Here is a 72,089-nt window from a genome sequence, read left to right on the forward strand (position 1 = left end):
ATAAGAACATAAGATCTAGGTCCACTGCTTCAGAAGGTTCCTCCATCTTGCACATCTCAGGCTGATGTAAACTAAGATTTCCACATGTGACATGCATATTAAACACATCTGCTGCTGCAGACTACTCCTCAAGTCTTTCAGCCTCATCCAGATATCTTTGCACTTTTGTAGCACAGAGTTCAGCATGCACATTGAAAATTTCATATAATGCCCTATCTGTATCATCGGCACAATGAAACCAATCAGATTAAACATCAAGAGATTGCACTTCACTATGCACCCCCTCTGAATCAACATCATCAAGTGCATGATCATTCTTCCATAGTGTGAGCCCTGTGTCATAAATTCTCGATAGAAAAGAAGTTTGCTCCCTCTCTAAATCACCATCATCAAATTTAGGATCAGTCTGCCAGATCGGTAGCTCTAGGTCACAGAAGCGTGTCAAAGGAGTCTGCACCCCCTGTGAATCATCATAATCATGTTCAAGATCAATTTTCCAATTTGGTAGCTGTGCTTCACAAAAACTTGTCAATGAAGGAGTCTGCAACCCCTCTGAATCAACATTTTGCAGATCTTCAAGAACATACTCTTGATGAACCAAGTCCTCAAAATCTTGTACATCCAAATTTGATAAATCTGGTATACCAAAGTCCATGGTCTTGCTGCTCTCAACAGCAGCCGTGCTTTAACCTATAACATCTGTATCATCATTTAACTCTTTGGCAAAGTTCGTACCAATATCATCAATCGCGTCTATGGTAGAATCTGTACCAGAAAAATTTTGCTCTAATTTAGAGCCAATAGCAAAAGTACTAGCTGTAACTGAATCTTCATGCACGTTTACTTGAATATGACTACACTCATTTACTTGCACAATTTCTTCTTGAGCTTTAGCCACTTCATTGTTTTGATCCCCTGATTTCTTTTCCACCTGTACTGCATGCATAGGTTTTCTGCAAAATTCACCGTGTGTATCCTGAAGCTGTAAAGCCTCACCCTCAAAGACTTCTACTTCATGCAAGGCATCTGCAAAACCCAACTTTTCATACACAGCTTTCACTATGTCCTCATCATTAGCCTGTAAGAAGGTAGCATCTTGTACAATACACTCATCAATTAGAGCTTCTAATTTTGATCGTACTTGTCCTCGAATATCTGCGTAGTCTAGTAGATTTGAACTCTATTCTTGATAGCTTTCATACTGCTCATAACTTACTTGCACAATAGCTTCTTTGAAATACTCCCAATCGTCGTTGCAGGCTTTGGTAACCTCTTGAATTTGCTCCTTCAAATCTGAACTCACTAATTGCTAAAAATATCATACCATCAACTCTTCTGGTATCCCGCTTACCTTGGTTTCTAGTTCATAGCACTCAAGGTAGCCCTCTGGATCATATCCATAAAAAAATCGCCTCTCGTCATATACTGCATCTAAAGCTACATTCAAAGCTTCATTCATTTGATTTTCCTTTTTTACGGTCTCTATTTCAAGAAGAGATCCTTGAACCAATTGAAGCATCTTCAAAAAATCTGGAACTGTTGACTTATCATCAAAACCGTTTGCACTTAATTCTGCAATCATCCTCATCATCTGCTCTAAATTATCCATCTTTACCTCCCACCTTGACTTGTTTCGCGTAGGGTTCACCAAAGATGTCGGGGGATATGTGTTTGCTACGTGAGCCGCGCAGGCACCGGGCCTCTGGCTGTGGGAGATGTGAAAGAGAGAGAACAAGAGACACTGACATCTCTAGCAATCACCACAATCATTAATTAATTAAATATCACTTTGAATAAAACTTAGTCATTAGCCAAGGCGGGCTGTTAACAGCACCGTCACTTAGATCATCTGCTAACTAGGAGTTTAAGCTTCCACTTATAGGATTAAGCAGGCTATTAACGACACTGGACTTAACAAAATGCTAATTCAATCTCTAACGAATGACGATAATGGAAATTTTCCTCTGCCGCTTTATCTGCTTCAAATACCTCGCGGATTTTGCAAGCTTCAATTTAGTTCACTGTATCATTCATCAAGCTTCAATTATTACCAATTATCATGTAGCTTCCTGCTTTATGCACTTTGGACTAGCTTATCTACCGTTCACAAGCTTTATCTTCACCTCTACTCGACTTGCTCCGAGTCCCTTAACCCCTGCTTAGCCTACCTTCTGCTTTCCTCTTGCTTCTTTAGTTAGGTCGATTCCTTTGCTTATGCTGAGAGAGAGCCCCTTGATTTTGTGTCTCAAGCACGAGAGTGAGAGACTTCCTTTTTGCTTTGCCCTGATTCTTAGGCACGAGAGAGAGGTCGCTTTGCCCTTCAACATGAGATCCCTCACTTTGTTTTCTTGCTGGAGTTCTCCCTTCCCTCCCCTCCTCGCCTTGCCCTCGTTCCACCTCCTTCTCTTCTCCTCTTCTCCCTTCCTTTGCTTGCTTTGCTTACCGAAGAATAGCCGAGAACGAGAGAAAGCTTGAGAGAGAGAGAGAGAGAGAGAGAGAGAGAGAGAGAGAGAGAGAGAGAGAGAGAGAGAGAGAGAGAGAGAGAGAGAGAGAGAGAGAGAGAGAGAGCTTGCTTTTTGAGCATGAGAGCGAGAGAGAGGGAGCTTTGCTCCTTGCTCCGAGCCCTCCCCCCTTATTTTTTCCTCGTTCCTGCTTGTTACTCGTTACCTATTATTCCCCTCCCTAAGCAACTCGTTTTTTTCTTCTTCTTTTTGGGCTGAGCTTGCTATATAATTTGTTGGGCGGTTACACCGCTAGCGGTGGCTATGATAGCGAGAACTCCCGACAAACAAGAATGTCAGACGAGGACGGAGCTTGACCTGCAGGCGCATGGAAACAAATAAGTGAGTGTCAAATCACCTACTCGACCTTCTAATGACAATCACTACCAAGGAAATCAAACCTAAGTTCTCAAATACGCAAATGACCGAAATCCGTACTACAAACAAATGTTATCGGAAACATGATCTAAAGTCATCGAATCAGCCTCAAACTCAAAGGGGGGTCTCTACACTAGGGAAGGACAATACCCTATGAATCTACAATATAATCTCAACCTATAATCACTCCGTGCGGTAAACGCGTATGAAGACAGGCCGAAAAATTGAGGTGACCAAATTCCGACTCCGATGATACTAATGTGTAGCTCTACTCGCTGCGGTTCTATCGATATATGGCACGCTCAATTCCGACACACAGATAGGGAGAAAACTCACATAGAAGCTCGTGCGAGCTCACCTCGCGTAGAAGCCGAATGTGCGCACGCTTGGTATCGATGCGTAGCTCTCGCCCTTGCTAACACAATGGCGGTGTCGCTTCTCCAATGGCGGCTCCGTAGCTCGCATAGCAAGAGGATAAGACTCTCTCTCTCTCTCTCTCTCTCTCTCTCTCTCTCTCTCAGACACAGTCACGGTGCTTCAAAACTTATCTTGATTAATGACAAACTTCTCCTTGGGTTTACAATAATTGGCTCTTGTACTTCAGCCTTGGAAGTGTGAACACATCTCTAATCTAATTACATAAGCAGGTGAAACTACTTGGGGAATACAAGCTGGAAACTCAATTGAGTCCCGCTAATTACAATGAATCGGCTCCATCAAAAATGAAATGTCGGAAAGACATTTATTAACATAAGTGTTTACAAAATATGAGGGTGAGTAAAAATGTCTAGGTGTAGTCCTCCGCTCAACACTCCCCCCCTCCGTGTCCATGTCCTCCCTGACATGACATCCTTGCTTTGTCTTTAGTGGAGTCCCATCAGTTTCAACATCTGAAGATGTGACTCGTATCTCAGGTTTCTAATAGTCAGTGTAGGTCTGAATATCTTACTTTCATGAGTAAAGAAACCAATATAGAATGCCTCCTCAAAGGCTTGCATGTGGAAACTCGGCATAAACATGACTCTCTGATAAAAGAGGTGTAATACTTTTGGAGATGGCTGCAAGGCTAAATCATACATCATATCTGTGACTGTGTCGGCTGTTGTCAACAATGTTGAGCTGGTAGCTTTATCTGGCACAAACACCTCAATGCAAGCCAATAATGTTTTGCAAATCTTTTTGAGCATTTGACACGAAAGGTCAGGAGAGCCAGTAAAGAGCTTAATGGTGTCCGTTAGGGTTTTCACCATGTAGGCCTTACTTATTCTCTCTCGCGCCTTCAGTCCTGGAATCCTGCGGTAATCAAGCCAATTCGGCTTCTTTTCTGTGATTCTGTCATGTTCTTGCCAACTCCTGACTCATGGCACTGGACAGAATGTCGCATCTTCTCTAACTTCCTTGGGTGTGTTGACCGCCGGGTCAACAACACAACATAACTCAAATTTTGTACCAAAGTCTTATCTTTTGCGAGTTATGAAATGTTGCAAATTCAATGGCTATAAACATCATTTGTAATGAGTAGTTATTCTAGTTTCAAAAGACGGGGTGCAATGGCACTTCCAGATTGTAAATGCAAAGCCATTTGACCCTTTCAACCCCATTTTTGGTTAAACCTAAGGTAGCCTTAATATATAAGGTACGTAGGTCATTTTGTAAAGGAGGACTTTTAATCATAATCAAAACTTAGCGCTGCCGTCTACTGTGTGTGAGAGAGAAAGAGAGTGAGCGTGAGTTTTATCCTCTCGCTACGCCCGGCTCTCTCAACACATTGGAGATTCGACTACACCATTGCTGTAGGCTCGAGAGAGCTACGCGACAACGCCAAGCGTTCCACGCGGGACGAAGCGCACACGCTGACGCATCTACGAGCTATTTGTGGCCGTAAGTGTATCAAACGATGTCTGTTTTCTGCGTGCTAGTAGTCTATAGAATCGTGGCAACATAAGCTACGCATAGGTACTCATAAATTTCAGTTTCGGGCACTTTCAAAATTCTGTTCTGTCATCCTACGCGTTTTTCGCAGATGGGTTTAGAGTGAGGGTTTTGAGTGTAGAAGCTTAGGGAAAGGTGTATCCTAGTGAGGGGATGGTGTTCCTTAAGTTTCATACGATTTTGGCATGATTAGGTGAGTTGCCTTCTGTATGTGTGTATGCGGCTAGGTGGTGTAGTTGAGAGCAGTGAGGTTCTTGATTGTGGTTTAGTTGGCCTTCCAGAGTGTTGTATGTGTAGGATGGTCTCAGCCTGACAAGCTTAAGAGATTTCCTCCGTGTGCCTATCGTGTCATCTGTGTCCTCGATTGACATTATGTTGATCTAGGTAGTGTTTGCATTCACTTCATGGGTGTGTGATCAGTCGCTCCCATCCAACATTGGCGCCATTGTCGGGGACACAAGGACCTAAGTAGGTTTCCTACTAACGCTCGTGTGATGGTTGCTTGATTTAGTTTCAGCTAAAGAAAGCGTTTTTCTTAAGTGGATCCGGAAGAGGATATTCCGCGATCAAGTGGATAGCCCGGAAGCGTGTGTCTTGCCGAGGGTCTGCGACTAGATAGGTTTAGTTAGGATCTTTGGATTAGAGTAGTTGTTGGTGGCCGAGTGATTTGTGAGGTGATAAAAGCGTTTACTAGTCCGTGTGTGGCAGTGAAGCGTTTTTCTACTCATAGATGCAAAACCCCATATGATTTGTAGGAGTAGCTTTAGGTAAGTGATCCGATTCTGATCTAGAGCTATTCAGTACTGAATTATTTGCTAAAGTGCTTGATTGCATTGAAATCACGGAAAAGTGTGCTTTTGAGGGTAAAAATGCATTAAACAAGCTTTTGTGGATATTTTTGTATGACTGACTGATGCTGTGCATATAAAAGAGCATTTGCAAGGGTTCTGTGAAGAAAACCTTCAATTCCGTAAACATAGACATCCTACGCGTAGGATGTCTCAAGGGGGTTCTGGAGACCAAATTTGAAAATTCTAACTGCACCAGTGGGTTCAGAGGGTAGGATTTACCCTATTTTCATATTGACTTGGGTGTTTTTCCCTATTTTTGTTGACCAAAAGCCAAAAGGCAGAGTCAAAAAACGTAAAATTTCAGAATAGGCTTTAATTGAGTGATTTTTGCATGTTTCTGCAATTGTGAAGCATACTTGCACTTGCTGAGAGCATAAGGAAGCATCAAGGACACTTCAGTCTCAAGAAATCAGCAATAGACATCCTATGCGTAGGATGTCTACAGGGTGATCTGGTGGAAATTTTGAAAATCTGAGGTTACCAGTGTGTTTAGAAGGTAGTTTTTACCCTATTTTCACCTGGAAAGTGGAAATTTGACCAAATTTTGACAGATCAAAGCCAAAACATGAGAATTGCCAGACATCCTATCCAATCTGTGTCCAAGGCCTAATTTTGAGACCAAACCATAGGATGACTCCAAAGGCATGTTCTAAATGTTGTATTGAGTGCATGTGATAAATTTCATCTCATTTGGGTCAGTGAAAGTGAAGATTGAACAGACTTTAGCATTTTTGACTGAAAAAGGCAAGAATAGCTAGTTTTGGGGTCTTTTGACATCCAAATTAAAATCTAAGCATAGCATTGGGTTGCTGACATCAAGGGGAAGCTGTGGGTCAAATTTGGGGCAATTCTAAGCACTTAGACATCCTACGCGTAGGATGTCTTCACCATGATTTAGCACTCCAAATCAACCTATGAGCATACCACAGTGATCAGCACCTTAAGGAGAGTCTGTGGTTCAAATTTGGGGCAATTCTGAGCAGTTAGACATCCTGTGCGTAGGATGTCTAAGGCATAATTTAGAGGCCAAATTCAAACTGTGGACATAGCAGGGTGTTGTATAGCCTTAGGCAAGCCTCCTAGTCAATTTTGGTCCAATTTGGAGTTGATTTGACTTGGGAATTCATCAGAACAGACATCAGGCTTTTGGAACAGATTCTTGATCATTTGACAAACCTATAGGTGTCAAAATCAAAAAGTAAAAATAGCTGTGAGCTAAGCACATCAAGGGGAAGCTACAGTGCAAGTTTGAGTTGAAACAGAGCAAAAAGACATCCTACGCGTAGGATGTCTCCAGGGTCATAAAGTGGTCAAAATTCTACTTTGGCCATATAGGGAGGTTCTAAGTGTCTCAAGGATTCCATAACTTTTTTCAAAAGTGAATTTGGACCTTGTTTGGCCTATTTCCCAAGCAAAGACAAGAATTGTCAGACATCCTACTCTTGGAGTGCACTAGAAGCTCTTGCAGCCTAAATCTTGACCTATTGGCCTCCAAATTTAATTTTGAGCATACCATTGGGTTGCTGAGCACTAGGAGAATCTTGGGATCAAGTTTGGACAAAATCTGAGCAGTTAGACATCCTACGCATAGGATGTTTCCAGCTTGATTTAGGACTCCAAACCAACCTATGAGCACACCACTGTGATTAGCACATCAAGGAGAAGCTGGGGTGAAAATTTCAAGTCATTCTGAGCAAAAAGACATCCTACGCATAGGATGTCTCAAGGCCATTTTTAGGTCCAAAGGAAATTCTGAGCATACCATTGTGTTGCTAGACTTAAGGGGAGTCTCTTGACCAAATTTTGTTAAATTCTGAGCATATAGAAATCCTACGCGTAGTATGTCTCTAGGCCAGTTTTAGGGTCCAACTGTAATTTTGACCATACAGAAGTGTTCACAGTGTCACAGAGATCCCAAATCTTCTTTGAAAATTGAATTTGGACTCATTTTGACCAGTCTAAACTGCATTTCACTGTTTTGGCCATAACTTTCACAAACGATATCGGATCGGAAAAGTTTTTATATCAAAATGTAGCGTGAGAGCGGCTCTACAGATCTTAGAGAAAAACTTGAACTAAATGCATGCCAACGGCAACCATCTAGTTCAACTTTGAAAAAAACATCTTTTAAGGCCTCAAAATGCATCCGGAAGTCAGGGGTGTTTGAAAGCGACAATTTGCGAGAATTGTGACGAAACGGTTGCGGTTTTGGACATAGTTTCGACTTTTCCTAAACCAAAACACTTGAACACAGTGGACTAAGTCTACTTGAACAAAGAAAAAGATCTTAAGCCCAGAAATCATGTCTACCCTAGATTCAAACGCAGCTTACACAAGCTTGGAGATCCCCACGATAGAGGAATATCCTCCCACAATGGATCTTCCAAACATGCAATTGATAAAGACCCATCTTGTTGAGAGAGTTTGGATGATTGGTCATGAGAGTGAAGGACTATATAGATACATTGACGACAATGAGGTCAATCTTTATAGGTGCTCAGATCCATACCTAGAAGAGATAACGGATTACAAGCTCTTATATGTCTACACATACGGAGTCGACTGTCAATGGAGATCTATAGTTGTCGACAAGTATGGACGAGAATACAGAGTTGTAGAAAGCACAAATCCACAGACTGTACTAGAAAGAGGTGGATATTTGGTCAATGAAGGACCACAAATGCCTCCACCAAACACGAGAATTCCTATAGGAATTCCAAGAAGAGAGCCACCAGGATTCCCTTCAAGAGCAATAACGAGAGAAGGATTGGGAGAGTCTCTGGTTAGACTTGTAGACAATCGACGAGTTAGACCATCCCAAGTCCAGAAATGGGTAAACAGAAAATACTCCGGAGATAAAGATCCGAGAGATCACGTAACAGGTTTTAGAAGAGTGATTAGAGCGGAAAAAGTTTCAGATTTTGCGACACAGTTTGCTGGATTTGGATTGACTCTAGAAGATGATGCAACTACATGGTTCGCACGACTCGGTGGAAAAATGGGATTTTGAGACCCTAGATGAGCTGTTTGAGGAGTTTATTGAAGAATTCTCGCCAAAAGGCATTGCTCACAACACGGTCTCGCAAATCCATAGATTCAAACAAAAAGAGGATGAATCGGTACGCAAAGCATCATTACGGCTCAAGAGGTATGTTAAGCTCTGTCCGGGAGCGGAATTACCTACACAAGCACGACTGATGCTGATCTTTATCCAGGGAATGAGAGATGCGGGCCTTCAAAAGGATCTGCATATGATAATGAGGATGACGCTAAACGAGTTGATCAAAGAAGCTCTTTAACTAGTGGATAATTGTGAGGCATACAAAGAAAAGGACTTAAAGAGTCAAGGAGATGACACATCCTCTCAGCACAGTGTTTCACAGATAAGTGAGTCCATTGCCAAGCCAACGGCACCTATCGATCAAGAAAAGTTTATCGACGAGTCACCATGCTTCTCTTTGTTCACACCCTCTAAGCTTCGGGTGGCCCTTTGCTCCTTATATTGGGCGGCCAACTTAATTCTCATGTGGGCGGCCATTCTCCTTAACTTGAGTGGGCGGCTCTTAAAGGGCACCCCATTTGGCATACATCTCGACTAGGCGGCCTAAGCACTTTGCAACCTCCTACAGTAGCCATTGGCTAACAATTTCATCAGGGATTCTCTCTCCTTGGGGTAAATCCCTCAATCAATGCATTCCAAGAGACCATATTCCGAACACGAAGCTCTTCAAGAACTTTTTGTGATTTCGTAACGGCATCACATTTAGTATACACATCGGCCAAGCATTGCCTAGCAGCTCATTTTTCTCCAGCAAGCCACAGTAGTGTTGGCCTTTATCCACAATGATTGCATTCCAAAACCCGTACAAAAGTCAAAAACTCCCAGATGGCACTCCGGTCGAGCCAACTAGATTGGCACAGAACCGGCCCCCGGTGAATCTTTAACGGCCAATATCTTGGCAACCGGAACTCCGATCGCTGGTCTGTAAACACCGATGCGCTCCACAAAGTAAGCACTTCAGGCCCGTGCATTCCTTTCTATTCTGTCACCCCAGCTGCAGTTGCCCAATCCGGTATGGATCTGCAATCGACTCAAACTTCAAACTATCGTAACTTCTTCATCGTAGCTCCAATTGACGAGCCGTAAAGACAGGCCTATAGAGCACTTAAAGTACTTCAACTTTGATCAATAAAATCCCTGCTATGACCACTTCAAGCATACTCATTGTTTAGCATTACCAAGACAACTTTTGGCCTTTTAAGCCGCATCTGGCATATATTAATCATTGAATTTGGCCTGTTAACAAGCCCTGATCACTGACCATTAATAAAGCAGGCTTCAAAGAAGCTTGATGTACATTTTTCTAGCATCTTTCTCAGCATGGGAGAGGAGTTGCACGACAACGCTTGCAAATCAAAGGAGATTCTTTGTTGGTTGTGAAGCAGGTATTGGGAGTATGGAAGAATAAGAACCCTCAACTGAAGAATTTATGTTCAAAGTGAAAGTGTTGCTCAAAAAGTTTGAAGCATGGAGTTTGAAGCATATTGAGAGGTCTCAAAATGAAGAAGCTCATGATGCTACCCAAGAAATGATCACTTGTGTGTTTGTGCTTAAGGCAAATGCTCCTTTATATCATGGAAAGGAAATGTTATCAAGGGAAGTGGATCTCTTATTGACAGGTGCCCTACCTGAAGGTTTAACATCTTCTAAAAAGTACGCCTTCATAAGGAAAGCCACGAAATACAAAATGATTGATGATGTGCTTTACATGAAAGGAAGTGATTTGGTTTTGCGTCGTGTGCCTTGGAAAGACAAAATTTACAAAATTCGGGCAATCATGAGGGATCTTGTGGAGGCCATTTTTCCATGAAGATCTTGTTGCATAAAATTTTGCAAGAAGGCTATGTATGGCCAAGCATTCAGCGGGATGTTAATCATTGGTGCAAGTCGGGTGTGCCTTGCCAGAAGATGTGAAAGAGAATTTTGAAACCCAAATTGTGACAAACAATTCTAACTTTTGATGTGTTTGAAAAATGGGTCTTGATGCTATTGGACCCTTACCTATGACTACAAAAGTAATGCTTACATTTTGACAGCAGAGTGAACTACTTGTCACGATGGGTAGAAGCCAAATCTGTAAAACAGATTACCAGTAAGGAGATGGGGAAATTTGTTTATGAGCAAATATGTTGCAAATTTGGTGTACCACTAGAGCTACTTTCTGATAGAGGAACAAGATTTAGAGGAGATCTATTTGATTTCTTATGCGAGAATCTCAATATACAGCATAGATACAGTTCTCCTTATTAGCCACAATGCAATGGTCTCAATGAGAGGTTCAACGGAGAGTTGGTAAATATTTTGACAAAGATGACCCAGACACATGGAAAGACTTGGGATTCAAAATTGCCTTGTGCATTATGGGCCTACAGGACTGCTATCAAAACGAGCAGAGGATTTTCTCCATACTACTTGGTTTATGGCAAGGAAGCTTTATTGCCAATGTAAGTGGAAATTTCTGCACTCAGGGTGTTGTCATTGGGAGATGAAGAGCAAGTAAATGCCTCGCAGAAAAGATTGTTGGATTTACAATGTTTGCAATTGGACAAAGTTTTAGCTTTGAGCTACTATGAGGAAGTATCAAAGAAGGCTCAGCTAAAAGCCAATGAATGTGTGGAAGACAAGAAAATTAAAAAGGTTGACTTGGCGTTGCGATACAATAGTAAATTGGACAATACCTTCCAGAAGAAGTTTTAAATCAAATGGGAGGGTCCTTTTATTGTTGTGAATAAATTTGATAATGGCACATATCAATTGGTAGATTTGGGTGGTGCACAACATAAATATCGTGTTAATGGTTATAGATTAAAGAAGTATCTGGCACGTTTGATGACCATTGTGACAGATGAGATGTTATCAATGGAGGGAGACAATGTGGAGATATCTGAGGATGTAGATGAGGTTTTTGGGGATGAGATGTAGCAGTTGTTCACCCTAGAAACATCTGCTTGTCGTGAATGATCAAGTAGGCAAGGGGGGGTTGGAAAGATATGTTAGGCATTTTTTGGGTAAAGATAAAGTCATTGATCTATGCTAAAAAGCTTGCTCACTAGCCTCGAGTATACATAATTCTTTGAGCTTTTAGAGTGTCCTTGTAAAATTTATGTATAAAGTCTTGGTCCTGCTAGTTATTTGCTAGAGTTTTGGGTTGGTCGAACTTTCAAAAGATGGTTTTTAATGAGCATTTTTAGTCGTGCTTGATAGCCTGTGGATCTGACTCATACATCATGTTTTACATGCATTTGAAGTGGGCGGTCCCTTACTTAGAAAGTGGTTGCGGATGCATGTGAGAAAAGGAAAGTGGGCCAGTTTGATGGATTTAATTAGAAATGATGTGGTCGGGAATTTTTGCAGATAGCCGAAGTGATAAGATCCGAGCCGTGCTTTACGGCGTCACATTTGGTGCTTGGAGTCATCCACCATGCAAAGATTGCTCGGTGTGGGGAGCAAAACAGAAAATTTGTATGCTTAGTTGGGGAGATGGGAGGAGGGTGCCAAGTGGCAATGGAGTAATCCCACATAGGGGGAAGCAAGTGAAAAATGGGGGTATAAAGGGGGAAGTGGGTACCCCCTAAGGTTGAATCAAAGGGGGAAATGGAGCCCTCACTCCTTGGCTATGGGGGCTCGTAGGTGTTGGGGGAGAGAGGGGGCACCCATTTTGGGTTCCACCAGCTGGCCAGGCTCCTGGAATTTTTTTGGTCCCTTGGACACTCCACATTGCCCACTCCCCAAGTCAAAGTGATTGACATAGAGCCCCTCTTTCCCAAAAATGGTCAAAATGAGCCAATAAAAAAGGGAGATGAGAGAGAAGGATGTCGACTAAGATAAGGACGACAAATCCACTCCAATAAAGTAGAAAATGCCCCTATTATTTTAGCTACAATTCTCTGCACACCCCTTTTGCTTACAGAGACTTGTTTTTTGGAGCTTTTTGAGAGACTCCCATCTTTGGAAGCTTGTAACTCTCTCGTCTGTTATCGGAATCAAGCATATGGATACTCTAAAAAAATCTACATAACACAAGATTTGTCTTTATGATCTTGGTTTTCAGATATTTTAATCATGGTTTGGGTTAGAGCTGTTTCCCACTCGAGTTTACAGGTGTTCAACATAGGTGTCTTCTGCAGCTTTATGGTGTTTGTTTCCGACGGTGTGGTGTGTGCAAGGCTATAGAGGTTCTCATTTTCCTTCTTGTTTGCATGATATAAACATGAGAGGATGAAATTACACCACTAAAACCTTTAAATATGATGGAAGCAATGCATATAGCTTCTGATGACCTACCAGATGAAGGTTTGACTAACATTGGAACCAATAGCATCTCAAAAGACTCTAACCCACATGATTCGGAGTCAGAATCATCAATTGAAATTGACTCTGAGGATGGAGACACTGAGTAAATAATTGTGCAAATGGGGGATACCCTAGATGACAATCTATCCGGGAGAGGAGAAGACACAAGTAGTGATTCATCTAGTGACTCTTCATTGGAGATCAGCTATAATAAAAAATTAGACAAGAAGAGTAAGAGATATAAGAGGCAACAATATCAAGCAAATGTTTGTGTTAGAATAAATGAAAAGAAATCTTCCACAAAATGGCTTGATTATATAGGAGCATGTGATGCTCATTGAAATTGGTAGTAGATAATTTGGGAGAATACCTTCAAAGCATCACGTGGTGTAGTCTACAACCCATTGACATTGCACAACTGGAGGCTATAGAGAAGCCAAAGTTGACCCGTACCATAAGGAGACAAAAAATCAAGAGTTAGCTCAACAACGAAATGAAGTTGAAGAGAAATCATAGTTCACATAGCAACAAGACCCCATAGACTTACACCCTGCACCTGATCATTTCAAATCCTACACCACAGAGGAATGTAAGGTTGTGTATACAAAGGCCCAGAGAACACCTATAGATGGAAGCAACGGATCTATGATGGTCCAATGATAGTTAAGAAAAGAGAGTTAGTAGACCCCGATGAGGAGTCCAAACCTGTTTTCATTGCCCAAGATCTAACGGAGACTGAGGAGTATGTACTTAAAGAACTTCTCAAGGAATTCAAGGATATATTCACTTGGACATATTTCTAGCTTCTGCGGTGCAACACACAATCCCCATGAATAGCATGGCGAAAGCAGTCCAGCAATGACCCTACCCAATGAATCTGAAGTATGCAAAGATTGTTCAAGAAGAGAATGAAATGCTTGTCAAATGTGGATTCATATATCCTTACTCATTCTACTCTCAAGCTATATTGAATTAGTTGAGTTGTTATCTGGTTCTAAGTCTGAGTGTTGTGGTTCTCCTTGTAATTCAACCTCCACATCTATTATCAAATTCTCTTCTATTTTGTCTACATTGCATTGAGATACACGAACATTGAAATCTTCTTGATTTTTGTTTTGACAATCATACAACCAGGTTGGCATTTCCTCCTCGTAGCTAGCACTTTCTATGTGATTCAATATCTTTTTGTTGCAATACATATACACTAATTTCTCTGCTCTATCTGCTAATAGTTTGTTGCAAATAGTGCTGTGAACATACTTGTACATACTCCAGTTTCTCTCTGAACTTGAATTTGCTGCACATTGGGCGAGTACTTTCATTGCAAGAGGACGTAAGGTAGAGTAATGCTCTCCACCATTCATCATCCACCACTTCCATGTAGGTTTCTCTTTTGCCATTACCTGTACAAAATTATTCGCAAAAGGTCCTTCTTTTAATCTAAATGCACTCATTTCTTTGATGCAATCAATTCAGTCCTGAACATCGGAGTAGAACGTGTTGACCACGTGATAGAAATCGCCTACCACCTCTGTATTGGACATCAGATCTAAATTCCAATACTCTGGATCGAGCATGTAAGCCACACTATGAAGTGAACTATGAGCGCTCTTCCACCTTGCATGAAAATACTTAGCCAAAATTTTTTGCTGTTTGCCAGAGAATGGTAATTGCCACTCCTTATCTACTACAGACTCTTTCAACTCTTCAGGATTTTCAAGACTCTGTTGGATTGACCACCATGTCATCCACACTTTGCCCAAGTTTGGCGCCCTTTGATCAAGATTGCAGATCGCGAACATAACGGGCATTATTACATGGTATGCATCCATTACACTCCTCCACCAAGCAACCTTGTTTACATTGCCACGTAGACATGTAATCTTATCTTTCACTGTTTCTTTCTGCTCAAGCTGCCATTCATCAAAGGACGCGTAATTGAATGTGTCAATCACAACACATTTATTACGGAGAAGTGATTCCAAGGTATAAAATTGTGTGTAGAACCGAGTTTCAGTAGGAAGTTTCAGCATCACTGACATGCGTATCCTATACAAATCGAGCACTCTCTATCGTTTCAAGATAAATTTCACAACTTGACGTGCTGTATCAATTATTTTGGCGAATCATGTGGTTTCTTCGCTAGTGTACCAATCTTTCAGCACCAAGTTCAAGCTGTGCGTATTACAACCATTGGCAAAAATGTGTGGAAAGCACTTCTTTATTAATTTACTGGCGTTTTTATAATTCTTTGCGTTGTCCATCACAACTTGAACGACATGTTCAACACCAATTTCTTTAATTACATTAATCAAGACCTCAGAAATGTATTTGCCACTTTTAATTGCACCAGAACTATCAATCGCCTTTATTAATGTTTCTCCCCTTGGAAAAACCAGTATTACATTGATCAACGGTCTTCTCTGAACATTTGACCAGCCATCACTCACAATCATACATCCTGAAAGCGAAATATTCCCAAGTATTATTTTGCCAACATGCTCTTTGACTTCAATGTAACATGTGTCCAAGAAAACATTTCTTATCGTGTGATAAGAAGGAGCTGAAAATCCTGGACCAAACTCATCGATTTTCTTCCAAGCAGCCTTCCAATGATTGCTGTCTACCATGACCAAAGCACTTCCAATAAAAAATATTGCTTTGGCGAGTGCTATTTGTGCTTCTTCTAGAGATTGCACTCGAAAGCTATGATGCAATGATTTTTGACGCATTTGACAAATTCCACCTTCATTGTGACGTTTTAAAGGGATTCTGCCTGGAATTTCCTCTCCTTGCGCAGGTTGCTCTCCAAGGTTAGTTGGTGTCACTACAAGATCTGTGGAGTTAATATTTGACTCTAGGAACTCTTGATTCGAAGGCACAGAGCTATATATATGTCATCTCTTGCCACCCTTTTTGGCGAGCTCTTCTCTGAAACGCTTTGCAACTGCAAGTGCCTGAGAATGTTCACATTTTCTACAATTGTTTTTAGTGCTACCCAGAAAATGATCCCTAATATGTGGTGCACCGCCAGATTTTGTTGTGTGACAAAATTTACATTGCCACTCAATATATCGGCCGCATATATTGTGAGCATAATCTCACTCTTTGCCAGGAGCTTTTTTATTCTTTGGCTTCTTCGTACCACTTGTGCCCACATTTTGCTCCATTGCTTTTAAATTAAAACTGAAGAGAAAAGAACAAGATATATAATACAAACTGAAAATAATTTTTTTATTTTCAATATATATTATAATTTAAAAACCATTCAATATGAAAGTAACCATGATGCACAATATGAGATTTTCAATGCACGCTAGTCAATCCACATATCGATCACCTATATTGTGAGCAACCATACACATTGCAATGTAATCTATACATGGCATAATAACCATAACAATGCTATGAATCTCTCTATGCAATTATTATTATAATGATTATTTATGTGTCCACTTTGATTTTCAAACAATAAGACATATCTAATTTCATTTGCTACAAAAAAACAAGCTAAAGCAATAAAATATATAGTAATTGGTCATTTCATGCACTAATAATCTATCGTAATAAATAATGCAATCTCTGTATAAACCAATGCATGGACTAATGCAAATAAATCTTCAATATAATCACCCAATTGGGGACTACTTGTACCCAGTGAAGGATTGTAGCCCACCCATGCAACCAATTCAATATATAAAAGCTATTTTAACCCAATCAAGGATTATAGCTCTTATATTGTAAATCAACTCAAATATAAGACTTCAAGGATCTTTATATTCCCGGTACACTAGTAGAGGACATCCAACCCTTGACTATCGACTCGTCATTTACGTATGCTCATCTTCTAAAACCAATTACAGTCCTCATTTGGACCAATGGCTTCTTCACAATGAGCATGATTCCCCAAGTTTTTAGTTGTTTTGGTTTCGTACCTTTATGTCGGTAAATGAATTAAATTTTTTTAGAAGTGGTTACTGAATTAAGAATCACGTCTGGCCCAAAAAAGGACCTGTGACTTTGTAACCTTAGGTCAATTCACAAGGAGATGACAATACCCGGCACTCGGATACACTCCCCAAAGATTTGCCTAGCTAAAAGACCGGGGTTAGCACACTATTTACTATATCTAATTACTCTCGCCGGGCTTTTTCATTTTCCCAGCGGGCCCGCCGGGCTACTGCATATACGTGGCAGGCCCGCTGGGGAAATGAAGATGCCCGCAGGGCCCGCAGGGAAAATTTAAAAGCCGGAGGGCTAACCGGCTCTATAGGTTTTCTCAGGTCAAAATCAAAGTCAGGTTAACAATTAACGTGATCACGTGATTTTTTTGTGTAAATACTAGAGTTATTTACGTAATCACCCGATGGTGATTACGTTAAATGAAATCCCTGTTTGCAACCACTTGCTTGTCCATGACCTTCATACTTGCTTTTTCGTCTTGGCATGCATGTGTAAGCACACATAGTTCTACTTTGTCCTCTTCATAGCATTGACCAACTTTAGTTGCACCATCATTGCCTAGCCCCATTGTTGGACATTTATGTTTAACAATAAGCATGTTTATTTGAACTTTGAAAATTACAAAACTAAGCAAACACTGCGAGAAAACCAAAAACCACTATCATATATGCAAAGTCCTATTCTCAAAGCCTACCACTTCTTCTCAAGCAAGTTTCCAAACCCCCTTTATAGTCAAACCACTTGGATCAAACACCTAGCATTGAGTGCATCCATCCATTTGTAACAACTCCACATAGTGTTTCATCCAAGAAACTAACCACCTATGCATATAAAATGCCCATAGCATACCTTTATTACTCCAAGCATCATCTTGCCTCCAACTTTATTCAAAAACAAAGCACCACAATGCACACCATCCTACTTCATATACATACATGCCCCTACCTCCTAACCATATAACATAGAGGTCTCCTCAAGAGAACCTGTAATAGACGTACAATCCATTGCATAACTGCACTCACAAGAACACTCTTCAACCATGAAGCACATATCTCTTTAGATAGCTTGGACAAGGCCACAACCTGGGATTCTCCTCCATGCACCATAGAACACATTTATTGCACTACCCCATCTTCCATCATAGGCTCCTTCTCCATCATCATATTCTTGCTTGCCTCCATATTTGTAGCACCCTCAATCCCAACATCATCAAGCCCTTCCATAAAAACTTAGTCAAACATAGCAACCATCACCTCTTGCATGTCGAATTCACCTTCCTACTCTTCAAACACCTATTCTACTACTACAGGGTAATGCGGTATAGAATGATTTTCTGAAAGCACATTCAACTAGAGAGAATAGTATGGAGGATGTCAAAGTCCACTCTCGAACACCAGATGTTTAGATGATTTTTGAATCAACTAACAATAATGGCACTGCATTAATTTGTGTATTTGTTTGGGTCAATGCATGCTAAGGTGGTACACTTTTTGTGGTTAAATCCAAAGTAGGAATGCTTGTGATTTTTAGCACTTGCAAACCTTATAAATTTTAAATGTGGGGAATATTGTAGAGTTTGAGGAAAAATGATGAAGATGAGAGGAAATGTGGCCTAACTATCATGCCACTAGTTCCACGTGGGAACTAGTGATAAAGAGAGAGTGAGCCAGAGAGTGCAAGACAAAGACTCTGTACAAGCTCAAAAAAGACAGTGGAGCTGGGGAATGGGAACACACACAAAAACACACTAGATTGTCTCTATAGCCCATGGTACTCACAACACCCCACTCCTCTCAGAAACACCTTCAAAACTACACACTTCCAGAAGCAAAACACTATTTGCACACACATGCTCTGCAAAACCATCAGAAAACGCACACACCCTGATTTGGTCCATTCTAGTGCTTCCTCTTTTATATGGATCTTCCTTACCATGTGTGGTGTCTGGCCTCTTCCTTAGTCTTATTTGGCCCTTTGGGGGCTTTGGTGTTGTTGTTGTGGGTAGTGGCATATCGACATTGACGATATGCCTAATCAACTCTCTCAACAAGAACATTTCAAGTAACAAGTATCTTTATATGGTCACGTGCTTACCCTAAATATTATTTTTTGGGTTGCGCTAGGTGTAGTCAACCACTAGCTTTGCATTTGTTATCACTCTCCATCCACACATAAGAAATACTCCTCCTGCAAGGGGGCCTAAACAAACACAAGGGGAAGCATAAATACATTGTTTAAAAATGTATTTCGTATGGTTACACTATCTTCATGCAAGAGAGAATTTTGAATAAAAATATTTGCAAAAGATTTGTGAGAATTATGGAGACGTGTCTCCCTTGCGCAAAATAGGACTACTCAGAGGCTAGTTCTGCTACTCAAATTTTGTGTAAGGAAGACACATCTACAAATCCAAAAACTTATTGAGTGATGTAAATATTGAATAGTAGTTACTTCAAGCATAGCATTCAAAGATTTAAATAAGAGATTGAATAATAGATACTCCTAGTGCAAAAAATTCACTTCAAATTGAGATTTTGAAGCATAAAAGTGAATATGTTGTTGACAATTGTGAACTATCTAGAAATGGTGCAAAGAGGAAGAAGGAGTTGATGAAAGGAAATACCCAAAAAAAAAAATTGTTTGGGTCCAAACTCTTCTATATATAGTAATGCACAATTATCTTTGTAAAATTTGATTAGGCACAAGTTACGCTGCATGGATTTGATCGTTTGGTAGGTAAGATTTGATTCGGCACAAATTACAATGCATGGATTTGACCATTTTGCATGGATTTGATTGTTTTACACAAATATTGAGGTTCATGATTAACATACTATATATAGCTCCAAATTCGTATAAATGTCATTTTTGCTCAATCTTTTCTATTTTGTCAAAAATTTTGACTAGCACTCACAACTTAAAACGATGCTTAGAATGCACACATGCATGTTCTCCTCGGCTTTTTTTCAATGTCAACTTGTTTTTTTTTTGCTTTTCTCTTCAAAGATGCGTCCTTGCTACAAGATTTCCAAAGCCTAGAACATACCTCCGTTCCCACAAGAAAAAATCACGCAAGGAGGACACATGTTAAGAGCGGCAATTTTTTGACATGGGTCATTCTTGCACAAAATCTTTGTTGCCGATCGCTTGTCTAGGCCCTCTAAAATCACGAAAGAAAGACACAAGTTAGAATATATATATTTTGTTACAGATTTTGATATATGTCATCCTTGCAAAAATTATTTGTGTTCGGACACCCTTCCGAACCTTGTCAAATTGTGTAAGGACGACACATGTAAAAGTATAGATTTTTTATCGAGTTTTTTGACATGTGTCCCCCTTGCGCAAATCCTTTGTTGCCAAACACTTCTCCAAGACTTTTAAAATTGTGCGAGGACACTTGTGTCCTCTGTGTAAACATACAGACATGTTAACCCACAATTAACATAGAATGGTTTATGGTTGAAATATGGTGTGTGATGTATATGGTTTAAAAAATTCCTCTTCTTACAAAATAGGTGCCTAGTAGGAAGAGTTTGGAAGGTGTGGACATTGAAGAGACAAGTAAGGGATGATGGACTACTCTACCAAGTCAATCAGCTATCAAAATTTATCTATGTTAGGGAAATGTTTAATGGTTCCTTTGAATTGGGGGATTTCTTGAAGGATGTAGCAATGAATTCATTAACTATCAGAAGGTTTTTATAGGCCTTACAAAGGAGCACAAGGTTGGCAACTTTGTACACTTAGATTATATTTTTTTAAAGCAGGTAATTTAACAAAGAGCATTGGTTCCAAGAAGTTGGCATTACTTCAAGATTATTGGAACAAGGTTCGTGAGACGAGTTCGTAACCCTTGTGAGTGGCATGGAAATCATTGTTGTAAGCTTGTGATTGAATAAATTGCATTTTTTTCTCTTTCTAAGTCTTATTTCAATAGAGGAAGTAGAGTCCCAACCCCTACAAATCACAACAGTTGTGAATGACAAAGAAATTGAGGAAACACCTGAAGATTTCAAAGAATAAATGGAGAAGCTCCAAAGCAAAGAGATTTTGGATGTGGCACAATTCAAGGCAAGGAACATCACAAAGGTAGATGAGTTCATTTATATTCCAAAGAAGATCTTGACAAGGCAAGAAATATCACCAAGGTAGACGAATCCATTCATATTCCAAAGTAAGAGCTTGATCCCTTATTATGCACATCAACCATGCCCACCTACAAGATAAACACTAAAGAGTATCTACTGGTATATGATATACAAAATCTCCTTGATCTAATAGTGGACTACTGCGTTACTATTTTGGCAAAGTAGGCAGAGCATGAAAAGTCTTTGTGGACTACAACACACCATGTCCATTGTCATTTCTTGAGACAAAATCTGAAAATTTCATTGATCAGTCCCATGCTGGAGAGCATGTGCTAAATGTTGTTCAAAGCTATGAATAGCAAGGGCTTCCCATAGAGGAGGAGTTCCAACAAATTCAAAAAAGATTAAAGACTGAGCACATGGGAAAAAAGGTTCCAAGAGAGAAAAAATAATAAACCAAGATTTTTCATTGACCTCTAGAAAGAGGATCCTTTTGAAGATGATCAAAACCCTAAGGTAAAATGATATTTTTGCAAGCACATAGTACAGGCCAGTGAAACTTTATTTCCTTTTGACTGATTTGGGATTTTTTTGCAAAGATTGATATGGTGGATCTTGACAAGTTTGTAGGGAGAGTAAAGGGATCCATGCCTTTGGATCTGAAGACGGGTTAGAGTTTGGGCCATTACATTAGGAAGCTCAACAAGGAGACAATAGCTATCTACCATAGGAAGCTTTCCCAATCACCCACTCTCCCATACTTGCACTACTAGCTCTTGGTAGGTTCACATCCAATACAACCTAGAGTGAAAAAAATCATACTTCTTGAAAATCAAGAAGCCATTAGAGTTTTTGGACTTGCTCCAGAATTTATGGGCTCAAGAAGTGCATATTTTAGCAATATGGCTAGTTATGTTCTTGCCTCTTCTGGTGACAAAGGCAAGTAGTTTTGAAGGGTTACAAGAAGCAAGAGTACTTGAAGTGGAGGGGGGGAAATGAAAAGCCTAATGGTGGCTCAAGAATACACAACTAATCCCTTCATTATTTCCCATTTGCTACCCTGCCTCTCTCTAGTTGAAAGCCACTGTAACAACCTTTCACTTGCAGATGACCTACTATATGCATCTTTCTTTTTTTGTATAATCCTCCGTAATGTTATATCAATATTAGAATTTTCTAATAACGTTTTAGCTTCTTGTGATGTTTTTTTATGCCACACTTGTTTGTAAAACCATTGGAATACTCCAAGCAAGCATTTAGCTTTTTGAGCTCCTCCACCATGTTTAGTGTGTTTAGAAAACTTGGTTCTTGCTTGATAGTTGGACTTCTCCATACCTTGAGTACACCAAACTGACAAGCTTCCATATTTCTTTACAAAAAAGGAGTGTGATTGTGGATCATGTGCTGCACAAAAAAGATAATTTCTTTAGCAACTTATGCAATTATTGAAGTAAATTAGTAAAATCAAAATAGATAATTATTACAATGTAGTGTGTGAAGTGCTCTAAGCTCCATGACCTTTTCATAGCTTTCTTGAATCTATTCAGCTCTTTCTTAATGTTGGAAAGGTCATTATTTCCCCAATTACTTTTATCACAATAAGAGAAGACTACATCTAAGGCTTCCCACACTTCTTCCTTCTCATTTCTTACTCTACAATCAGCTCCACTGTCCTTCACAACATTGTGTAGAGCCTTCCATTGGTTGTATTGGACTTTAGATGAGCCCCTACCCAATTTTCCATAAAATCCTAAGAATGTTTTGGACTTCACCCCACTAGTAGAATCTTTCCTAGGAACACTAGATGACCTCTTTGGTCTGACTCAATCACCATATTCCCTGAAGTCCAATATCGTACAATACCCTCTCAATAACTTTTATGGAAGTTTCTCTGGTTGATAAAGGTTGTAGTTTCCATTCATACCATATGTAAAGGTGCACATTCTTATTGATGATTCTACACATTGTACGCACTATGCACAGTTGGACATTTGAAAGGGGAATATCTAAAACATCTTGAAAGTTTGAATCTTTAAGAGTGTCTATCTAGGGATTTGTTCCAATTAGTAGAGCTTAGCTCCTTGTTGGACCCATAGAATAGATATAAGGTCTTTTGGCATTGCCACCCTTTAACACATCGTACGTACACTTTAATGTCTTTATGTCTCCCCCCATGTGCCATTTTACCTTGTATCTACCAAAACCCTCCACATCTAGCTCCTCCCCACCCTGTTAAGCTTTGATTATTGTAGGGATACTAGTGGGGTGGAACACCCAATTCAACACATTAAACTCCTCACTTTTAACCTCAAAGGCACCCAACCACCAAATGTTCTTTTCTAACTACATACTAAAAATTTTAGGGTTTTTTTTCTCTTTGTGGTATCAAGATCTCTATTTATGAGGGTTATTGATACTCTCTCAAGCATTCTACCCTTCACAATTTCACTTCCATATGATTTGATCACAAAAATGGCTTTCCCACTCACCTCAGTATGTTGAAGATCATATAATTTTGTCATTGCCCTCTCCCAAGTTCTCAAGTCAAAGAACCAATTGTTGAAAGAATTAAATGTAAGGTCTTGCTTCTTACTAGAATATATGCCATTGATGTTGAAAGGCTCTCCAAGAATCTCCATGACCCTAGAATTTATTTTGAGTCTAGCTTGTTGAACAACTGATGGCTTTCATGTTAGGAATAAAGGCGTAGCTAAGTAGAAATTAGATTGGTTTACTTAAGAGAGAGAGATTATTTTCACACACACAAGAGAGAGAGAGAGAGAGAGAGAGAGAGAGAGAGAGAGAGAGAGAGAGAGAGAGAGCACAAGATATACGGTGGTTCACCCAATGTGGTCTACATCCACATGAGAAAGCAGTCTCTCAATGGTTTTGCACATCAAACTCAAAGTAGGTTACAAAGGGACTATACCATTAATGGAGCTCCCGCCTTGCTTCACTCTCACCACCTCACACACACATCTTGCTTCACCAACTCCACAATATGTTTTGTGTGTGGAAGAGGCCGCTTTTATAGGCCAAAAGGGTTTCCCTCTCTCATGGGAGACACTCGTGTGTGTAGCGAATGCCAAATTTAACTCTCCCATGTGCCCATGTGTGGCCACCCTTAGGTAGACAAGTCCACTTGAAACTTGTCCACCGGCCATTGAATTTGGCCACCGGCCAAAGACTTTTGACCACCGGTCACCATCCGTTTTTTGGTCACTTTTTTATCGTCATCATGCCTAATATTTCAACGAAAAGGAATATTTTGGCACAGAATCTTCTTTCATCCAATAGGTTACTAGGAAAAATAGGTGGAATCATAGCACCCAAAGATACCAACTTGCAAGACAAAGATATCATTTTGAAAAAAAAATCATTTTACCTCGCTGCTTTGATTCTTGTGTTGCAGCTTCCACCTCCTCGCTTGAGATGCTCAATATTCTTCTAGTTCCTTTGTCTTTGTCTAAGCCCAAGCTCTATCCTCTTTCTTCTGCCTGTATTCAACAATGATTGGAGGTTCTTTACCTTCTCCTTGGTTTCTTGAAGCTGATGATTAAGAGAATCCTTCAACTATAGTAGCAAATGATTTTCTAGTTTAAGAATGTCACTCTTTGCTGCAAGGTTTTGTGTATAGCCTAATAGCCCTTTCATACCATCTCTTACAAATCTCATAAATGAAGAGAAATTGAAAAATGATGGGGTGCATTTGGTGATGGGGTCTAATGTATACAATCTACCGTTCGTCCATAGGTCAATGTGCTTCTTTTCCTCTGATCTCAATACTGCAGGATTTTCACAAAGCCTATATCTTTTTGGAAAGGGTAATATTCATCTTCCAACTCAACATGGAGATGATAGATGCCTCTCTTAGCAGGATTCATAGTCAAAGCTTGGATATGGGGAAGATGATGAGTTGGATATGGTGCAGAGAAAGAAAAAAATGAGAAAGGAGAAATTTAAATTTTAGACCAAAAACAAAAAACGATGCGTTGGGAAGGAGAATTTTTGGGAAAGGGACACATTCCCAAGAGATTTGAAACTGACACTACATTGGGACCCCAAAAAGTGACATCCTGTGCACAAAGTCAAAAGGTGGAGTTTTTCTCTCAATTTTGGGTTTTTAAATTTGATTATTCACATTTTCAAGAATGAAAAGTATTTTCTCTCTCTATCATTTGTTAGAGGGAAAATCTAAGACCTCAAACTTTCCCTTTTATTGGATAGTGGTGAAACAAATCCTCAGATACTTAAAGTTACAATCAGCAGGTGTTTACACTTTAACATCAATGCATCTATGTTGGTTACAGGGATGTAGGTTATACAGGTTGGAATGATAGTAGGAATACATGATTGGCTATATTTTCATAATTACAGGAGGAGCCATTTCTTGGAGATAATCTCTCCAAGATTTTATGTCTTCTTCCACTAGGATGAGTACACTGCAACATCAGATGCCAGCAAGGAAGATGTATGGTTGGTGCATTTAGTGGGAGATTTAAACATTCAATAGGTTCTAGTTTTGCATTGTGATAGTCAAAGTCCGATTGCTTTGGAAAGAAATCCCATGTTTCACTCCAAGTCAATACACATTGAGGTGAGGTATTGTGATAGTCAAAGTGCCATTTCTTTCGCAATAAATCCTATGTTTCACTCCAAGTCAAGACACATTGAGGTACCATCTCATTTGGGATGCATTGACAATGATTGGAGCTTGTCAAGGTCCACATTGATGACAATCCAATGGATGCTCTTACAAAGAGCTTAGCTACGGAGAGGTTTGCATATAACATTGAGTTAGTGGTTGTAGGGTGAATAGATTCATGCATCCATCATAGCCACTTATGATCACATTGGCCTTTAAGTGGGAGATTGTTGGGGTAAAGGCATGTGGTTGCTTGCCCATAACTAACATCCTTTACCTATTAACTCACTAAAACTATTTTACCCTTTTCATATATACAATAAAGGAAACACATTACTGTGTTGTTTCCCCCAATAATTATTTCCTTCTTCTTCTCCTTCCTACATGTTCGTGCACGGGAACACCGCCTCCCTCACAAGAATTTTCTCTAGGAGTGCCTTGCACAAGGGTTTACCTAGACGAGTTACCTAGTGGAGTTACCAACAGTTACTCAACATTGTGTGGTTGTGTGGATAGTCCAACCCTAGTGCAGACATCTATAAATAGGACCCATTAATCCCATTTTAGGGGTTAGAACTCTTATATCTATTGGAACTCTAGACGCTAAGCATCTTGCAGGGATTATGAGCACCGAGTGTTGTATTAATTTTAATTTTGAACTTTGTACTTTTGAACTAGTTTATGAATGTGAATCTACATTTCCTATTGTCTTATTCTATGTCATTTCTAGTCTTTCATTGTGGTTCAGTTGTTTGTTTCAATTATTTGATCTTCTCAAGTTTGATTCTATTCATCTAATGTGATCTAAGATCTGGCATCTGACTCTAAATCTCTAACCTTGGAAAAGATGTCAAGTGACTAACTCATTCCAATCACCCTACCAACCTTAGTGAGATTGCAAACTGCATAATGATCACAAGAGGACATTATTGGGTATGATTGCAACTACTCTCATAAAAATGTGACTCCTGTATCTTTCAAAACATGTACACTTTATAAGGTTCTTTGCTCATTATTCAAGGTGGGCGGTTTCTTTTTGCAATCTTTTCTTGACTCCCTATTTGAATGGGGTCGTTGTGAAATAAAATGCTTTTGAGACTAGCCTTGATTTTATATATAATGTGACCCTCCAAGGCACCTAACGTGCTTGAGTATTGTTGTACATTCCCTTCTCGGTGAATTTAATGCACTCACACAAGTGTGAGTGTAGCCAAAAACAAGGTGAAGAGTCACAAAGGCCTACTAAAGATAAGACACATCATCATGGGTGATAAAAGTTATGGGGAGCGCGTATGAATGAATGCTTGTAGCAATCACACGTCAATTTTTTGTATTTTAATATAAAATTTCATTGTCCATTATACACACATAATCACAAAGGACTTATATGTTATGAAGGGCCCACTTAAACAAAAATTTGAAAGGCTCACACTGCCATATTAAGGGAGGTTACACGTCACCATATTAAAAAAACCCAACTTGCCCAACATATAGTGTTAACGTGGACGTTGTGGGCACTGGTTTAGCAACAATGATGGACGTATGGAGCAGGTCGAAAGCAGGTGCTCTAATTGGTGGAATATCTGCCACCATATTTTGGGCAGCTCTTGGGTGTCATCCAAATCCCTAGCAGATTTGGACGTGTGCTAGCAAACAACTAGGATATGGTGCCACCTCTGCAACGGTTGTGTAATGAGTAGCAGGGCCCAAACCCACGTGTAAAGGAGTTATTGGCTATGAGTCTACAATAGTGGGCGTTTCCCCTAGTTTGTAACCTGCCTAAAACAAAACAAAATGAAAAGGAAGTAAAATAAATAAAGGGATCCATTGCCAAATTAAAACAAAAGAAAAGATGCCACCCAATCAGATTGAAGTGAGCTCATATGTCTCACATTCTTTTCTGGAAATCATTGATAAAAAGAAACCAGTGTTTGGTCGCCTCCCGAGTCCTAGCTTCCACCTATGTGCATCAAGTTGGTCCCACATGCGCAGGAGAACCTGCTACCAGCTATCTTGTCATCTTTTGCTTGTCCTTGCATCTCCGAGCTTCCACCTCTGCGTGTCAAATTGACTCCACATGCTGCTAGTTTCCCTGGTCGCTTCCTGCCCTGCCACGTGCCACCTCCTTAAACTTTTTCCTTTGAATTGCCAAGGGATCCAGTATTGGTCGTGTCTCGCACCACTATCCCATTGCCTGTTGCACTCTGTTCTCTACGCGAACCTCCTTTTCCCATCCTATAGTCCTTCTCAGGTGAGACCCCGATGATTGCAAACACTCTTTTCTTATTAGGTTAATTCAGCAAAGCATACCTTTGATTTGTGGAAATTCCCAAAATACTCCTCACATTTAACAAATTCCCAGAATATCCCCCATACTTTGTCATAAATTCCCAAAATGCCTTTCCAATTTTCCTAAATTCCCAAAATACCCCTAGTTGTGAGAGAGATTTCTCCAAAAATAAATGATTTTGTATCTTTTCATAAGAAGAGTGGTTGTCTACCATACAAGATGCTAAAAGTAAAAATTGAGTCGCTTATGTAGGCTTTGGAGATGAAGTGCTTCATTAGTTATAAGCATAATTGGGTGGAAGCATGACTGGGTGGTACACTTTTATGGGTTGAAAGCTCTTTTTTAATAGTCACTTCATAACTATGTCATTAGCTGTTAGGGCCTTTGAAATTTTTCATTTCAAAAAATACTAAAAAAAAACACCAAAGCTCGTACGTGCGAGAGAGGTCCCAGAAGCTCGTACTTGCGTAGGTGTTGAGCACATTAAGCGCATTCTTGTAGCTTCTCTTCGTCTCAAGCAAGAAGCAATCGCAGCAGGGCACACAGCAGCATGGCAGTATGTCTCTCAAGTTCTCTCTCGCTCTTTGAGGCAGGGTGGTCAATATCTGCCATCCATCTCTCTCTTTCTATGTCACACACACACACACACACAACTGAAAGTATTGCATGTTGGAAACAGGGTAGCTTAGTCTCAAGCTTGCCACCTTTGATTGGACACGTTTTGCTTGCTTTTTTTCCCTGTCACCATTACAAGGTGCTTCATGTTCCGATAGCTTCACCACCTAACCGTGACCATTGTATGTTCCTTTTTCAGTTTCATTTTGTTCCATGATGCATATCCATGGACATAGATATGAACACACACACACACACATATACCTACACACAGAGAGTCTTGTTTCAGCATTAGGATTTGTTATTGGTGCAAAACTCCTTCCACTTAGGAGATTTTATTTGTTATTAGTTACTTCTTGTGGTGAAATGATGAAAAAAAATGTAATTTCGATGGGTCATTTAATTCTAAAACTGGTTTTATATGTATATTTCAGGTGGAACCCACCTCCATTTACTTGAATCCAACAAACAAAACTTTGCATGTCAAGAAAAGACTTCCATGAAGTCTACAACCTCAGCCTGGATGGGGTTGAGAACCCACACTTTATGGATGTTACAGAGAAAGACTGGTTGTTCGTGTTCAGGGTGCTACGAACCAAAGGGCAGAAGGTGAAGCTTCGAATCATATGGTTAGAGCTTTACGATAAATTCATGATGCTGTGTCAGATGGTTTACCAGGAGTTACCTATAAACGGTGAGTGCGCTGCCTGGTTTGCCAGAGTTTTTGCATTTGAAAATTACCAGAGGGCGGACTTGCCTAGCGACAAGTCCAAATACCGGGTAGCTTGGGCTGTTGTGGTTGAGAACTCAATTACTCGATTGGGGGCACATAAGCAAGGGCTCTCCAACAATATATCCATAGTAATGACACACATGACTGATGGGAAAAAAATGTGCAAGTGAGTATTGGTAGCTCAGTCATCGAAGGCGAGTGTGGATACGTCAAATAGTCAGGATGTAGAGCTGGCACAGATCATGCGGTCTGATGTACAAGCTAAAGTTAGGCAGCTTGAGAGTGAAATAGAGCAGATCTCTAAAGAAATGTAGCAAGCACAAGTGGAAGTGCAAGTTTAGCCAAAGGCAGACACTTTCTTGAAACAGTTACGAGAAGCACGAGAAGAATTAGCCACGCTTGAGGCTAGTGGCAATGTGCTGTTGGAGAGGGTGATGACGTTGCAAGCTGTGATCAGTGCTAACTTGCAAGTTCTCGGTGTTCTTGGTGTCGCAGAGGGTGGCATGTCTGAAAACAACGATGTTGTAGCCATACATGTTGATTTGCGAACACCAAGAAGATACTTTTGTTCCCCTTATTTTGTGTTTGAATAGTGTTGTTGAATTTTTTTGTCCGATACAGGAGAGGATGCAACAAAAGAATATGCTCTTGGCAAGACTCAAAAATCAAGAGGCTTTTGTTGGCAATGCAATTTTACAATTGCAACAAGGCAAAGCACCTGTATTCTCTCCATCACCTCCAATATGCCAAATGTACGTCAAGGCGTTATATTTATTGACGAGCCGTGCACAGCCTGTGGGTTGGAACTTCTGGATAAAATACTGGTGGGTGTTTGCATGCTACCATGCCAACACCCCTATCACAATTTTTGTTTCGCAACTTTGTCCATGTTGAGTGATTCCTGCTTGGCACGGGGATGCGGCATAGAGATCCTTGCTTAAGTGAAGAAGATGTTTGGTATTTTGGAAGGTGGCAGAAGAAAATGTTACTCCAATAGGTATGTTCCCAATTCTGGTCACTCAAGCTCCAAAGGAAGGAAAAGCTGTATTAGTAACCAAAAGCAGTAGTAGCAAGCTCTATTAGTAACCAATAGCTATCAAATAGCTGTATTAGTAGTAAATTATATTAGTAACCAATAACTGTTAATAGCTTGTAATTAGTGGTAAGCTATCAAATAATTGTCAAATAGCTTGTAATTAGTAGTAAGTTGTATTAGTAACCAATAGTTGTATTAGGTACATCTATGAGTTAGCTATTTGATAACTATTGGCTACTAATATAGCTTACTGACCAATTACCAATAGCTGCTTATCACAAGCTTTTAAAAAGCTATTAGATACAACTTTAAACCAGCTATTAGTTTGCCAATGGCTTCCATAGGTAGTGGGTGATAGCTATCTACTAGGTTTAGAGAGAGCTACTAGCTGGTAATAGCTACCTGGCTCTTGTTAAATAGCTCCAGAATAGTTGTTAATTGTGTGAGTAAATACTTTCTCATTCACTAGTGGCCAGTATTAGAACTTAATAGCTCTCTAATAGCTGGGTACTAGCTATTACATATCTGCTGGTCTTGAAGCTTTTGACCAGCTATGAGGTAGCTATTGACTTTCGTAGCTGTACAATAGCTATTGATAGTGTGTAGATATACACACTCAATACACACTCAATCACCATGTGGCCACTATTTCTAGTTAGCAACAAGAAATAGCTGTTTAATAGCTTGCAAGTAGATATTATAGACCCAAACTTGGCTAAAGTTGCTTCTCAGACAGCTTTTGACCAGCTATTAGGTAGCTATCATCTGCCATAGCTAGTGGGTGATGGCCTATTAACTGGGAGTACCTATTTGACCTATTATTAATAGCTGTGTGACAGAGCTTTTAATCAGCTATGAGTTAGCTATTGTCTTCCATAGCTAGTGGATGATAGCTATTTTCCACATCTAGTGGGTGATAGCTATTTTGCAGGGTTGGAGAGCTATTAGCTAGAAGTAGCTATTGATCATAGCTACTGTCTTCCACAGCTAGTGGGTAATAGCTTTTTGCCAATTTTGGAGAGCTATTAGCTAGAAGTAGCCATCTGAAGTTGTTATTAATAGTTTCTTGATAGTGCTTATAACCAGCTATTAGGTAGCTATTGCCTACCATAGCTATTAGGTCAAAGCTATTTGCCTGGTTTTGAGAGATATCAGCTACTAGTAGCTATTTGGCCAGCTATCAATAGTTGCTTGACAGGCAGCTTAGACCCAGCTATCGCGTAGCTATTGTCTTCCATAGCTATTGGGTTGGGTAATAGCTATTTGGAATGTTTTGAGAGCTATTCGCTAGAAGTAGCTATCTCACCAGTATTCATAAGCTATTGTCTTCCACAGCTAGTGGGTAATAGCTATTTGCCAGGTTTTGAGATCTTTTAGCTATTTTAATTAGCTATTAGGTAGCTATTGTGTAGGTATTAACCAGCTATTGGGTAGCTATTGTTTTTAATAGCTAGTGGGTGATAGCTACCTGCTAAGTTTAGAGAGCTACTGTGTAGTAAAAGCTACTTTATACTTGTTAAATAGCTCCACATTAGTTGTTGATTGTGTGGCTAGTATTGCCTAGTTATTTACAACCAATTTCTGCTCAATAGCTTGCAAGCAGATAGGCTATAACTGCTTCTCAGAAAGCTTTTTACCAGTTATGAATAGATGCCTAATAGATAGCTCTAACCAGCTAGTGGGTGATAGCCATTTTCTAGGTTTAGAGAGCTAGTAGCAGGCAAATGCTATTGATGCTTGTTAATTAGCTCCCTAATAGCTGTTGATTGTGTGTGGTAAATCTTTTCTCGTTCACTATGCAGCAAGTATTTCTAGTTGTTAACAACCAAAAGCTGTCCAATAATTTGTTGAAAAGTTTGAATTTGTTTTCGAAAGGTTGACTTCCTTTTTTAATTGCTGCTTGGCATCTTTTTGTAACAGCAGCTGATTGTGTTCCAACCACATGTATGTTCACACCAGCAAAGACATCTGGTGGAGATACAATGCATTCAACAAAGACATCTAGTGGAGATACAATGCAGTCAACAAGATTCAGAGTTGGCTCTGATTGTTGGGGAGAATTTCCAGCAAAGTCTTCTTGCAGCCCCTTCAAGAATTCACAGCTACCAGTAATCGAAAAAAGTAGTACTTGTGACGTTGCTGCGAGCTGCTCCACAAGTCCAAAAGATGGTCTTCAAAGCAAAGGTGAGGTCCGAGAGTTTCTTGCTAAGTTTCAAGTTGTGTACCTCTCCAGCCATGCTATGGCTACATGTTGCTGGCAAAGTATTACAGAGTTTTAGGTGGTGTATGAAAACTGTTAGCCAGTTAATATTATATTATTAGCTAGATTCCAGATAGCCTATTAAGTAGCTTTGAAGGGACTTCTAGTTTAATCACATCTTTCGTTGCAGCTCCAGGGATCTCTGAGACACCTGATGATGTTCCAGAGGCAACAATTGGAGACATAGAGGACAAGGTAAAACATGGAAAGCTTGCAAGAGGTGGCAAGCATGGGCAAACTATGTTTAGGAGGTTGACAAGAAGGTCTGTAATTTCACACGAAGCTGACAGTGAAGATACAAATAGTGATACATTGATGCAGAAAGGTATGCCTTAGTAAATTTAGTGTCAGCCCACTTACACGTGGTTTAGTTTTTTTGTCTTTTTGGAGCACTTACTGATGGCATAGCAACATGCAAAATCTCATGTCAATAAAGATTGTGGAGACACTCTGGAGAACATGTTGGCAGAAGCTAAAAGAAAGAGGCAAGGGGTAGAAGCTAAAAGAAAGAGGCAAGGGTCAGCAAAGCCACCATCCAAGAGGATGAAGAAAACCTTTTTTAGCAAAACTCCTCCAGATGTTAGGAGTGGCGGTGAAATGCCTTGCCCAGATGTTGAAATAGAAAGGCATGCAAAGGATGTTGGTGAAGACCCTACTTTGTCTTGGGTAATTGACCTAACAATGGTTGGTTCTAAAGGCCCTGCTCTTGATATAGTTGCTGATGCAAGCCTAAATAGTGAAGTCCCTGTTCATCGTGTGAGCATTGATGGTACCGTGCCTGCTTCTGATACAGTTGTTGATGCAAGCATAAACCGTGAAGTCCCTGCTCATCATGTGAGCATTGATGGTAGTGTTGATGGCAGTGTTCCTACTCCACAGCAAGTTCATCAAGCAAGCCCTTTCGCTGATCACCCTAATACCACCATCCAAGATCATGGTGCTGGTCTATTGTCCCCTGATGCATCTTTGTAAAATTTTCTGTTTCAAGGACATAATATGAATGATATTCCAAGCTGTTTTTGCAAATATTTTGTTGTTTTTCCTCACAATTAGTCAACTTATGTAGATAGTCTTCTGTATGTAGTAATTCATAAGGAATTGATGTTGATGCTAGTAGTATGTCCACCGTCAGAAACGAAGCCTAAGTCAAGGCCAAAAAAGCTGGTGATAGTTCACTCGTTTAAAAGGTGGAGACGATACATGGCACTCAAGAGGATGTACCACATCAGGTTGGCACATGTGTATGCATCCAACTCATGCTCATGGGCTTTCCCAAATTGCAACGATCCGAGCAGGATGCTTGCATCAGCTAAGGAGGACTATCATGTTGTCCCAGAAAGTGTGCAGAATGATCCTCGGGCTCTTATGTTGGATATGAATGGTATTTTGATTCATAAAGTGGATCTGGAAGAAGATATGTTTTTCCCTACATGGAATCTACAATATGACCAGGTACTGGAGAAGAGACCAAGAAGGATATACTTCCTTGTGCGGCCAGATGCAAGGAAGTTCTTATTGTGGGCAGCATCTCATTTCAATGTCTTCATTTGGAGCTCAACCATGAAACATAATGTTGTAAAGCGTTTCCGTGACTGCTTTGCATGTTTACAAGGACTCGTAGCAGGGTTCATTGCACAGACTTCTTGTGATGTGCTTCATAATCACAAAATCAAGGGCAAAAAACCCATTTTCTTCAAGCACCTCAATGATTTCTGGAACAGGTGTAATGGTCGGTTTGGTCCACACAATACGCTACTGGTTGATGACAGTTTGTACAAGTGTATATTTAACTTTTTTGGCAATTGCTGCATTGTACTAGTGTTTGGCTCACCTAATGATACAACTCAAAGGACATTCCTTACACATAAGCTTACCCCATGGATGTACAAGTACCTGAAGGCAGGGGATAGAACGCAGTTTGTTACCAGAGGAGGAGATGTGTTTGGCACCTGGGGCAGTGAAGAGGACTTGATTGTTAAGGATCTTATAGAGTTGCATGGACAGAGAAGCCTAGAGTGCTGCCATCGTGTTAGATGGGGTGAAATTGAAAAGAAGACCTCTGAGGAGATTCAGCGGGAGGCATCTAACAAAGTGGGGGATTTCCTAGAGCAAAAGGAGGCCTACAAGGTGATGTGGGATACGGTTTTTCATAAACGGCGCGGACAGACACGCTTGGGCACATTGGTGGATTGCCTCTAATGTTTGGACAACTTGCTTTTAGTAACAGCTAGTGGATGTAGCTTCTATGCAGATTTAGAGAATCCCCTCTGGTCATCCTATTTGTAACACCATATTTTTTTTATGGTTCTTGCTCATTGCAAAAATCTGTAATATAATTCATCGCTCAAAGCGACCATGTACTGTCTTTTTCCTGAGAAGGTTATTAAGTTCCACGCTTATGTTGAGTACATTATACAAAATATGTCTTTATGCGACATTGCATTGTTTACTTTCGTGCAAAGCTTATTTAGTTCCGGTCTTAAGTTCGAGTACATAAACATCATCTGGTTAGGGTTTGCTCAATTTCCATGTTTTGGTGCCATGAGAGTTGTATTGATATAAATAGGACAAATTACTTATAGATTTGGCAGCGAATGGTAAAAAATTGTACCTATTAACCCTGCATAACTGACTAGAAACGCATGTAGACCATATGAATAGAATGACAAGACTTGTTTGCTCATAGAAAAACCAAACGATTAAAATTGCATCTCCCATGGCATGCTATTGTATATAGACTCAAAGACCTCCGGCGAGATCCTATACAATCCCCTAGCACCCTAGACTACTGTCAGTGGGATTTTTATACACCTGACAAGATGGAGTACATGAAGACTGTGTTTTTTCCCAAAAGCTTGTAACAATAATTGTCAACCTGCTTATAATAGAGGCCTTTCAAAATGTGCGACCCTGCTTCAAACACACTACCCCAACTGTCAACGTCATGTGCTTTGAGATTCTCCAATGTGCTTGTGCACTTGATCAAGTAAAATTCAACACCTTCTTCGTTCCCCTCCTCGGCATTGACAACAAAGTTGTCACCTACCTGAATCGCATCACTCAATGCTTCATAGTGCCCTTCATAGATAGGCTCCTTAGATTCGTCATCACTATTTCCACCATCACTTTGAGCGATTTTGTGGAAACTCCAGCTAGACACGTGTGTTTTGTTGCTGCAATTCTTCCACTGGTTGTGCATGCATGCACTACAATACCAAGATAGTTGCATGTGTGCGTGCATGCATGCACTACAATACCAAGATAGTTGCCTGTGTGCGATGGAGGATCCATCTTGTTTTGAGTAGCCCCGAACAGAATGTATGGAGCGTGCATTAGGGATAGCTTCACAATTCCATCTGTTCTCCCGGGACACTTCTCCAAGCTTGACCTCCCAAAACACATGCTCTACCTGCCTATGCTTGGAAGGGTAGCGAGCAATGGACCCATCAGACAAATGCTGGCAAAGAAATTGCACAACATCAGCTGCACATTTGAGCGTAGCTCCATTGCTCTTCAGTTGCTCGTGTGTAAGTGCCCTTTTCACAATTGCTCCTACCCCATCATGTTCTCCTTTCCCGTGGCCACTTCCAAATAAGTTCCACACCATCACTTTCCCTGTCAAAGCAGCATATCTACCAACAAAATAGAAAGGCCTTTTTGCCTTGAACTGTGATGCTGCCCCATCTAACCAAACCCAGTGTTGGCTAACATCCAAGCCTGTATCTTTTATCCATTGCCAATGTAGCATAAAGCAGTGTTGGACAAACAAAGTGTCGTGATTTTTATCATCAAAAATGAAAAAGTGCAAAGTCTTTTTTATCTCAAGTCCAACACGATAGTAGGTAATGTGTACAAAAATGGTGATCTAAATGGAATACCAATGCATCGACTGGATCTCATTCTGCTCCTTGAATGAATAATTCTCAGCAAAATCCACCACAGATACAACAACATCTTCAGGAAAATGCGTGATGCACACTTTGAACTGTTTAGCCTGCCATCGATACACAAAGTCATGTTTGATGAAAAATTGGAGATCTTTTTTGAATACCTGTAGCAAATCAGCAGTGATCATCTCCTCGCATATAAGTTCCTTCCTTTTCTTCTTCTTTCCACCTTCACATTTTCCTGTTTCCACATCCTTAAATACTTTGACTTGATGGTTCTTGCATCCTTTAGCAGTTCCTGTGGGACGGCATACAAATTTCTCTGCCTCACATTTTGTACATTGACCCATGTGGCATTTTAGACCATGGTAGGTAGATCCAACTTGCTTGGGACACAATAGAGAATCTATAAGCTTTGAAATGCTCTTCACACTGTACTTTGTAGCAACACATGTTGTTGCAAGTGATGAATCATTGCACACAGCGCATGCACATTTGCACAACCCACCATGCATTCCAAATGCATGACTACGCATATGATTCACAGCCTCCTTCAAATATGAAATTTTCACATGGTAAATACAACAACATGTCAACCTATCCTTTATCTTTCGCACAAAGTAGGGCTTCTCTGATTCAAAAGCACGAAGCTAGATTGCTACATCCGGATTGGCATCCTTGAAACGTTGGTAGAGCTCAGTCTGCATTCCACAACAAGAAAGCTTGAATGACGAAGAAATCATGTGTCAAAGCTACCCAATAGCTATCAATAGTAAGCTATAGCTATTAATAGCTATCAAAAGCTATGAATAAAAATCACTAGCTATAAATATCTATAGAAAAAATCTATCATTATCTATCAAATACCCATAAAGTAGAAATCACTAGCTATAAATAGCTATCAAAAGCTATCAAACATCTACTAGTAGCTTTCATATACAATCACTAACTATAAATTACCTTTCACCTAAAGAAAATACTGATCATTCACTATCAATAGCTATTAATATCAATAGCTATCAGAGAGCTACCAATAGCTATCAAATGGCAGTTATCAAAATCAATAGCTATAACTAGCTATGAAATATCTAAGAACCGCTATCAATGGTTGAGAGGTAGCTATCACCAGCTATAAACAACTATTAAAGATCTGACAATAGCTATCAAAGAGCTACCAATAGAAACCACATAGCAATCACTAAACACTAGCTATGAAATAGCAATCACTAGCTATGAAAAGCTATTATAGTTATCAAAGAGCTATTATTAGCTATCAGAGTAGCAATCATTAGCGATAAAGTAGCCTTGGCTATGAAATAGAAAACACTAGCTATGAGATATCTATGAAAAAACTAACAATAGCTATAAAACAATCACTATCTATGAATAACTGCCAATAGCTAGCTATCAATAGCTATCCAATAGTAGTCGATAGCTATGAAACAACCACTAGGTGGGAAAAGCTATCAAATAGCAATTACCTAAGAGCTACCAAAGAGCTATTAATAGCTATCAAATAGTAGTTATGAACATCAATAGCTATCTCACAGCAATTACTATCTATAAAATAGCTATCAAATAGTAAACACTAGCTATGAAATAGCTATCATTAGCTATTGTAGTTATCAAAGAGCTATTCTAGTAGCTATCATGTAGCAATCACTAGCTATGGAATAGCTTTGGCTATGAAATAGCAGCAAACACTAGCTATGAGATATCTATCAAATAGCTATCAATAGCTATGAAACAAGAAGCACTAGCTATGCATAGCTATCAAACAACAATCACTAGCTATGAAATAGCTTTAACTAAAGAAAATACTTGATTATTAGCTATTGATAGCGATCACTAGCTATAAAATGGCAATTACTACATATAAAACAGCTATCGATAGCTATCAAAGAGCTACCAATAGCTATCAAATAGCAATTACTACATATAAAATATCTTTCAAATAGCAATCACTAGCCATGAATAGCTATCAAATAGCTCTGACTAGCTATGAAATACCTCATCGTGAAGAAAATACTTGATTATTAGCTATCAATAGTCATCACTAGCTATAGAATGTCATTAACTAGCTATAAAATATCTATTGATTACCTATTAAAAAGAAAATTTTGGCTATGAAATAGCAATCACAAGCCATGAACAACTATCAATTGCTATCAAGAGATATTTTATAGAAATCACTAGCTATAAAATAGTTTCACCTAAGGCAAATACCTGATCAATAGCTATTACACTACTGCTAATAACAGAACAGTTATTAGTATCTATCACTATCAACAAGTAGGTAATTACAAAAATAGTCATTATTGGCTATCAATATCAATACCAATTAGATAGCATGGCAGAAGTTATGTAACAACACATAGCTACTGGTCAAACTTTGACGGCTATCAACTGGCCAATATAGTGAACAACTACGACATATATTTGACTAGTTATAAGATGGTACAACATAGCTAGTGGGTGGCTATGAAGTAAACTGCATTTGATAGCTATTAGTGTAGCAAGATTTATCTATAAAACACGGATAGCTACCAACCAAAATTTGACAGCTATTAACTAGCCATTGCCAAAGAATAACTATAACGAATAGCCATGAAACACATAATTGGCAGCAAAACAGATAGAGAATGGTCAATAATTGGCAGCTAAACCCTGGTAATAGTTATGTAAGTAATTCAAATAGTTGTGCAATTGAAAAGCTTCTACCCGGCAAGAGTATCTAACAAATACAACAAGCCACTACATGGCATACACTTTCTTCCATGCCTGTGATACTTCCAATAAATGGATGGGATGTTCGATATACTCCTTCCGACCAATTCTTTTTCGACATATGTCTTTTTTGTTGGGGGATACACGAGTCTCAAGCATCCAAAAGTTGACTATTAGCTCCTTTATCTCTTCAGGTATGCGACTTTTTTGAAGACTCCGATGACATGTGGCAAGGGAAAAAGTGGTCTTCTCAGTTTGTTGGAGTAGCCGATTCTTGGCTCCATACAAGTTCCTTCTATGAATAGAAAGTAGCTTGGAGACAACACATTAACATTAAGTCCTTGTGCCTCCTCTGGGTTTTTTGAGTTCAGAAGCATCATCATGGTAGACCTCTTGAGGAGCATCTTATCTTCACTTTGTGGCCTCTTCAAGTCTTGAAGTGTGTTCCGAATATTTCCTATCAGTGTATCTGCAAAACAGGGTGTTGATGCTTTGTCGTTCTAGATATCTTTCAGTGAAGGGTGTTGAATCATCCGATTGAAGATGTATTTCTTGGTGTCCATGTTCATTCCACTTGTGCTTTGAAGTACATATCGTGAAATCCCTTTCGTTATCTTTGCTCTTTTTTCATTCTTGACGATTTTTGCACAGCCCTGTGCCTTTGTTAAGTCTTCTATTCCTTTGACTGCTTCATTCCCTTCTCTTTCAACAACCAAACCTACATCTTCTCTTCTCTTCAATCGGGCTCTTTGTTCTCTCTTGCGGAAAGCTTCATATTCCCTAATTACCATTGCCTGCTTCAAGTCCTAATGAACCAACCATAAAAAACATAACACAGTGACTTATTTACAATCATCATCTAAGCTACAAGGAGCTTTAGATAGTGCAATCATAATAAAAAAAGATACTTTAGGGCAACAACCCACCAAGGCATCTTCAGATTCACGGAAAAAAGTGCTGCAAAAGCAGTAGGAACCCAAAAAATGTTCGGATGAAATAATGAGCTATCATGACATAAACAGCACGTATTGCCAGAATCAAATCGTCACGAGGAATGCAGGGAATGGGAACTTCAAACAGAGAAACTGACATCTAAAGGATTCTCACTTATACAACTATTTGTGTCATTTCATCGTGTTGATGTCATGAATGTTGCTCTAGACCACCATGTGGTGTTCTATGCTTACTATCTACATTGAGTGCCTCCTTCCCAGCAATACAATACAATGTAACAACCGTAGATAAATTAAAGACAATCATAATATCCTTGGTCGTGTAGATAATAACCACCAGTCGTGTGACTAACCATATGTACATACCTCTCCAGAGTTTACAATACAAGGCAACAACTATGAATAAGTTAGAGACTACAGATTGTGTGACTGACCATATGTACATATCTCCTTGAATTCTGCCCTCACTCCCACCCCAAACATAACAAGTGCATTTAAAACAAACCTACCCAAAGGACAACATTTAAAAAGAGAGGGAGAGAAACAGATATAATGGCAAGGCACCTGCTCCTTATCCTCCCCTTCCAAAGATGCAACTTCCACCATGAGTTCTACTCACCTACAAAGAAGAAGAAAGATGCTTGGAGGGAGTGAGAGAGCAATACAGAAAGAGCTGCACACACACACACACACACACACACACACACACACACACACACACACACACACACACACACACACACACACACACACACACACACACACAGAGCAGTGTTCCATAGCTGCGAGAACACAAACGCTGCAGAGTGCGGGATGGTCGTTACGTCACCACGTTCAAAAAATTCACTTGCCATAATGTAATTGTACTTCGTGAGTCTGACCACGTTTTAAAAAATAGTAGTTCCAAAAAATAGATTTTAATGTTTCAAATGACGAGCTTACTAGCTTCCTCACTCTCTTAAAAGTGATGTCCCGGACACAGTTATTGTGTCCACCCACTCATGCTTCCACCCAATTGCCCTTTTTGCCAAGGTAATTTGTGACAAATTACGTGCTAAGCACTCAAAAACGGATTTCAGTTGTCAAACAAATAAGAATAAAGATTACTACCAAAGAACAAATCATTCTTGAAGAACTTAATTTTCCATGTCCTTTGAATCCACTCGCATATTTTCCCAGCCATGCCCCTGATTGCCTGGCATCCCATGAAAAGGTGGGCTAGGTCTTCATTGGCTATTTTGCACCGCGAGCAACGATTAGACTCGATGCCTCTTTCTTGTACCTTTTTAGCCCGTAGGAAGAGCACCCCACATCACTTTCCACAATATATTCATATACTGGGGCCATCTTGGCTTCCAGATGTTCTCCATGACTCCCTCCCACTGTTTTTTTGTTCAGTGCCTCTTCCATAATTTGCTGAGGGGGCTACACCAATTAGCCTCGTGCATTAATGCATGGTAAATGCCTTTAGAGATTAGAAAATCTTGAAGAATCCAACCAAAAATAGGTATAAAGGTATTTTGGGATTTTTTGAAATGTGAAGAGTATATTGGGAATTTCCACAAATTAGAGGAGTTTTTTTTGTAATTTTTCCTTTTAAAAAATATTGGCTCCCCTCTCTCCTATCCCTCGCACGATAAATGGCACTCCTTGTCTCCATCGTGCGCCAGCTCCACCTACCATCTATCTTACTCCTTGTGCTTTTCGCACATATATCATCTCATTACCTGCACCTCTAATCAACACAAATCAACGACCTAAGCTAGTCGACAATGCGTACAAAGTTGCAATCATTAGGCATGCGCACAAGGTCAACTCTTTCCTACTTGGCAACCCATGACTTGCCTTGGTGACTCACTCCAACTAGGCATTTCAATTATCCTCTCTTTACTTTTGCTTCAACTTTGAGCACTCCTTCACTAACTTAGCTTATCGAATCAATAAAGGAAATGTTTTTCCTTTCCTTTTGCCTTTCTCTTAGACCAAGGGATCTTTCTAGATTCATGTTAAAAAGAAGGGTGCAACCTAATTGACAAAGACTTTTAAGGTCCTTAGAGACACTTGTCCCACAATGGAAATTGGACTTTTAAGGTCCTTAGAGATCCTTGTCTCACAATGAAAATTGGACGACCTTCACCTTTTTGGTGGGGGGGGGGGGGGGGGGGGGGGGGGGCTAAGGCCTTGAGAGGGGCGGAAAAAAGAGACCAGCTATGATTTGCATGTTTTGTTGCAACGAAAAGTTAACTTGACTAAGGTCCCAACATTTTATCTATAAATCTAGATAAATATCTTAGATTTTGGCAATGTCTTATCAATTTGGCCCTAAAGATTATGGCTAAAAAAATGATTTTTTCTTAGCAATGGGTTTTTTTGGCATGTGGAAGGCTATAGGGTTCATTGTGCAAGGTTGTTGCAACACTGAGCCCATTGGATTCTTTGGTTACATGAGTGCCACATGGCAAGGGTCTTTGTAAAATAACTTTGTTATCTCTTCAATTGTTTCTTTACATCTTCTTTGAGAGACAACTCTCCCCAGGGGATTCAGGCCCTTCAAAATTCTTCTGAATAGAAAGATAAAACTTTGGAATAGAAAGCTATTCTCCAAAGTTGCTTGAAAATGACTTTAGAGATCAAAACATTAAACAAAATATTCATAGGAGTTTGATCTTATGATGTAGTCTTCGGGAAAGTCTTTTTGTGTAAGCGGCAAGGATCCTTCTTATACAAATATAAACTGAAACTACTAGTAAAAGTTTTTAAATTCGCAAAATATTCGAACTATTTTCTAGTATATTTTTTTGGTTTTCCCCCTTTTATGATCCTTTGCAACTGGCTAATCTCGATTTTCAATCAGCTTAAGCCTAAGCTCAAACACACCTATCTCAAACACTAAGGTATTGATAAACGATTCTCTCATTTGAAAATTTCAAAAAAATTCAGTTCACTAAATTGTTTTATTATTTTCTATGCTTATTTGAAAGCATAAAAATTTTCTTTTGTTTTGATTTTTAATGTGTCTTTTTATTATACTTCCATTTTGTTTTATTTTGTTTCAAAATAGTGATGTGCAATGTGCACCATTTACCTTATTATTGGGCCTCTTCATGATATATAAGCCATTTACGAGTAGCGACTAGAAGAAAATAAAAAAATGGCTTGATTGAGACTTACCTTAAATGTTATTTAAATTTTATAATATTAAATAGATCTTTTTATTTCACCTTTCATTCCGCATCCTCATATGGCTTGACTTCTCTTGCATTCTATTCTTTTAGAATGCTAAAGTGAAGATTGAATACCTAGGACGGGGGAAAATCTTGGCCATCAGTAATTAAAAGATTTCAAAAGAACAGGATAATGGACCTTGTGTATTAAGGATAAGGGGGCGAGTTGGTAGGGGTGGCTGCCCTAATAATCGATGTAATTATGGTCCCTGGATGACGTCATGGTTCAACACGAGCATGACAAGACCTTGTAATTTTTTGGGTTGATCAATATGATTCACTCACAATTGTGAGTTTTGCCAGCAAAAAAAAAAAGAATGCTAAAGTGAAGCTTCACCGTACATAATTCTAGTAAATTCTATACATACATTATATACACATATACATACATACATAAATATATATACACACATATATATTTATGTACTTATGTTTATTAAACCTACCTTTTTTTATGAAGGCATTAAAGAAGAAGTCCTTAAATAACAAAACATTAGGTAGGGCGTTTATAGCATAATCCGTCGATGAAGACAATGGTGGGGATCAAATCGAACAGTAAGCCATTCTAGAACCGCTAGTTTGTAATTGTGTGTGTATATGGACAATACGATTTTATATTAAAACAATACAACTGCAACAATGATTAAGACCTGCTTTCGATAAATCTTTCCTCCCCCCTTACCTTCAACAGGCCATCTGAGTCCTCACCTTCTTTTTTTTTTTGGAGGAAATGGGGGCCAGAGAAAGAGGGCCGGGGGGGGTTGTCATCATCATTAGTACTCTTCGTATGCGTTGGGGGTACCCTAAACCCGAGTTAACAATAAATAAATAGCAAGATCAAGAGTGGAAAAACAAATCATTATCTTTAATACAAGGAGGCCATTTTAAATACTGATTATAGATATATAACTACTTTTACCTAGCAAAGCTAGAAAATATTATCACGAATAGCACCGTGAAAGGAGTAGAGTTAGAAAGCTTTTGAAAAGAAAAGATTCATGTGTAGACAATGATCTTTCCCTGGCTCTATATTGCACCTCCCTATCTATTCATATCATGAATAGCACCATGAAAGACTTAGAATTAGAAAGATGTTGAAAAGATTCATGTAAAGACAATGAGCTTTGCATGGCTCTATATTGCACCTCATGGCTCTATATTGCACCTCCCTATCCAGTGTTAGGGAAACACTACAAGAGGTTGTGTGCTCTTGTGACACTGTTAGCGACGGAAATACACTGGGTTTTTATAACTTCCGGCGTCGTTAATAGCGTCGCTACGAGAGCGTCACTATAATCGTCGCTATGATCGTCGTTATATACGTCGCTATAAGCGTCACTATATAGAGACGCTCATAGCGATGGTCATAGCGACGGTTATAGCGACGTTTACACAGAAGTCTATAGCAACGCTCATAGCGACGCTACAGAGCCATAACTAGCGACGCCCGAGAGAAATTTGTTTTTGGTGACAGGACATTGAATGCCCTGCCACCCATCAACCATATTGTACTTGATTCACTTTTTAAAAAAAGTGCAAGGGTAGATAATAGACCCAAAATAGTCACCCACAAGATGCATTGTTTGCAAAATTGACAAGCGTAAAATTGACAATTGTACAAATCATAGGCAAAATGAATTGATTGGCAAATGTAATAATGACAATTGTACAACATCATAGGCATAAAGAATTGATTGGCAAAATGAACTGCGGTGACAAATGTAATAATATACATGGTTCAAAAAGACGTATAAAATCCGTCTCATGATACATAAGCTATGAGAAACCCTAAACTAATGCTATCTAGCTACGGCTAAACTGACCTCGTCTAGTCAGACGTCTCATCGCGTCCAAGCGGCGTATCAGTCGGATTCTGCAAAAAAAGACAATAAAACAGCTTTCAGTAAGTATAAACATATAACGACATTTATTAAACAATACAAAAAATAGAAAAGAGTAAACCCTAATATTAACCATGCCGCCGCGAGAACTAAGAATGTCCATCAGGGCGTTTAAGCCCTTCCTGCCTGCGTACTCGCGCTCGTACGGTGTGGGATCACGTCCTGTCATCGACCACTGTCAAAACATACAAAGAATTCATTATGTTAGAATTAAAAAACTCATAAACCCTAAACTATCGAACATAAAGAGCAATGCGAAAACACTTACAAAATCGGCCTCAAATGATGCCCATCCACCGCTCCTCAAGTGGTGCGAGCTCCCTGCCTCTACTCTCGCTCTGGCTGCATCCTTTTGTTGCTTCCACTTGTCGGGATTTTCGCGCGCTGCTTTCTTCGCATTCTTCCAATCTTCTTTGGCCAGCCAATCTGGCCTGTTCCACCCATGCTTGATTGCTTTTTGCACTTCGGAACGCTTGTGTTTGCAGTATTCGCGCATTCGAATCTTCATCAGGTCTTCATTGAAGCGTTGATCCCGTGTTGGAACGGGAAACTCATCATGAAGTATGCTGATGACTCTGTTTTTTAAATCACTTGGTACTTCACTCCATTTGTTTAGTATGTAGTGTCTAAACAGCTGAGAGCAAAGACCACGCATGCGCGAGATCACCTTCTTGCTGTCATCATCCATGATGATGCCGCCGCTGAAGTCGACGGAGTAAGGCAAGCCCTCTAGCCGGTGACGCGTGAACCTGGGTGTCCCGGCAGGGGTCTCTAGCGGCGTGTCGATGGGGGTACGGACGTCAGGTGTCTCCACCGGCGTCTGGGCCCCGAAGCGAGGAGTGTCGAGTGGGGTGGCCCCTGGCGGAGTAGGTAGAGGTGTGTAGCTGCTAGGAACAGTCAGCCATGCAAAACCTGGCGTAGATGGCGATGCTGTGGCTGGTGTGGGGGCGGGCAAAGAAGGGGAGGGTAAAGAGCCTCGTCGAACACGAGGCGGTGTGGAGGCATCGGTGGTGGAATCCCCACAACAACCGCCATCGCCACCACTAGAGCGCCGGTGTTTAGACGAGTGTGAAGCTCGTCTCGTCGACGCCGAAGCTTCGGAGCGCGCCGAATGCTCTGAAATAGAGGGAGATGCGGATGGAGTAGGAACGCGCGATGATGCGCCAGAGCGATGACGCTCCATGTACCACTGTCTCTGCTGCGGTGACAAAGAAGAAAGAAACTCCTCATCATCCATACCTGCATTAAACACATGAATATTTAAACTTAATATTGAATGAATAGAGTAGACAATGACGCAAAGACCATTAAATACAATGACGTAATGACGCATATAAATACAATGACGCAATGAATTGAGTGATAGAAGAGGCAAGTCGAAAAATCAGAATTTTCAATCAAAAGATGTGAGCGCGAGTAGAAAAGAGCGTTATACACCATGGAAGGTACTTAGAGAGCCAGAGCTTTTACAACACGGAGCAAAATTGTTCAAATACAATATTTGTGGCTTTAAGATATCTCTCTCTCATCCTCGCATAACTCAGCATAACTTCCTATATCTATATAGAGCTCTCCGTTTAAACACATATCCTCTGTTTCATTTTGTAGCTCCTCTGCATGCACCCAATATAGAGTAGTAGCATCTTGATGCTCGTCTGGCACCACCGCAGCGGCTTCTGATTGAGCATCTTCTCTGATCTCCTCCATTGATGCCGTTGTGATTGGCACATGGTAGCCTTCATACGTCCTTGCACTGCGAGGGGCTACCTCTATGACGTACCACCAGTTTGATGTAGACTTTGTAGGATGAAATATTACGCCAGAGCCACATAACTTACATGAGAGCTTTCAAGCACATAACTTGTAAAAGGGGGATGTTAACTATTTACATACTTACTTGTTCACAATGCTCTGGTAGTACGAAAGTGTCTCTTAGGTCAGTCCATTTCTTAGTAGAATCCACCTCAAGAAAACCAGACTCTCCTCTACGCACAGTAGCGTTGCGACCCTCCATGATTATCTTGAACCATTGCACGTCGAACAAGTCGACAAAAAATCCTCTGTAATCGATCCTCAAAATCTCTTGCAGCGTGCCGAAGTAAGTGAGTTCCGCCACCACAGGATCTGCATCAGAGGAACGTCGTCGACTAGACTCTTCAAATTTTGCCATGATTCCACAATCTTGAGTAAAATGCTTTTTGTCGATTCGTTCCACCCTAAAATGTCGACCTTTACACCATGCTGCTGTGTATGACTTATACTACAACGAAAAAAGATTATGAGTGGCCGTTCAAACGTTTAGAAATAAAGTCACTAGCTGTAATGGAATTTGCCTATTCAATTTGAGAATAGCGGAATTTAATGAGAGTACTTTCAAGAAATGATTTTGTGAGCATAGCGGGTAGACATAATTGAAGATAGCAACATAATCATAGCAATTAGTTAACTTGGCATAGACAATACTTTTGCAAGAGAGAGAGTTTAGAGAACATGACAACAATTGAGGACCGGATTTATGTGGAGCCGGTCCCCCCTCCAATAGGCATTTGTATTATGATTTCTCCCATAAAGAGAGACTTGTTACAATACAGTCTTTGTGTTCCTTGTGACCTAGGTGATGACATGAAGATGGAAGGCTTCATGCACCACAAACATAACATAAACTTGAAGAAAGCTTTAACTATCCCAAGCCTCAGTCCCAAGACCTCAAACACCTTCGAAGGTGGAGAGAGCTAGCAGGGAATGAGGATAGGGAAGAGGAAGAAGAAACATTTCGTAGGAGAAAGAATTAGTTCCTCACTTATCATACTCTTGTTGCTAGCATACATAATAGCATAGTAATGAAGAAGAAGGATATGGCAAGCTTAAGCATTGAAGCATGGCTCATGGTTGGATTTGCACTCCATAGCCAAGAGTGTTGGTGTAGGCTCTCAACCTCTACTTGCTTGGAGAGGGAGCTCTTGCACTTTGCATATCACACAATGAGAGTGCTTGTGAGTGTGTGTGGGTGAGTATACCCCCTAGGCATCCCCCTAGCTTGCTTGGGTCGACCCCCCCTTGTAGCTCATGCCTGAAGCTCATTGGACCCCTCCAGGCCTAGCCAATCACAAGCAAGAGCCATTACAAGCAACATGGGTAGTCTTGGGACAAGTGTCCCCCTTTCCCCTTTGAGAGAGAGGACTTGATAAATGCTAAAACAATTAGATAATTCATGTAATTTATCATTGGACCCCTTTGAAGCCTAGCCAATAGGCTTCAAGCAACACATGAAGGTAACATGGGTAGGGGCCTGACATGTGTCCTTGCTGCCTCTTCAAGTTGGGCTTCCCTTGTGTGTGTGAGTGGGTGTTCTCTCTCTAGCCCCTAGGAAAAGGGCTCGCCCCCCCTCTTGTAGGAATGCTTTTGACTTTTAGGTGATCAAGCACCTTACTCACCAAGCATGACAAAGCACTTGAACTAGGGGGTGTTCCCACAAGCATCTCAGGCAAGCTTCTCAAGGCACCTCACGTACTTTAATCATACAGCAAGTCAAGCACCTCAAGCATGGAGCCAGTCAAGCACCTCAAGCATCTTAATCAAGCACCTCAAGCATGAAAAACAACTCAAGCATGACAAGCACCTCGAGCTTGGGCCGGGTTCCCACCTCAAGCTCAGCCCTAGCTTACTTAAGGTCAAAGGACTTTTACACACATTTATTGGAGGTCTTCAATGAAGCTAACCCTAAGGTCTTATGCTCCATTGGTTAGCCTTGCTCTTTGATAGACCATCCCTCTTTTGGGCCCCTTTACCATTGGCCCCGTGTTGAGATAGATCTATAAGCACATACCTATATCTTAACACTTGTTCCCGTTTATTCTCCCACATTAAGTGATCAATTTAATATGAGAAAATCATTTGGGTTAGTTAGATATTAGATTTTATGACATTACCTATCTCTTGAAATCATAGTCGTCCTCGACTATGAGGTAGAAAAGATAAAGTCTTAGTCATTAGTCAATCGTACTTAGTGGGTAAAGGATCCCTTTTTACCCTATGACATCTTTCCAAGATGAATGACTAATCCATTTGGTGCTTGGGAGACATAGCTGCCGCAAGCATGTCTGCTCTTTAGTCCATTTTATTCTCCCAAAGTAGAGTGACAAATTCTACTTGGTGTTTGAGAGACGTCGTCATCACAAACATGATTCTGAGCATTCATACTAGTTAAATTTTGTGCACAATTAAAAAGAGGACTAGTCATATAAGACAAAAACATGAGTTATTTAAAAGAAATTTGTACATTTGCTTACTCTAATGTAGCATTGTAAGCATTGACAAGGTTCATACTATCCTTAAGTTGTACTCCTTGCATCCATTTAGCATCTTCAAAAGGATAATTTTTGAACTTAATAAGATACCGTCGGATAATCTTACCATGTCGTAGTACCTTGTCTTCATGCCGAAGGATAGCTTCGGGTTGTAGCACCTCTTCTTGGTCTTCAACTTCGGGAGGGTCTTCAATAATTGGTTCAATTGGTGGCTCTCCTTTGTAGGGCTTAAGTAAGCTTACATGAAAGGCATTGTGTATAAGCCAATGGTTGGGCAACTTGAGTTGATAAGCCGTCTCATTGATAGGCTTCAAGATTTGGAAAGGACCATAGTATCTTTTTGTTAGTTTAGCATAATACTTTTGATGGCCCGTAGGATTTTTGCCCGTCGTTTGCCTTAATCGAGCCTTAGGAAACTTGAGTAAGACCCAATCATTTTCTTTGAACATTAAGGCTCTTCTGTGCTTATCAGCAGCAGCTTTTTGCCTTTGTTGAGAGATGGCTATAGCCTCCCTAATCTTTTGAAAAGATTCTTGTAGGTCACGGCTATACTCATCGGCGGCGAAGATTTTCCCATGTACTTTCAGTAGCAAGGGACTTTTAGGTCTTCCTTCTATGATCTCGAAAGGTGCTTTGCCCTATAGAAGTATGTACAGTATTATTGTAGGCATACTCTACTAGCGGTAAATACTTTTCCCATTGTGAGCGTTGATCTACTTCGGTAACATAAGTCTTGAGTAGATCGAGTATCGTAAGATTGGCTATCTCACTTTGGCCATCCGTTTGTGGGTGATAGACCGAAGAGAAATTCAATCTTGTTCCTAGATTTTCAAAGAGACCTTTCCAGAAATTACTGGTCATTCTAGGATCTCTATCTGACACGATGGATGTGGGTAATCCATGGTGTTTGAAAATCTGAGATATGAAGAGAGTTGCCATTTGATGTGCCTTAATAGTCTTTTTGACAGGAATAAAATGTGCTTGCTTGCTAAACCTGTCGACTATTGTCCATATTTCTGTATTCCCATGGATAGACTTGGGCAATCCAAAGATGAAATCCATGGATATACTCTCCCATGGTGAATTTGGAATAGGCAATGGCTGGAGTAATCCAGGTTGCTTCCCTCTATCATACTTGGTCTTTTGGCATACTACACATTTTGAAACATACTCTTGTATGTCCACTTTCATGGTAGGCCAATAGAAATACGTCTCTACTCCTCGGAGAGTAGGTTGAATACCTCTATGCCCTGCATATGGAGGAGCATGGGATTCATACATAACCTTCTCACGAAGGGAATGGGTAACACATAGCCTATTGCCGTGAAGAAGATAACCATCCTGCAAGGTGAATGGTTCCTCTTTCTTCCCCAAAGCAAGGACTGACATTATGTCTCTAAAGTCAGGGTTAGTAGCATACTCATCTATCATAGAGGATAGATCATTGTGAGTAGCTATAGACACCGCATTAACTTTTGGTCGTCGTGAAAGTGCATCGGCAACTTGATTGTGCTTACCAGCTATGTGAGCAATATGAAAATTAAATTGCGAAAGAAAATTTGCCCACCTCATTTGTTTGTCAGAAAGCTTGGTTTGCGTCATGAAATACTTGAGACTTTGGTGGTCGGTTCGTAGGATAAATGGAGTCCCCAATAGGTAGTGCTTCCATGTGTCTAGGGCATGTAGAACAGCTAAAAGCTCTTTCTCATAAATGCCCAAGACTCGTTCATCACCATTGAGCCTTCGGCTCTCATATGCTATGGCATGCCCTTCTTGAAGCAAAACCGCTCCAAGGCAATCACCACAAGCATCACATTGGACCTCAAAGGGCTTTGAGAGATCCGGAAGCACGAGGACTGGTTGGGAAGTAAGCTTCTCTTTGAGTTTTTCAAAAGCATTTTGCTCCTTAGCAGTCCATACAAACTTAACGTTCTTCTTGGTTAAGTCGTGTAGTGGTCCTGCCACTTGAGAGAATTTTGCTATGAAGCGTCTATAGTATGCACACATACCAATAAAGCTTCTTAGCTCATGTAGATTCCTTGGGTTAGGCCATGATTTTATTACCTCTAACTTTGATGGATCCATACGAATACCATCGTGAGAGATAATATGGCCTAGATATTGAATCTCTTGAAGGAAGAATTCACTTTTCTTTTGGTTGAGAAAAGGTTTGTTCTCCCTCAAGGCTTGAAAAATCACTTGGAGATGTTGCTTATGTTCCTCCAAAGACTTGGAGTAGATGATGATATCATCGAAGAACACTCCAGTGAATTTTTGATATGGTCTAAAAATTTTCTCCATCAAACGATTGAACGTAGCTGGTGCATTAGTCAAGCCAAAAGGCATGACTAGATATTCATAAAGACCAAATGTTGTGCGAAACGCGGTCTTTAAGATATCCTCATCCACTATCCTTATTTGATGATAGCCACTCTTAAGGTCAATCCTACTGAAGTAGGTAGAGCCTTGTAGCTTATCAAACAGATCTTCTACCCGAGGTACGGGAAATCTGTTTTTAATAGTGATATGGTTTAGTGCTCGATAGTCCACACACATACGGTATGTACCATCTTTCGTTTGCACTAAAAGGACTGGAGAACAAAAGGGAGAGGAACTAGGCCTCACCATCCCTTTGTCTACCAGCTCTTGTACTTGCCTCATGATCTCCTCTTGTTGAGCTTGTGAGACTCGATAAGGAGGTTTGTTAGGCGGTGAGCTTCCTGGAAGGAGCTCAATACGATGGTCATCATCCCCTCGTTTTGGAGGTAGGTCCATAGGGATATCATCGATGAACACATCTTGGAATCCTTTTAGAAAAGTAGACAAGTCTAACTCTTCTTGATTCCTATCATTTTCATTTGATGAAACATTATTAGCTTTTAGAGACTCTTTGACATAAATCATGTACGCAGAAACTGAGCTCTTCATTGATTTATCAAAAGAAAGAGGATTTACAAGTGGAATAGTGCGACCACGCTCACTAGCATCTACATACATGTTCTTTCCCCTGTAGGTGAAGTAAATTCTCCTTTCAGGGAACTTCATGTTGGCAGCCATGCGATCAAACCATGGTGCCCCTAGGATAACATCCTGATGTTGGAGGGGAGAGATGAAGAAGTCTTCTTTGTCGACATAGCTTTGGACATGAAGCCTCAACTTCCCAATCAAGGGAGTAACGGAGGCTTGTTGTCCCTTGAAAGCTGCATCAGCTGTTACTATATCTCCCATCTCAAAAGCTTGAATGCCCAACTTGGTGGCCAACTCTATTGATATGAAGTTGAGAGTAGAGCCAGGGTCAAACAAGATGAAGGCATCATGCTCTCGTACCTTTCCCCAAGCATAGGAGAGTGATGATCCTTTGCAATGAGCATCCTCTTTTGGAGCTTCGATGGTGGAAGCCCTAGGAGTCTCATTGCGAGTATTCTTCTTGGGGCAAGAACGATAGCCATGTCCTTGCTCCCCACACTTGAAACACTTATGGTCCTTGCGAAAAGCTTCAAGCTCTTCAGGAGAGAGTTTGTTTTTACCTTTGTAAACTCCCTTCTCCTTGGACCGATTGTTGTTGTTGTTGTTGGAAGTGCCTTGGGAATTATTTTGAGCATTGGATTTCCCCTTTGCATCATTTTTATCTTTGTTTTCCATGGGCTTGACATTACGTCTAGCCCCTTGATGGAAATTGATGCGTGAAGCAACCATGGTGTGGTGGATTACTTCGGTAATAGTACCGGGCCGTTGAGAGTTGATATATTCGGCCATCTCTTCAGGTAATCCCGCACAGAATTGCTGTCTTTGCTCGGCAAAGTCTATCTTTTGAAAGACAGTAGCTTTGAGATGTAAATCCCAAAACTTATCTACATACTTGTTGATAGACTCATGAGAGAGGAGCTTCAAGCCGCGCCATTCGGTAAGAACTTTATCTTTAGTATCGCTTGGAAGAAATTGCTTCATGATGGAAACTCGTAGAGTTTTCCATGTCTTTGGGGCTTCTCCATTTCCACGAAGGCTAGCCCACCATTGACGAGCTGATTTTTGGAAGTGCATAGCTACATGGCGTAGCTTGGAGGACTCTGTGAAGTCCTCGTTCCCAAAGGCCGCATCAAATTGCTGGATGAAGGCCAACACTTTGTCGGTAGCACCAAAGGTGCCATCGTAGGTGAGAAAAGAGATACTCTTTCCTCCCTCCTTGAACTTCTTTAGCTTTTGTGACCTTCGCCATGCAGGAAATGATTTGCGATGCCCTCCCCTCTTGTATTCTCTAGGAGAATAGCCATAACTTTCATCGGAAGAGAAGGAAGGTGAAGAAGAAGGAGAAGAGGGTGACCTCTTCCTAGCCCTTTTCTTCCTTTGTTTCCTCTCTTGCCTTTGAGAGTGATGAGGAGAAGGACTATGGGTTGCTCTTTTCCTGTTGGGAGGAGTAGGCAATCGTCTAGACCGCCTTCTTCGTGGAGCCACATCTTCAGAAGAACTTAGACTTTCATTGCTTTCTTTCTCTTTGGATTCCTCCTCTCGAATGGGAGAGAGTCTTCTTTTGGGGGTCTCTTCAAGAGGCCTCCTAAGCTCTCTCTCCTCTTGGAGAGGAAGGGAAATTCCATAGGCACGAAGTTGTTGAGTAACTTCGGCTTGCAAGGTAGGGTTGCCCATAGCTTGTTGCAACCTAGTCACAAGATAATTCACAAACATGGGAGCATCATCATTAGCACCTTCATGTGCAAAATCAAAGCTATCAATGTTCATTCTACTCTCTTGATTATTGTCAGCCATGTTAACAAAATTTTATGTATGTACTTAGTGTATGATTTGGCAATTCAAAACCTTAGTTGCCACTCCTCTTAGCCTTTGAAAATTGGCTCTTAAGTATCTACACCCACGGCTCAAAGTGGTTAATTATAGAGAGTAGAGGAGTAGGTCTAACATAGCAGAGTTGCCAAGGGCCAGCTCCTTTCGGACTTCTTATGGCTCAATAATGGTAAAGCCGTAGGCAAGTCTAAAAAGACTCCATTATTAAGTCCAAAGCTCCCGAGGTGTGCACCATCCCCCACATAGTGGCCTTAACAAAACCGGTATTAGATCCCAGTTCCACTTACTCTATTATAATTAACAACATCAACCATTTATAGGCTACTTAAGGACCTCTCTTCTTAAGCAAGAAAAGAGAAACCAAATGCTCTGATACTAGCTGTAATGGAATTTGCCTATTCAATTTGAGAATAGCGGAATTTAATGAGAGTACTTTCAAGAAATGATTTTGTGAGCATAGCGGGTAGACATAATTGAAGATAGCAACATAATCATAGCAATTAGTTAACTTGGCATAGACAATACTTTTGCAAGAGAGAGAGTTTAGAGAACATGACAACAATTGAGGACCGGATTTATGTGGAGCCGGTCCCCCCTCCAATAGGCATTTGTATTATGATTTCTCCCATAAAGAGAGACTTGTTACAATACAGTCTTTGTGTTCCTTGTGACCTAGGTGATGCCATGAAGATGGAAGGCTTCATGCACCACAAACATAACATAAACTTGAAGAAAGCTTTAACTATCCCAAGCCTCAGTCCCAAGACCTCAAACACCTTCGAAGGTGGAGAGAGCTAGCAGGGAATGAGGATAGGGAAGAGGAAGAAGAAACATTTCGTAGGAGAAAGAATTAGTTCCTCACTTATCATACTCTTGTTGCTAGCATACATAATAGCATAGTAATGAAGAAGAAGGATATGGAAAGCTTAAGCATTGAAGCATGGCTCTTGGTTGGATTTGCACTCCATAGCCAAGAGTGTTGGTGTAGGCTCTCAACCTCTACTTGCTTGGAGAGGGAGCTCTTGCACTTTGCATATCACACAATGAGAGTGCTTGTGAGTGTGTGTGGGTGAGTATACCCCCTAGGCATCCCCCTAGCTTGCTTGGGTCGACCCCCCCTTGTAGCTCATGCCTGAAGCTCATTGGACCCCTCCAGGCCTAGCCAATCACAAGCAAGAGCCATTACAAGCAACATGGGTAGCCTTGGGACAAGTGTCCCCCTTTCCCCTTTGAGAGAGAGGACTTGATAAATGCTAAAACAATTAGATAATTCATGTAATTTATCATTGGACCCCTTTGAAGCCTAGCCAATAGGCTTCAAGCAACACATGAAGGTAACATGGGTAGGGGCCTGACATGTGTCCTTGCTGCCTCTTCAAGTTGGGCTTCCCTTGTGTGTGTGAGTGGGTGTTCTCTCTCTAGCCCCTAGGAAAAGGGCTCGCCCCCCCTCTTGTAGGAATGCTTTTGACTTTTAGGTGATCAAGCACCTTACTCACCAAGCATGACAAAGCACTTGAACTAGGGGGTGTTCCCACAAGCATCTCAGGCAAGCTTCTCAAGGCACCTCAAGTACTTTAATCATGCAGCAAGTCAAGCACCTCAAGCATGGAGCCAGTCAAGCACCTCAAGCATCTTAATCAAGCACCTCAAGCATGAAAAACACCTCAAGCATGACAAGCACCTCGAGCTTGGGCCGGGTTCCCACCTCAAGCTCAGCCCTAGCTTACTTAAGGTCAAAGGACTTTTACACACATTTATTGGAGGTCTTCAATGAAGCTAACCCTAAGGTCTTATGCTCCATTGGTTAGCCTTGCTCTTTGATAGACCATCTCCCTTTTGGGCCCCTTTACCATTGGCCCCGTGTTGAGATAGATCTATAAGCACATACCTATATCTTAACACTTGTTCCCGTTTATTCTCCCACATTAAGTGATCAATTTAATATGAGAAAATCATTTGAGTTAGTTAGATATTAGATTTTATGACACTAGCTAGTCGTACATTGCAAACTTACCTTGGTCGCGCAACCCCGAGAGTACTCCCACTCTTCCTCAGTCACTTCGTCACCGCATTGTTGTGCTCTTTTCAATTGGTTGTGCAACAATCTTAAGCTCATGAAGGTTGGTAGGCTCTCCAGAACCGTCGAATAGTGCATCGGTGGTCATCTTCCCCGTCTCCACTCGATTCGTGCCCTTTGTCGCTCTTGCTTTGCATCCTCATATTGTGAAATCCACTTTTGCATCACTGGATTGTGAAGCATGCAAAATCGGTTGATTTTAGCCTCTAGATCTTCCGTCATCTTCTTCTCAACACCGAGATTGCACATGACAATCCCAGATATGCGCTCATCATCTATGGTTCGCCATAGCGTGTCCCGGGCTTTATCAAATCCGTCTAGCCACTCTCCAATGTACACTACGGACTCTGATACCAACCAACCTTCTGCCATGCTACCCTCCGGACGTGCCTTTTGACTCACATATCCCTTAAGCGTTTTCATGAAACGTTCTAAGAAGAACATCCATCTGGAATGAACTGTGCCAGCTATTTCCACCTCATCAACTATGTGAACAAGAAGATGCACCTGAATGGTTAGCATGGTAGTAGGAAAATGTTTCTCAAACATGCACACAAGCTCCGCAGCATTTAGTTTGGCGAATGGTATGGAGTCTACGTTGATCTCCTTTTGTGAGATCCATTGCACCAGCTTTGCAAGTTTGTAGATTGTGTTACGGATGTCGAGAGACAAACATCCCTCAATGGCAACCGGTAAAATAAACTGTAAAGTATGTGCAGCAGTGATATTAAAGTCCACATTTTATGCAATGATATTAAAGTCCACTATGAACGTACCTGACACATTTTATGCCAATCGTGTGACTTCAAACCGGTAAGCTTTCCTTCTTTAGTAAAACACGTTCGAAGCGAGTGCATTACGCCAGTGGGGGTCCGCAAAGATCGAATGGTCTCTTTTACTTTGCGTTCTTGGGCTCCTGTGAAAATCCATGGTGCTTTAGGGAGTTTTATCGATCCATCAGACGCTGTTTGCGGCCAATATTGCTCCATACGATCCACATTTCTAAGGTCAACTCTGGCTCCCAAAGTATCTTTCTTACCGGTCAGATGGTCCCATAGTAGATTACCCACATTCTTGAATATGTGCATTGGATCGAGCAAGTGATTGATCATGAGTCGGGGCCAGTATGGTAACTCGTACCATAGAGATAGTCTCTTCATCCCTGGAGGCAATCCGTCATCGCACATCTCCTTCTGCTCTAACCATGCTTGTGCAGACATCCTTGGTGGCTCTCTTCCCAAAAAGCCGTCGCGTAACACATGATTCTCTGGAAGATACGCTTGATGACCTTCGTAGATTTGCTTCTTCAGTGAGGGCGCCCTACGTGCATTCAGTCTACGTCCACATGTGACACATGCTCTGTATCCGCTTGTTTGAAGCCCTGCATGTATACACATGATAATAGATCAACTATGGGAAAAAACAAGATTTACAGTGTCTGAGTGAGGAGTGTCAATAGATCACCTGAGCATTCTGTTAGCCCGGGATAGTCATGCATGGTCCACATTAGAATGTCTCTGATCAAAGCATTCCGTCGTCCTGTGTGTCGGCTCATATCCACCACCTCTATGCCAATCCACAATTGTTGTAGCTCTTCCAATAGTGGACAAAGATACACATCCATATTCCCCACTTTATATCGCCCTGGCACAATCAAGCTTAGCCATAGGTGCCCCTTCTTCGTAGTCAACCACGGGGGAATGTTGTAGTTGACGATGACAACGGTCCATACACTGTAAGATGTTGATCTTTGACCAAATGGATTTACGCCATCCATAGCCAGGCCTAAGCGCAAATTTCGAGCTTCCCTGGCAAAATCCGACCATGTTCCATCTATATGTTTCCAGGCTGCGCAATCTGCAGGAATTCGTAGCACACCATCCGAAGATTTATTCTCCTCATGCCATGATGCTAGGGCGGCCATGGACTTACATTCGAAGAAATGCTTGATGCGAGGAAGCAGAGGAAAATGTTGCAAAACCTTTTGTGGAATTTTTGTCCCGTGGAGATCTACTCGATATCTTTCGGAATCACATTTCGGACACTTCTCCATGTCTATGTATTCCCCTCTGAAAAGAATGCAGTCATTAGGACAAGCGTGGATAGAATTGTAATCCATCCCCAAGTTTCGAAAAATCTTTCTTGCTTCATCTCGAGAATCTGGCATCACATTGTCAGCTGGTAGTATGTGCTCTTTAAGCAATCTACACAACATAAAAATATGATACAGTCATGTAAAAATCTATCAGATCATTATACATTTAGAGTTTTATTAAAGTAAACTAATTGTAATAGATCACCTGAAAAGCGCTGTGACGCTAGTGTCACTCCATCCAAACTTTGCCTGCATGTTGAAAAGAACCAGGAGTGCTTTCAATCTAGACATACATGCTCCATTATACAATGGCGTATCAGCTTCACTTTTCATATCATCATAGATAAGCCTTTCTGAATCCATGATCGTCTCGATCATTTCATCAATCTCGGGCTCAAACATTGCCTCATTGGGAATGTGCTCTGTATGATCATCCCCCGAGCTGTCAGAGGCTACATCTTGTGGCCTCACATATGCTGCTTGACCAAAGCGCCTGCAAACACGTCTATTGGGTTACAAGATTGCTGCTTGTTGGCCAGCGTCAGAGTCCGACGAGTTATAATTGGCAACAACTCGACCTATAATAGATGGATCGAACTCGCCAAATTCGCGAACGTGTTGCAAAGAAACACGTCTTGTCCGTCGCACAGCATGCTTGCATTGATTACAAGGACATAAGACCCTCGTTGAGAGATAGGTGTTTCGGTTGGACGGTCCCACATCCTCGTCACTACTCATAATGAGGATAAAAATCTTATAACCTGGACAACAAATTTAATATTCTATTGGCATTCTTCGTCTTATCTCTCTCTCTCTCTCTCTCTCTCTCTCTCTCTCTCTCTCTCTCTCTCTTTACCTCACATTCTCTAGTCATGTCCAATCCCCGCACACCTCGGTCTAGAGGTGCACGGAGATCAGAACCACCGGGTTATAATCTCGTCTTTATTGGTCAATACCTATATTTGTGGGTACAAGAAATCTACAGACCCACGTCTACATGATACTGCATGTAGTGGACAAAACCCCTTTGCCTCTTCTCTAGCTGTAGCACTTCACAGCATCTTAACATCTTTTCACAGTAGATCTTTTCACTGTTCGTCTAACTCTAAACCCTAAACCGTAAGTAATTCTTGCGTGGACTCAATCTAACGTAAATAAGTGTAAATCTAAATAAACATAAATCTAACTAAAAATAAACCTAAATCTAATTTAATGTAAGTCTACATCTAACCTAATCTTTAACGTCTTTTGGGATAGTTTCCTACGACGTTAAAACTCTCTTCTTCTTGTGTGTGTGTGTGTGGGTAAACCTAAATAAACCTAAGTTTAATCTAATATAACATAAATCTAAATCTAACGTAAATTATGTTATATTAAAAACAAAGAACTAAACTAACAGGGATTATAAGAACCTTAAAACTGATTTAACACATAATTTTTCACATAACTCGGCAAGAGTTGGCATTCTCATCACTATAGATGTGAGAGTTAACTTCCGGCGGTGACGCTGCCTCATCTCCATCCACATCTGACGACAGCAATTGGCCCTTTAGACCGTTCTTGCTCTTGTTACTAACTTTGAAGTTGCTGTTGAATGACTAGAGGTTGTCTAGATGGTCATTGTGTCGGGGATGTAGTGACTCTTGCCGCCCTGAAGATCCACCTTCTTCCCTATCTTCTGAAGACATTTCACTAGTACTTTTGGATCGACGGAGCCCACCATGAGTGAAGGTAGCAATACCCTATATTCCATTGAGGGCTTTCTTCACCCGCTTCATGCAGGCATCGCAGTCTATGGAGACCTAAATCTAATCTAATATAACGTAAATCTAAATCTAGCGTAAATAAACGTAAATCTAATTAAAAATAAACCTAAATCTAATCTAATTTAACTTAAATAAACCTAAATCTAATTTAACGTAAGTCTATATCTAACCTAATCTTTAACGTCTTTTAGGATAGTTTCCTACGACGTTATAACTCTCTTCTTCTTGTGTGTGTGCGCGTGTGTGCCAATAAAAAGAGATAAATGGTATAACCTTTCTATCACCCATGCCAAGTATGATAGATTGGTTATGCCATTTCCCTCTTGAATAATAGGTCTTGAGTTCAACTCCTCGTCGGCTAGATCTTTAGGTCTTTTAATTTTAATTAGTTTCCTACGACGTTAAATTAGTTTCTCTCTCTTTCTCTCTCAATGTGTGTGCGTTTTTTTGTTTATGCATGTTTTCTCTCTCTTTTCCTCTCTCAATGTGTGCGTTTTTTGTTTATGCATGTTCTCTCTCTCTCTTTTCCTCTCTCAATGTGCGCGTTTTTTGTTTATGCATGCTCTCTCTCTCTTTTCCTCTCTCAATGTGTGTGTGCATTCTTTGTTTATGTATGTGTGTGTGCGTTTTTGTTTATGTTTGTACTCTCTCTCTCTCTCTCTCAAAAACACTATGTGTGTGTGTGAGAGAGAGAGAGAGGGAGAGAGAAAGAGGGGAAGGGAACATGAGAGTGAGGAGAGGGAAGGAGCATACCTGGCTCTCCTTCCTCTCCTCGTGTGTGTGTGTGTGTGTGTGTGTGTGTGTGTGTGTGGAGAAGAAAGAGAGAGAGAGAGAGAGAGAGAGAGAGAGAGAGAGAGCGTTACCTGCTCCTTGCTTGAGGGCGCCAAAAAACTCAGATCTGAGATCTGAGTTTTTGGACGCTCTCTGTTATTTTTTTAGCCCAGTCGGCGTCGCTATGAGCGTCGCAAATTTACAAAGAAATTTGCGACGCTCATAGCGACGCCGGGAATTTTTTTTCTGAGCGTCGCTGTGTGAGCGTCGCTAATATGAATAGCCTCTTGTAGTGAAAAATCAAATTTTCAAACATACAAAATTGCTTTCCTTGAATTTGCCAAGAGGAAATTTTAGAAAATTAGGTTACTTTTTTAGGTTTTTACACTATTTTTCTCTATTTTGGGGTGAAATTTCTCCTTTTCCCTTTGCCTTCAACCAGCATGTTTGAAATTGCAAACGGCGCGATATTAAGCTTAAACACATTTTTCCCGAACACTGTCCCTATCTATTCATAATCAACGCCTCCTTTCCAACTTTTTTTTTGGAGCTTTATAGACTTCACTCTCTGAGGATCTCATCTTCTTTGATGAGGCTTTTCTTTCATCAAGAGGTCAATTCTCGAATCGACATTGCAACAACTGTGAAGAGATTTGGTGCAACAAGTTGCTATCTTCGGTAGAGATGAAAATTTCAATGAAATAGAGCACTGCATCTTATTTTCTTTAAATGAAGCTTGTCTTCAAGCAAGATGTCGCTTCTCTTGCCGACACTGCAACAACTAAGAAGAAATTTGATGCAACAAGATCCAATCTTATTGAGATATGAAGATTTTATAGAAACGTTACAAAGCAAAATTTACTAGGTGCACACTTTAGTACCATCATTAGAGGAGTTTCTTTTTCTAGCCTTACTCACAATTGTGAGTGGATGAGTTGTATTAAATTAAGAAAGGAATTTACAATAACCTCAAGCACGGATTCCATTACGTGATTCAAACTTACACAGCCAAAAGCTGCAGGCAGTCAGGAGAAAGAGAGAGAGAGAGGCAAAAAGATTTTTGCTGCATTTCGCAAGAGCGTAGCTGCCATGGGCTCTGAAGCGACGAGGAGGAGGAGGTTGTTCAATATACAATGCGGGACACGGTACGGTCGCCAGGCTTGTGAATTTTGTGAATTTTGCAGGTAAGTATAAAGATGACTCATACTGTGCATGGCAGCAAGTTGGATTTCTCCATGCAAAGTTACGAGCCGTTGTTCAATGCGAGGCGATCAGGTGAGGGACGAGTCCGAGGAGCATGGTAGCCATCTGTGAAGTGGGAAGACGAGAGGCCCATGCAGGAATGGGAGGGGGGGGGAGGGAGGTTCCGAGGCTTGCTTTTTCCTTTGAGAAATCGGAGGGAATCAAGCTGGATTCCATGTATTAACACATTATAGAGTTAAAATTGCTATATGAATTTAGACCATGATTAGGATCAATTGATCATGGTCTAAATTCATATAGAAATTTTAACTCTATAATGTGTTAATTACTGCCAACTTCCTTTGACATAAGCTTGAAATCTTGTCAAGACTTTTGAAGTTGGCCAAGGAAAAAACACATTAAAGTTCTATGCGAGCAATGTTCTTGATAACTTTGAAACAGATAGATGTAAGAATATTGTGTGAACATGTGGGTGAGAAGCACATGTAGCCAAATCATGGTTAGTAATCTCAAGGTAGAATGAGCAAAAGGATTGTGATCACGGATCCCCTTGAAGGCAAGAATTAGCATTAATTAGTGTGGAATCAAACTCTAGCTTCAACACCCAAATCATCCACCCCGGCATGCATCTACTAACATAATATGGCAAAAGGGGGAGCCCTTTACACGTGTCGCAATCTGCGACCTGAAGGCTAAAGTCCAAAACTAAAAAAAGCCCCTTTGCACGCGATAAAGAGGGAGAGAGGGGGAGAGAGAGAGAGGCCACCGAAGGCAGCCAGTCGTACTAGTTTTCATAAAGGATGCAGGACGAGAAATTGGAACGCCCCTTATAACATGTTAGCATCATAGTTCAAAAGCATCATCAAACATGCAACCCTACCTTCAATGCCCAAATCATCGCACTTTGCGCACGATGCCGCACAATGCCAGAAATAAGCTGGAGGATGAGAAGTTGGGAGTCCCTCTCATAACCCTCCACATGGAAAATTTCAAAGGTAAAATGACTACATTTAAAGGTTTTTGCAGTAAATGTCTCTGAAGTTTGTAGGAATTCTCACCTTCAAATTTAAGATATAGAGGTTTGTAGGTGGGATTACACTAAACATAGGTTTTTTTCGTGAAATGGTCACGGATTTTTAGCACAATCTTTCACACTTGCACACTTTGACAATAGAATATGTGCATGTGTGTGACTCCCGCATCACATGACGAGCCTTACAATTCGAACACAAAACTTTGTTTGTGGTTTGAGACATAGATAGATACGCTTTCGGCATCATGTATGTGCCCGAAGATTAGAACTCTTGCACTAACGACGATAAGCACTCGATTCATAGGCTCGAACCCATAATATGCACCCATGCTTTAAATACTTTGGGACCACCACATAGTCCTCAATACTACCATCACAAGAAGTTTTGGACAAATTCTCACAATAATTCCCACATTGTGACTTACCTCAACATCATGAGCTTCACTGAGGGAGGCACCACATACCTAGCTAGGTATGCGGTGCCTCTGGAGGAGAAGCTCATGATGTTATGCATTGTATGAAAAACACTTAAAAAGACTCTGTTTTCCTACATGAGAAAATTTCTAAATCTTCTTGTGCATTGTCTTGAAGCTCAAATTCACAATGCAAAGGAACTTTGTCATTTGTCTTCGTTCGAGTCTCGAGAATTGTTTTAGAGTACGTTGGAATTGTTAGCTTGTGGCTTGGGAACTTGGGATGGGAACCTTCTTAGCAAGACGGCTCCCTGACAAGGACCTCAGGGAGGAGCAGCAGCTGGGTAGTTTCCTTCAAAACGCATGCATTTTTGCTAGACATAGAACACAAGCTTGGAGAAGCAGCTTCAAGAGCTCCTTGTCTGCCTGCATCCAACCCTTCTCCACCCACATCGTCACCTTCTTCTAACCTCTGCCTCAGCCATGGCCATGCCTTCTGCAGAGCCCCGCCCCCAAGACGACGACAACTCCGCCCCTTACAGCATGAACGGTAAGATCATCATCTCTGCCCTGGGCATCCTTTTTTGCATGGTCTTCATCATCGTCATCCTGCACCTGTACACAAAATGGTGCTGGCGCCGCCGCTCCAACATGCAACAGCACGCTCTTTTGCGCCTCCGTAGCTCACTTTCCTCCTCCTCCCAAGAGACTTATAAAGTCAGTACGGGTCTTGACAAGGAAGTTGTTGAAGCCTTGCCCATCTTCTCATACACCCCTCAGGTCTTCAGAGGGGCCAATTCGGGAGCCGCAGCCAAGGCAACGGAATGTGCAGTTTGTCTCGCAGAGTTTCGGCAAGGTGAGAGTTGCAAGCTGCTTCCAAAGTGCAAGCATTTCTTTCATGCGGCGTGCATCGACATGTGGTTTCTGTTGCATACAACATGCCCTCTATGCAGAGTAATGCCAGGATTGTTCATTGTTGATGAAGAGGCCGGTTATGTGTTAGGTCACCTGCATGAAGAGGGAAGTTGTGAGGAACAATTCCACGAAGCGCAGAGAGTGCGGCGGTGTGTGCATGGTGGATGGCACCATACTACTTGCAGTGATAATGAAGAGCAAGAGTCTGGAGATGATGACAGTCTTCTAAACAAGGAGGTTCCATCGCAAGCTAGGAAATGGAGAAGGTCATTCTCTGATAAGTTTCCGTGCACAGCAAGGGAGGCAGTGCCTTCAAGTGGTAATGCTTACATCGCTTCACTTACGGGACTCTCTCAAGTCACTACTGCCAACCCAAGGCGACAAGATAGGCTTGTCGCATTTTCGAGCTGCTCCTCTATTTCGAGCTTGGTTTCGCCACATCAGATTTTGCTGCATCCACATGTTTATCCGCCGCTTGGAGAGTCAAAAGCACTAACCAGGGTTAACAGCAAGTAAAATTGGGGCCATTGTGATATTGAAACAATGTAGCAAGGCTGTGACTTACTCCACCAATGATATACAAAGTGCATGAGAGAGTGGCATACATGCTTACAACACCGATGAGGACATACTTGAGCCTTTGATGACAATTGAGGCTTGAATAGTGAAGTGAGCAAAGAACAAGCAGTTTGATTTTACACAGTGCCTCAAGCAAGAAGAAGCTTATCATTGAAAAAAACTGAACAAACGTTGAGATCGTACCCTACCCAAGACCAAGCTGTAAAGCCTTCGTGTAATCCGCATGTGCGAGCTCTACACATCGAGTGTCTTGTGTGTTGACAAGGAGAGCTTGCTTTATGCTCTTTGATATCTGTTCAGCTTGAAGATTCTTCATTCATGTTGGAGCATGATTCAACTCCTTGGATAACTATAAATTATCCATTCTTGTACAAATTTCTGCAAGTATAGCTCATAGGCAATGCTTATGGCTTCTTCACTTTGTTGTTAAGTTGCAAGGTAACAAGCTCAATCAAGAGCTGCAGTAGCTTTCTGCAACGTGAAAGACCTCGCTACATGGTAGTGCTGTAAAAAGGTAGGTATGTTTTCTCTGCATCTTAGCTTGTTGAGGCTTTCAAAAAGTTTGAGGTTATGCCAGATGCCTTGAAATCGACATTGAGGACTTTCAAGAAGTTTGCAGGTTATGCCATTTGCTTTGATGTAACAGATGACAGTATAAGACAACATCATTACAAAAAATCTAACTAGTAGTATTTCCTATTTGCCCCAAACAGATGCTTTCCCTTTACCACCAGATGTTCCGTCCCCCTAGACACCCTCCCAGATACCTGTGCCCTCATACTGTAAACCGAGGTTCTCAATCCCAGTCCAGTCACCTATTTGCCATGCCTTTTATTGTGCAATGGAGTACTGGAGCTGCTTCACTAAATTTTTTTTTGTTGTTGTTTCAGGGTGATGCCTCTTTGGAACTTTGATGTTGGATCGACGACCTCACCCAAGCGTAGATGATGGTGCAACACAGGGTTGAGAAGCTGCACCAGGCGCTTGGAGAGACACGGGTCACATAGAGGAGGGACTCATAATTCATGAGCACATTGCATACTTTTGGGCTGTGTACTTTTGAGCTAAGGTAGACATGCTTACCCTTGCAAAGTTTCGTTGCAATTCTAGTCCGACATGAGAGCCATGTGTCACACCATAGCCATAGTCCGCCATAGCTCTTACTTGAAGTTCTGTGGCAAAAATATGGCGGTGGCACGTTGGATCATTGGGATCAAGTTGGTGTCAAGTCACAACAAAATTTTGCAAGGGTGGAGAATGTATCAATTCCGTTGCCCCTCCAAGGTTTCATTGCAGTCAAAGTTGGACACAAATTCGTGTGTTGCACCATAGCCATATTCTCTCTCTCTCTCTCTCTCTCTCTCAAAGAGAAGATATATGACAGATTTTTTAATATATTTTGTTTTTTGTCTTATTTATTATTTATCTTTGAAACTCCAATTTATGAGAGAAACATAATGAAAAGAAATTCAAAATAAAATCTTAACCAAGAAAAAGGATATATCGATGATCATAGAGAAACCACCATTGTATCGTAATTCATGGTCAAAGGATAGCAACAGAGGTATCCATATAGATGGCCACAGTCTACCATATTGATGACTATTAATAAAAACCGCACAGAGGACCTAATCTGGTTTTCCATAAAGATGCTCATAGAGTCGACTACACAAATGTCCTAATATCATCATCTATAGCTGAGTGATAGCAAAGTAGACATTGCTCCATATAGATGAGATTAGCCTACCATACGGCTTTCCATTGAGCGATGACCTTAGATTTAAGTATATAAATGACTTTATCTTCATATATGGCTAAAGGATAGCCACAACTAGACATACACATAAACAAACACAACCTATCATATTTTGGACCATTTAGAAATGTCTGTATAGACATTTAAATATACACCTATGTCCACATATGGTTTTCCTTATAGATGACCATACGCGTGCGTGCACGCACGCGCGCGCGCGCGTGCACACACACACACACACACACACACACACACACACACACACACATATAGCCACATGTGGTTTTTCTTATAGATAACCATAAAGCCAACCATATAAAGGTCTATACACATGACCATGGAGCCAACCATATAGATGACCATATTGTAATTTATGGTTGAAGGATAGCAACATAGATGCCCATATAGTTTGTCACAGCCTACCATATGATGACCACTATAAGAAATGATAGCATAGATGACCATACATACGATTTTCTCAAGGGGGTCACTAGATGTAAAACCTATATATCACGTACGTTTAAGGACTATTTATAAAACCCCTTAGCGTTGAATTTTTCACCAATAAAAAGGACCCTTTCCTATTCAATTTGTAAAAAAAAAATCAAAATCATTTTTCAACACCCTTTTTGTATGTAAAAAAGTGAGAAAATATAGAATAAAATAATCCCTAGTGTTGAACCCACATGATATGCATTTTTTTATTATAGTGATCCTCCAAGATGGTTTTTCCATACAAATGACCATAGAGTCAACCATATTGTCATCCACAGCTGGAGATAACAAAATAGTGGTACTTCATATAGATGAGCAGAGCCTACAATATGATTGGTAACTGAGGGATGACCATACAGTTAGTCATATTGGTAACCAAATTGTCATCTATGGTGGAAGCATAGCAATGTAGTTGTCCATATGGATGAGATCAACCACTGTATTGATGACCATCAAAAAATGACATTGTGGACATCCATTAGGAAGAGAAGAGAGTTTAGGAGGGCCTCCTAACTTGCGATGAGATTATGGTTGTAGTTAAAATTTGACAATAGATGCACGCTAGCTCTAAGATTGTTCAAACAATAGGTGCACGCAAGATGTAAGATTGATGAAACAATGCATGTTTTTTCCCAAAAAAGGTGGAGAAATTTTTGATATTTGGGTTTTCATAACTTCTACATGTAGTCTGTAATTTGAATAGAAATTGTAAGATCTAGAATATGCATGCCAATTTCTTTTCGTAAATATTTTACGTGATATAGTTTCTCTTGCTAGAATTTGAATTGCATATTGGATGATAAATTTGAATTAAAAGTAATAAGTTGTTTTTGCCTATTTGAACTCAAAAAAAGCTATCTTTTGATTACTTTCTTAATATTGAAGAAGTAGGAGCCATAGTAGGAGTTGGAATTGTAGCTACCTAAAGTACCACCCTCCACCTTGTAGCACCTCCACACTTTGGTCTAGGAGCTAATTTGTGATGCAAAGTGGGAGATTTATTAGGCTTCCTCTAGCCATTGTGATTTGGTCAGCAACATGAGTCCCTGGGGGCTACTCTCATGGGGGGAAATTCCAAAAGGGGGATCTAGCATGGGGAGACTGGGCATGGAGGTTGCATGCATGCAAAGGGGGAAGAGGGCCATGGAGAACGACAGAAAGGACCAGTGGAGCGCCGCAGGAAATCTCCCTAGCACACATCTTGATAGGTGGGCGGCCTTTGCCAAAACTCTCTCTCTTTCTTTGGTTTGGGGGATGTGTGTCGGCCTGAGGAGAAATTTCCATCTCTGTTGCACGGCCATACGAGATCTGTTGGAATTAGGGTTGCAGGGAAACACACATACCTTGGAGAAGATGAAGAAGCTCAAGGCACACAACAGAGGGTATATTTCTTAGTGCATAATGAAAGATAAGTTAGCCCTAGAGTGATGGGCATATATACAATGCACAGGGGAAAAACCCTCCTAGTGAGGTAAAAAATGCTCCGATGGTCCTAAGTGTGTTCACACACATCACTACCACATGTATATGGTAACAAATCTCTCTTGGGAGTGATGCGATGAACAAGAGCTGGCACATAGAGTATAGGGAAGTGACATGCCCCAAGTGCATGATTAATCCACTAAGGGAAGGGAGCCCAAAGCTTTGCGGAAAGCTTTGAACTTCTCACGAGGCAATGCCTTTGTGAATAGATATGCAAGGTTGTCCTATATTGGCATATAAGCCAAGTTGATCTCTCGTGTTGAGAGTCTCTCTTTGACATAGTGCACCTCAATGTTCTTTGTGTGAGTAAATTCACCAATATGTTTCTGATTTGGTCCAGTGATAAGCAAATCATCACCCTCGTGCTGTACATACAAAGTGTTGTTGGACTATTACAAAAGCCTCGTTTAATCAAATAAGTGTCAGCTTTCTCATACCAAGCACAAAGAGATTGCTTCAATCCATACAAAGCGTTCTTACATTTGCACACTTTAGGTTCTTGTCCTTTCTTGACAAAACCGTGAGGATGCGTACTATCCCCGTACCATCAGGGAGGGAAGGGGGAGCTGGGTACCCCCCTCCCATGGAAATCCTTGACCTGCATGCAGAGACAAATCCCTTGGTAGTCGTAGCAAACCCAATAGCAACACCTACCCCAAGCTTGCATTAGGCGTCAAGTCGACAGACATTCCTCCTATGGACACCCCAACCCACGAGACAACACTACATATACCTAATGTGAAAGGCAAACCAAAAAGTGGAAACCCTACCCGCAAGCATCACGAGCAGAGGTATTCTAAAGTGTAAGAAAGCAAGGTAGAGTATTTTTTTTTTGAAAAAAAGTCAAAATTGTGAGTGGATTATATTATCAAAACCAAAAAAATTACAAATTTCTGCCATGCTCGTGAAAATTATATCGGGACATAACTACATCGGCTGACAGGGGAGCCACCCCAAGGAAAGGAATGAGTCCACCTCTTCACCCAAGCAAGTTAGTCAAAGTGGTGTTGAAGGTCCTGTTCCATTCACCAGATTTTGTTTGCTTCTCAATGGCGATGATTGTCTTCCTGCTTTCTTGGATTATCTTTGAGAATTTAGTTGTTATAATGGTGTTCTCAAAGATGCGATAATTCCTTGCCCTCCATACATGTTAAAGTAGCCAAATCTCACTACTTGTGTTACGATAATGTAAGATCCCCAAAATTTGGGTCTCTTTTAAAAATAAGAAAATTAGATTCTAATGCGTGCTCCATAAATTTTTGGTTTATAATGCTTATTTGGCAGTTTTGTAAGGTTCTAAAGTGAAATGGAAGGTTGTTTCCATGTTCCAATAGATCAGGCGGACATTTGATTCAATTTAAAAAAAAAAAGGTTTTTTTAAGCTATTTCATGCTTTTTGTGCTTTTCGATGCTTTTTTGCAAAAATCAGGACCGGATCGATCCTTAATCTATGAGTCCAGGGGAAGCTCTGATTTAGTTTTGTAAAAATGTGCTTTTCGAACGCTTTTCAAAATTTTTAGTGCTTTTTAGTGAAAAGCGGATCCGCTTCTTATTCGCTTTTTACTCTATTTTTAGCTTTTCGTGCTTCGGCATTTTTGAAAAGTAACAATGCTTTTTAAGATGATCTAAACATAAAAATATAATTTTACGCTATTTTTAGCTTTTCGTACTTTGGCGTTTTAAAAAAGTAATTTGCTTTTTATGCTATTTTTAGCTTTTTGTGCTTTGGCGTTTTTAAAAACTAACATGCTTTTTAAGATGATCTAAACATAAAATATCATTTTTTATCTCCGTCGAGTTTAAAAATGACCACCCAGAGAAAAAAAGAGACTAACCAAAAATTTTACGAGAATTATTTTTATGAAAAGCTGTATTGTGAATACGTCGGGGCAGTACAAAAAAGTCGTAATTATGTCGGGGCATCATGGTACGGCATAATCTAGTTACGGTCTCATTAGTTGCCATGATATTGTCCAATTAGTCAGTTTTACTGTAAAAATTGAAGGAAAAGTTGACTATCAAAAGCCAAGCCATGTTTTTAGCAAAGTCCCAAAAAGATTGTAGCTAATCATAGCAGAAGAGGTAGCGATACCTGTAGCTTGGGGAACACTTCGGTCAGCCTAGAGGAGCTACAAAGCTCACCTGCAAGCCTCAGTTTTCAGTGCCAATAGTTGCATCTACTGCTGCATGTCAATATGTACCTATTATACAAGCTCTCCATCACCATCTCCGTAAGTTCTTCTCTCTCGTTCGTGGGAAGAAGAAGAATAAGAATACTATATGTCTACTTGCTTACTATCTTCTCTCTTTTCACGGTGTACACGCTCTCCAACGACTTTTGTGTGGTGAAAAACCTCTACAAAGCTCTCATCACCGCTCTCTTGCGACAAACCAAAAATCATTTTGACAACCCCAAATAAAACATAAAGCACTGAGAAACTCTAAACATAGCCATCATCTCTCTCTCTCTCTCTCTCTCTCTCTCTCTCTCTCTCTCTCTCTGTGTCATTTTTTTAGTAGCTACTCTCATGGTGGTTGCTTTTCTGTATAGGGGTGCATGTATGGACTTGCCGAGTAGTGTGTATAAAGTTGTTCCATGCTTATTTCATCATGTTTAGCACTTTGATGTATTCACATGATGTGTTTATGGTCATGTGTGTACATAAAAAGCGCTTTTTGTAATGGAAATGGCCTATGAACTTTGAGAATAGCGGAATTAGGAGAATTAAAGAGAGCATTTTTGTGTGACTACTTTGAGAACATAGAGGGTGACCTTAATTGATGGTAGCAACATAATCATAGTACTTAATTAACTTGGCATGAAGAATACTTTTGCAAGAGAGAGAGTTTAGAGAACTTGACAACAATTGAGGATAGAATTTATGTGGAGCCGGTCCCCCCTCCACCCTCCAACAGGATTTTGTATTATAGATTCTCCCATCAAGAGAGATTTGGTACAATACAATCTTTGTGTTCCTTGTGACCTAGGTGATGCAATGAAGATGGAAAGCTTCATGCATCACGAGCATAACATAGACTGTGCAAAAATCATTAACTAT

The 72,089-nt window shown here is 40.6% G+C and overlaps 1 protein-coding gene and 1 pseudogene across 6 annotated transcripts; one reads left to right on the forward strand and one right to left on the reverse strand.

Moving 5' to 3' along the window:
* Positions 1-39,290: 39,290 nt before the first annotated feature.
* LOC147449232 (uncharacterized) lies at positions 39,291-39,832 on the reverse strand (annotated as a pseudogene).
* Positions 39,833-63,949: 24,117 nt separating this feature from the next.
* On the forward strand, positions 63,950-66,711 carry LOC147449233 (uncharacterized). 6 transcript variants are annotated; one of them, XM_086521761.1, is made up of 4 exons: positions 63,950-64,659; positions 64,807-65,219; positions 65,783-65,811; positions 66,188-66,711. In XM_086521761.1, exons 1-4 carry the CDS (start codon positions 64,287-64,289, stop codon positions 66,243-66,245), a joined length of 873 nt encoding a protein of 290 aa, XP_086377887.1. In that variant the 5' UTR covers positions 63,950-64,286; the 3' UTR covers positions 66,246-66,711. The 6 variants fall into 6 exon arrangements, 1 of the variants encoding a protein (XP_086377887.1); XR_015189420.1 differs by adding an exon at positions 66,011-66,089 and having other exon boundaries at positions 63,954-65,916; XR_015189418.1 differs by having other exon boundaries at positions 63,954-66,089.
* The last annotated feature ends 5,378 nt before the right edge of the window (positions 66,712-72,089 follow it).

The sequence above is a fragment of the Adiantum capillus-veneris genome, chromosome 10 (genome assembly GCF_014529385.1).
Source record: "Adiantum capillus-veneris isolate H3 chromosome 10, ASM1452938v2, whole genome shotgun sequence".
NCBI lineage: Eukaryota > Viridiplantae > Streptophyta > Polypodiopsida > Polypodiales > Pteridaceae > Adiantum > Adiantum capillus-veneris.

What these genes read in the sequence shown, in the direction of transcription:
- LOC147449233 (XM_086521761.1), top strand. Translation starts at nt 64,287, where the DNA reads ATGGCCATGCCTTCTGCAGAGCCCCGCCCCCAAGACGACGACAACTCC. An exon ending in TCTCGCAGAGTTTCGGCAAG is followed by an intron (nt 64,660 to 64,806) that starts GTGAGAGTTGCA and finishes GTTATGTGTTAG; the next exon opens with GTCACCTGCATGAAGAGGGA. An exon ending in CATGGTAGTGCTGTAAAAAG is followed by an intron (nt 65,812 to 66,187) that starts GTAGGTATGTTT and finishes TTGTTGTTTCAG; the next exon opens with GGTGATGCCTCTTTGGAACT.